This window comes from Grammomys surdaster, unplaced genomic scaffold, assembly GCF_004785775.1.
Source record: "Grammomys surdaster isolate TR1022 unplaced genomic scaffold, NIH_TR_1.0 126131, whole genome shotgun sequence".
Classification (NCBI taxonomy): Eukaryota; Metazoa; Chordata; class Mammalia; order Rodentia; family Muridae; genus Grammomys; species Grammomys surdaster.
Window position 1 is genome coordinate 7,057,703 of NW_021620939.1, and position 68,576 is coordinate 7,126,278.

Here is a 68,576-nt window from a genome sequence, read left to right on the forward strand (position 1 = left end):
TGATCAGGCAGACTTGCTTTCTCTCTTCCTTCTTTGACGAAATCTCCTCCTACAGCTTAGGTCTCATCCTACAGACAAGGATGAACCTGAGCTTCTGATTCTCCTGCCTCCGCTTCCTGAGTGCTGGGACTACAGGTATGTGCCACCACATCCGGTCTATAGATACTGTGGCTTGAACCAGGCACACGAGGCAAGTGCTCTACCAGCTCCCTGCTAGACAGTCCTTTACTGTTCACAGAGCCTGCTTGCTTAGGTCTTATCTGGTAGGACAGCTGTGAAGGGTTCATATCTGCAGAGTTTGCAGATATCTCATCATCTTGTAGAGGAGCACTCTATGCCAGGTGGATCGCCTCTTCTTGGGAATGGCTATCTACGAAAGGCAGGCATGGGGGTCAAACGTCTGAGCGCTTGACTCTGTTCATTAGAGATCAGAATTCTCTACAGTTGCCTGGGGTTGTCCTAAGAGAGACTGCAGCCAGGGCTTTGAGGATGAACTTAAGTTTATGGTCCTTCTCAGAGGGAGAAGGAGCCTTGCTCTGAGATCAGCCTAGTCTGAAGTAAAATCAGTCTTGAATTTAGAATAGCACAGCAAGTCATCAACCCCAGAACGGCAGCCACATAGCCACATTCTCTCTTCGACCCAACCTTTCACTGTCATCATCACCATCATCACCATCACCATCATCATCACCATCATCACCATCACCATCATCATCACCATCAACACCATCACCATCATCATCACCATCATCATCATCACAGTACTTACCACTGAACAGTATGCATCTTCCTTAAGGCAAGTCAATCTGCAAATATTTCTGGAGTTTAGTTGATATTTGAGGTATTCAAGATACATCTGTGAACAAAACAAAGACACACCCAACCCCCTCACTATGATGGAAGGTGTGATGGTTTGCATATGCTTGGCCCAGGGAGTGGCACTATTAGGGTTGTGTGGTCTTGTTAGAGTAGGTGTGTCACTGTGAGTGTGGGCTTAAGACCCTCACTCTAGTTTCCTGGAGGTCAGTCTTCCACTGGCAGTCTTCAGATGAAGATGTAGAACTCTCAGCTCCTCCTGCACTATGTTTGCCTGGAAACTGCCATGTTCCCACCTTGATGATAATGGACTGAACCTCAGAACCTGTAAGCCAGCCTCAATTAAATGTCCTTATAAGAGTTGCCTTGGTCATGGTGTCTGCTCACAGCAGTAAAACTCTTAAGACAGAAGTATAATAAACACCTACCTTAAAAAGTATATGGGCTGTGAATACAGGAAATGTAGGGATAGAGTGCCTGCCTACAATATATGATGCCCTGGACTCAATCCCCAATACTGAAGAAACAGACAAAAAAAGCCAGGGAGTGCACACCTGTGATACCAGCACTTGAGAGTTGGAGGCAAGGAAACCAGCCCGCCATGAATGAGACCTTGTGTTTTAAAAAAAAAAAAAAGTAAAAAAAATATTCTAAAAAAAAGGTCGTAATTGCCATGAGGGAAAAAAGCAGAACAGGGTAAAAGATAGAGGTTGTCCCCAGTGCTGAGGACACAGAGAGAAACTACAGTCTAAACTGAGAGGGAATGAGAGCACTGGGGTACAGCCCATGAAATCCTGTCCTTTCAAGCATGGAGAACAACTGGAGGCCAGCCACTGACTCAGAGGGTGCCCTAACTGGGCAGGGTGTGTGAAGTGCACTTTGAGACTGAGCTGAAGGCCAGCAGAGGAGGCACAGTTAGCGGGAGTGGGGAATCTTGAGAGTCTAGCTGGCTCTGGGGCCTCTCTGGTGAATGATTACTAATCCAGAGTAGACTGAAGGCAACAAGGTCAACAGGAACTGTGACACTAATCTGGAGAGGGACTTGTAGGGGTTTAGATATTCAAATCATGGTCGTGTAAAAAAGTGGCATCATTCCTGAGACAGCACAAGTTCCCAGCACAACAGATGAATGCAAAACAAATAATGTAACAACTGCCATAGCAAACCAGTCAAGGAACACTCAAAGCCAGAGTGCGGGTTGTCTTATCAACAGCTGAACACTGACTCAGGAAGAGTCTGAGCTGGGCAAACACTTTTGGGGTTAACATGAAGTCGGTTGGCATTTAAAGTCACAAGCCTGACACCTGGACCTCTTGGTTCATGCCTGTAATCCCAGCACGAGGGAGGTTGTTGCGGGAGGGTAGCTGTAATTTTGAGGCCAGCCAGGGCTACAGAGTGGGATCTTGACTCAATTAATCAATATCTTAAAAGCAAAACCATGAGCCTGGATAAGTGGTTATAGACAGAGGGAAAAAATGTGAAAAGAAAAAATGAGAAGAAACTGGTGAGCACAGAGTCATGAGCCTCGAGGGAGGGTGATTCCAAGAGGAACACGTTGGTAAGTGGAGTTTCTCTTGTCCACCTTTAGAAACCTGGGATTTTTTTTTTTTTTAATTCTGTTTACTGCATTTACTGCAGAGTGCAGGTGCTTAGTAAATACTTTAGTTTTAAAAACCTATGAGACACATCTTTGCAAATGCCCAGGATGGAGGGTTACAACTCTGGCCTCCTTTACAGAAAGCCCAATAGGCAAGGAGGGTCATCCCACAGTCCATAGTCCTCATCACATTCCTTGCCTTTCCTGGCTACACTGACACTTGCTCATTCAGGCAGGAGCCCGTTTGAGTAACACAAGCCCCAGGACAAAGGAGTCTTGGGTAAGCTCTATGCTTTGGAGTGTGGTAAACCTAGTTCCAGACCCATCAATTTACTGAGGACTCTATCCATTCCCCTGACCACTCCTCCATTGGCTTTTATTTTCTCCATCTGTCCATTCATCTGTTCACCTGTCTAAACATTTAAAAAAATTATGTGTGTGTGTATGTGTGTGTGTGTGTATGTGTATGTGTGTAAGAGAGAGACAGAGAGCATTCAAGTCTGTCACAATACTCTTTTTTTTCCAGCAGCAAATTATTCATGTGAACTGTTAAAAATGACCATCTATACCAGTGTCAAATGAGGGTGGGAGAGGAAGGCAGGGCAGAGCAGGGCAAGGAGGAGGAAGGAACTCCCTTCTACTGGTAATAAAGCTCCAGGTTCATCCCATCGTGGATTTCATAATCTCCCAGAGACACGTGGTCCTTAAAAATCGTGTATCACTTTTTAAGAACGATCATATTCCAGCGGGTGCCAGTTTGAGCGGCTATCAGTTTCTTCAAGTCACCGATGGTGTCATCGGTATTGCACTTAACGCCGACTTTCTTTCCCAGACGGTCGTTGCAAACCATCTCAATCATTGTGGCTGGAGCTCCAAAATCCTCGAACCTATCGACGACACAACTTGTGACAACACTCTTGCAGAGGTCAGAAGACAACTTTCAGGAGTCAGTTCTCTCCTTTCACCGTGTGAGTTCCAAAGAATGCACTCCTGTCAATGCCTTTAACCCGCTGAGCCATCTTACTGGCCCCTTACAGAGCCATTTGTCTGTCTATCGTCTGTAGTCATTCTCTCTGCTCTCTATTGCTATCCCTTTTTTCATCTTAGCGACTGTTCACACGCAGTTCTGACCATCCATTTGCTAGGTTGACCAGCTTTGCAGTTTGTCACAGAATGAATATTGATCTTGACATTCCTGTATCCTAGGAAAATCCCCAGCGCGGGGCAAACCAGGGCTGTCTGTCCATCTACCCTTATCCTAGGCATCCTGCAATCGATCCATTGGCACACAGCCCATCAGTTACTTCAACTACAAAACAGACTGGCCACTCTCCTCACCCAGCACAGCGCCCCGCCTCTTCCCCGCCCCTCGCCCATTCAGGAAACAGCTCGAAGCGAATCCCGGTGCCCTAGCAACAGTCTTTCAGGCTGCCCTGTCCGCTTGCGCGGCTTCGGGTGCGAGCCAATAGCGAGGGGCCCCGGGAGCGAGGCTGGGGGGCGGGGCCGAGCGCGGCCGCAGCCATTTTGGTGGAAGAGAAACAATAGGACGGAAGCGTCGCGGGACTGGGCTGTGGCCGCAGGTAACGCCCGCCCCGCCCGGCCCGTGGCCCTGTCACCCCGGGGCTCAAGGGAAGAGATTTTCGGTGCTATTAGCGGCCGGGCTCCGTGATCCCTGGGAGGCTTTCCAGATATTTGGGAAAGGGGTCCTCTTGCTGTCATTGAGAAGCGGTGTCCCCCCTTTTTTGTGGAGTCATTTTTTTCCCTGTTTACGGGGGGGCATTATATCTTTTAGTCACTGGGGAGAGTAGCGGTTCCCACTGAGGGGAGAATCTCCCCATCCCCCGGCACTGGAGAGGGTCTACTGGAACGGGGCGGGGGGGGCACGACGACCGTATCTTTCTCCGGTTTTGAAGCGGTCTCCCTGGGTCTTCCGGTGGGCAGGATCTCTTATGTCACAGAGGTCCCCGGGCCTCGATCTCCCTGCTCTTTGAGGATGGGGTCTTTATCTTTGGATGAAGGGGTCAGCTCGGATCCTCAGGTACTGTTACCTGGGCCCGCAGATGTGCAGCCATTTTGGGTGTTGAACGTCAGTTGTGCCAGTCAGCTTCTATTTGATCGGAGGGGGGTGGGGGCAAGAAGATCTGCGCATCCAACCTTACTGTCTTTTTAAATTTCTTCTTAAAGACCTTAAAAAATGATCAGAGGATGCTCCCTTTTTTTTCTTAGGCTAATGCTCCTACCTGGAGCAGGATTTTGTTCACATTTGATAACAAGACTGCATCTATCTTATGCATCCTTCCTGATGACTTGATTCGTTTTAGGATTTTAATTTCTCTCAAATATCAAGAAAGCTGTTAGCATTCTGTTTAAACCCTACTAGCGGGAAAAATGAGTGGAAAATGTAGGAACTGGTGAAATATAGTGCTCTTACATGCTGAAGGAAATAGGATTAGTCGTATGTAAATAAACATTTTGTTAAAGTATACATAGAGCAAGAACAAAATAATTTCGAATATTTGTAAGAAAAAGTTCTGAAGGAATCCAGAGGCTGTGGGAGGGGAACAAGAAGAGACCAGGGGGTGGATATGGTCAAAATACATTGTATACATGTTTGGACTTGTCAACGAATAAATACTTATGAAAATAAAAAGACCCAAAAGAAAGAAGCGCTGAACGTTTTGTAATGGCAAATATGGTGCAGACAAACATTTTTTAAAAAAAATTTAAAGGACCTTCCTTGTTTACAGCATTGTTGTTGATTTTCAGTATTTAAAATGTTTACTGTATTTGCATTTTTTCCCTGGGATAACATTTAAAAGATAGGAGATGCTTATTTACCAAGTTTTTGCCGTGGAGAGTGTGTAATTGTAGGGTTTTGTTGTTTTAATGTTAGCGGCTATCGCAGATAGAGATGCAAAATGAGTACTGAATGTTTGGTGTGAAAAGGCCATCTGATGGCCTTCTAATTTTTTTTTGGATATCAAGCAGGACTAGACCTGTTACCGTTGTCAAAACCAGTTTATCATATGTAATAGACTTCTTTAGTGCTTGGTAGTTTCCTAGGAGACCGATTTTGATCTTTACAACCAAGTATCTGAACATTAGAATGTGCCGGGAGTAATTGCTGACTGAAGAAACTTAGTTTCCTTTGCAGAGGATGTCAGGGCATTTTTGTAAGCCCCAGAGATGGCACTGGTATCTAGGCAACAAGGATGAGTTTGAGCCTTCCTGAGGCCAGCTTGTTGAGGTGAAAACTTTCCATTGTTGGCTCATAAAGAGGATGCACTGGGGATTTTCCCTTTTAAGAGAAGAGGTTTGTTTGTTTGTCTGTATATTAGTTTGTGTGTTTGAGAGAGGGTCTCTCATTCTGTAGCCTTGGCTGGCCTGGAACTCACTGTGTAGGTTAGGCTGGCCTTGAGCTCATAGATCTGTCTACTTGCCCTGTGTGCCAGGATTAGAGATATTTGCCCTTACTGCTGGCAAGGGAAATTATTTCATATCATGGAAGAACTTACAGATAGACCACATTTTTTTGTGATAGAAAATAATCAGAAAATGACTTTAGTATGATTACTTATTTTTATTTTATGTTTTTTTGAGACAGTTTTTCTGTATCACCCTGGCTGTCCTGGAATTTGCTTGGTAGATCAGCTGGCTTCAAACTCAAGAGATCTGCCTGCCTCTGTCTCCCTAGTTATAGTCCTGAGCCACCACACCTGCCTTTTTTTTTTGTATTTTGCCCTTATGTATGTACCCTAGAGGGCATGAGATCCCATGGGACAACAGTTGTAGGCTGGTGGGTGATGGAAATTGAACTCAGGACCTCTGGAAGAGCAGGCGGTGTGCTTAACCATTGAGCAACCTCTCCAGTTCTTTGCCTCGCTCTTTAGAGAAGGAAAAGTAGAAGAAAGCTGAATTTTGAAGGGTCATATCCCAGAAATGTTTTTGTTGTTTCGCTTTGAGTCTCAGATCCAGGGCTTTTGAAACCATAATTGAGTGATACACCCTTAGCCCCAGAAATGTAACTTTGTTTACACATTTTAGTATACAGCTCTGAAGACAAGAAGTGTGGGGTTGTGAGTGAAACCCAACACTCACATCTGAGGCAGGAGGATCACAGAGTCCAGGATGGCTTGTGCTCTGTAGCAAGACCATGTTTCAAGAGGAAAAAGAAAAAGTTAGCTATGCAATCTACAGTACCATTACTCTGCTTAACATCTTGTAATGCCTTATTTTTTAAAAGTCTGCTATATATTGGCCCATCTGACATTTTTCCTTCAGCTTTGTTTAAATCCGGATCAGCTCACAGCATTCTGATTGAGCTGGCTCCTTGGTCTCTTCAGTGTACCTGTGCTGCTCCTCTGTCTTCTTGGGATGTGTTTATTGAAGCAGCTGCAGGATAAAGCCTCTGGCTTTTGTTGACCATTCCCTGTGCTTGTTGACCTTTGGCTGTGGCAAGTAGCTGGATTTGAAACCTCACTCTTATTAATCCTTCATGTAAAGAAGTTGGGAAAGAGCCACCGAGGCATATTCAGAAACTCTGTCTAGCTGTGTTGCAGACCTGTGATTCCAGAGAGAATTCTAAGTTCAACCACAGCCTAGACAGTAGAGGGAGACTTCCATCTTTAAATTTTTTTTAAAAAATCTGTGTTTGTTCTGTATGTGTATAGTTTGTGAGAAAAATGGAGTACTTATGGAGGTCAGAACAGCTAGAATATACTGGATCTATCCGTTCTCTTCCTCTCTGTTTACTTGTGTTTCAAGGACCAAATTCAAGCTGCCAAGCTTATGCAGCAAGCACCTTTCTTTACCCACTGAGCCATCTCACTAGCCCCTGAGGGTTTGTTGTTGTTTAATTTATCTTTCTATTTTTTTTTAAGATTTATTTATTTATTTCATGTTATGTGAGTACACTCTTGCTGTCTTCAGACACACCAGAAGAGGGCATCAGATTCTATTGCAGATGGTTGTGAGCCACCATGTGGTTGCTGAGAATTGAACTCAGGACCTCTGGAAGAACAATCAGTGCTCTTAACCGCTGAGCCATCTCTCCAGCCCTTTGTTTTGTTTTGTTTTCCACCAATATGAAATTTAGTTCAGGCTCAAATAGTAGGGAGTATTATATATCCAAAATCTAGTGATATGATCAGTATCTACAGAAACTTTTTCATAAAGAATAAAAATGCTAACAGCTACAGTTACTATTAGGATTCCTGTGCTGGAACTCTCTGCGGTACGTATTTCATTCCTGTTTTCCATCCAGTTCCTGTCAAGTGTCTTGTCTTAATCACCTTCCTCTGAGTTGATGGATTTCAGTCCTCAGGTTTCTTGAATCTTTGTGTCTGGGAGATTGCACTCCAGTGTCTGCTTTCTAAGCTCCTGAGTATAGCTGAAATCAGCCAGGGTCTCTTCTACCTTCAGTTCTAGGGATGGAATCAAGGGCCTGTGCATGCCAGACAAGTGCACTGACCCTGAACTACATGCTTACCTCCCCCACCCACTTTTAAATTAATTAATCTATCCATCCATCTATTATTTATTTTATTTTAGTAAAGACTTGAGAAACTTTCTCAACTGGTCTTGAACTTCCCCTGTATCTGAGGCAGCCCTTGAGTTTATATCCTCCTGCCTCAGCCTCCCAAGGATCTGGGATTACATGGCTGTGCCTTCAAGGCCAACTTTTTCTGTCTGCTCAGTCATGGAAGATTTATAAAACTTTCTGCTCACTTTGTATTGTTCTTAATACTTAGAACAGAAATTCACAGTTGAACAAAATGAGAAAATATTAGTGTTTAAGTATCCATGAATCTTACCATTCATTTAAAAATGGTCTAAAGCCTGGTTGGTAATAATACCCTGTTCTCTGAGCACTTGGTGGGCTGAGGCAGGACCTCAGCCTGTTCTCAAGGCCAACCTGTGCTATAGCAAGACTCTGTCTCAGATAAAGGGACGAGGAAAGGAAGAAAAAGACGTTAGTTGTTGAAGTTCAAATCTAAAGAAGGAAGGATAAAGCTTGTGTTTTAATGAAACTGTGTTATAGACCAAAAAGCAGAACTCCTGGCCTGGTGATTGCATCTTCATTTTGAGGGGAGGAATGAATGTAAGTAGTTGATTTCAGGGAAGGATCTCACAGGGCTGGACTTTGGAGTGGATACTCCCTTTCTTCTGCTGACCCTATGATACTTATGGTTCCAACTCTATGGGCCATATCACACTGTCTTAAACCTCTTCATTCATACATGCTCACAGCACCTTACCATTCCTTGTCTTGAGCTTTGTGTTTCTCTTCTAGCTGGGGCTGCTTTAGGGCTAACTGCCTTTCCAAACTCTAGCTGCACACACAGAAATGTGATGTCCAATGGGCTGCAGGCACTTGTCTCTGGTCCACTGGGGAATGCAAAAATATTGCATCACACTTCACTGCTTATTTTAGGAGAGTAACAGACTGTTTTTGTTCTGTAAGTATAAAACGAACATTGGATAATGTTGTTTTCTCTAGCTGTACTCCCTGCCCAAAATTTAATGTTTAATTTTTTTATTCTGTTTTTTGAAATAGGTTGCTAGAGACAATAAAAGTTTTTAACATAGCTGTACAAAGAACTTCTGTATTTTGAGACAGGGTCTAAACATGCCACCCTGGTTAAACTTGGAATGCAGACCAGGCACACTGAGCTTAGAGAGGTCTGCCTGCCATGCACCAGCACACCCAGTACTTTATTTCTTGAGATGGAGTCTCACTTAAGAGAACCTGTCAGCCTTTTGAGTGTTGAGACTACAGGTATGAATCTCTGCACTGCCTACCACTTACCTGTCCCAGTCTTGAATCATCTTCACACAAAACTCATAGATAAATTCCTGTCTCTGCCTCCTGAGTGCTGGGGAGCTGGGACTGATAAACTCATGTGCTACTATGCCCAGCTGTCTGCACCTTTCTTGCCGTGTATATTTGAATATGGGGATGCCGTTCCTGCTTCTTTTGGTCTTCATAGGATTTTTGTAGTGACTGAAGAGCACCTTCCCAGGCCTCATGTGTGATGACATCTTTGCTTAGTTGAGACGTTCCGTATGCATTGAGAACTCTGAGCACAAGGGAAAAGATCCTGGGACATTTGGGAATGTAGACCTTGTTGGGGTGCCAGGTGGCCTAAATGGGTATGGTTAACTGGTCAGGAATGGTATTTGGTTTTCAAAGAGTGTTTTTACTTTGGAAGTTACATAATCTCATTGTGATAAGAGAGAAAATAGGAATGAATGAATGAGAGCATGCATGTGTACGTGGGCACACCGAGTGATGATGTCAAAGTGGAAGTGCTCTATTGGTATTCAGTCCTCATTCTGCAGTTTGGTTTTCCTTTACCAGAGCCTACTGCTCTCCTCACAAGACAGTGAATATAGCTGGATTTGTTTTCCTTGAAGTAGACTTTAAAGATGGTTTAGAAGTCTCAGGATTTATGAAGGGTAGTTGGCAGGTGGTTCTATTTAGGACATAGTGCTATGAATGGTACAGTCTTAGAAGTTTTCTCACAAGGCTTCCTTCCTTCCTTCCTTCCTTCCTTCCTTCCTTCCTTCCTTCCTTTCTTTTTTCTTTTTTCCTTTTTCTGGTTTGTTCCTGGAAGAAGTCTGACTGTCCATGGGCAGAATGGATAATAAAAACCGTACAGTGAACATGTAATGTTTTGTAAAGCTTGAAGGAGGGCTTGAGAAGACCCAGAGGAAGTTACTAGGGTTGTGTGAGGCACAGGGTCTGGTGCTGCATAAGCCCACCCTTGTTACAGTTCACTGGGGATGCTGCCTGGAGCGTGGGCATTATAAATTGGGCTTTATTGTCCGTGAAGTTCACGTCATCTTTGGTACCTTTTGTTTCAGATTTGGGGTTAGGTGAAGTGCTGAAGATAGGGAGCATAGAATCTTGTCTGAAGCTGACAGCATTTCTTAGGATGTCACCATGGTCCTCTTAGCTTCCATGCATTGATACACACACTTTTTTGCACTGTTTGTTTGTTTGTTTTTTAAATAAGAAATAAACTTGTAGAAAATGAATACCTAGTTTTGTAGCTCAGAGATTGAGTTTGTACAGGGCTTTTGTGCCTTCTCTCTGTTCTGCTGCTCCTGGAGGTTCATCAACTACTGTGGATGGGGAGACCCTTAGAGCCAGCAAAGAAGCCCTGAGTCCTTGAGGTTAGAATGATTCTGCTGCTCTTAGCCGTGAGTCTTTGATTTCAGGCACCTGTTGTTTTTCTGTGTCGAGACCTGGATAATAAGTACCTCATGTCCACACCTGTAAGGATAGTAATCAGTACCTCTCCCAGAGAGTTGTAAGAACGGAGGAGCCATGTAAACAGTAAGTGTTTAATAAACAGGAGCCCGTGGTGCTTCAGGCCTATAATCTCAGCACTCAGAGGTCAAAGAAGGAGGAGGGTGATTTTTAAAGCCAACCTGAGTGACATAGGTAGACTCCTGTTTCAAAACAAAGCATGGCTGGGAATGTAGTTCTCCTAATATTGTGTAAAGCCTGGATTCCATCCCCACCATACACAGCTGTGTGTAGTGCTCACCTATAATTCCAGCACCTAGGAGGATCAAAAGTTCAAAGTGATCCTCAGCTACTTAGCAAGTTCAGGGCCAGGCTGGGCTACACGAGACCCTGTGTCAAAGAAAGCAAAACCTCCAGCACCTGTTATTTCTGTTAAAATGCCCCATTATTATTAAAAGTTGTTTTCTCCTCTATCTTGTGCCTTACATACATCTGGGTCATATAATCTCCACTTGTGAAAAGGTGAACCATTTCTCATAGACTCCAATATGGAGTGAAGTTCTTAAACCCAAAGTATGTGGTATATATCAGTGTTGCTTTGTGGGTAGTTTAAAAACCTTGAAGAGCTGGGAAGCTGTCTTTGGTTTTTATATCAGTTTTGGGAATACTCCACCATTCTGTTTTCTCTCCTGGTGTTAAAAGTAATGTATGCTCAGAATTAGTATTTAAAGGAGTTTCAAATACTCTATGCATGTGGAGGTCAGAAGACAACTTATAGGGGGTCAGTTCTTTACACTGGGTTCCAGGAATTGAACTTAGGTGGTCAGATTCAACTGCAAACACCTTTACCCACTGAACCATGTTTTAAAAAAATATATTTTTAAATATTTATGTGCATGGGTGTTCTGCCTACTTAGTGTGTGCACCACTCACATGTCTGGTACCTGCGGAAACCAGCAGAGGGTGTCCATCCCCTGAGACTGGGGTTATAGACAGTTGTAAGCTGACATGTGGGTGTTGGGAATTGAACCCAGGTCTTCTGGAAGAGTAGCATTGCTCTTAACTGCTGAGCCATCTCTCCAGCCCCATTTCAACATTTTAAGTGGACAATTCATTGTGACATAAGCTAGTACAATACCTATTCTACTTCTCTCCTTGTCTCCTTTCTCCTCTGCTCTTCTCCCTCCCCTCTTCTCTTTTCTTGTTTCTTGAGATTGGTTCTTAGTATGTAGCCCAGACTGGTCACTCCCAAGCTGGCCACTGACTCCAGATCTTCCTACCTTCACCTTCTGAGAGTCAGAATTGGAAAGTGCCACTAACCCCGCTAGCTAGTACTTTTGTAAGTTTTATAGTTCCAACAATAGAGATTAGGTAGCTTTTTGGTGTCTTTCATTTTGAGATCATGTCTCATTCTGTAGCTCTGCTTGGTCTTGAACTTGAGTGAGTCCTCATGTTTCTGCCTCCCAAATGCTGGGGTCACAGTTGTGTGCCACTATGCCTGGTTGTTGAAATTCCTTCTTTAGATTCATTTTTATCATGGATTGTATTCCATTTGTTGCCTCTATGGAAACTCAGGAAATGAACTGATAGGTTTTCTCCCATGTCAGCTTTCTGAGACACCTAGGTTGCCTGGCAGTCTTATTGCTGGAGAGGCTTGCTGTATATACTGAGAACAACTTATGGCATTGCTTTACTTTACCTGCAAAATATGATTGTCTTTCAGTGACATTAGAACACCCTGATTTCCTTGAATCTTTGTGGTTTAATAGACAAAGAATTTCTGAATGCTAGTTTATTTGTGTTAAACTATAATCTAATAGAAATTTTACAGTTACATTTTAAAAGGTGATTCTATTGAACCGTTGCCATGCTTGCTTTTCCACAAGAAAGGAATTCCTAAAAAGTTAGTTGTTGTAACATTAAGGGTTTGGGTTTGGCTACGTGTGGTAGGATACACGTGTAACTGCAGGAGGATCATTGCAAGTTTCAGATCATCCAGGCTTTACAGAGAGACTGTCTCAAAAAATAAAAAAGTTGCCAGGCAGCAATGCTACACACCTTTGATCCCAGCACTGGAGAAGCAGAGGCAGACAGATCTCTGAATTCTAGGCCAGCCTGGTCTACAGAGTGAGTTCTAAGACAGCCAGAGCTACGTACACAGAGAAACCCTGTCTCAAAAAACCAAAAACTAAACTAAACCGAACTAAATAAAATCTCAAAAACCAACATTACCAGGTAGAGTGGTGCATGACTTTAATCCAAGCACTTGGAATGAGGGTTGGGTAATGGATAGAGGAAGGCAGATAACCTGTGAGTTTGAGGCCACCTTAGTCTACATAGTGAATTTCAGTTTGAGGCCAGCCAGAATTACAAATGAGATCCTGTCTTTAAACAAAACACCAAGAGCTTAGGTTTTGTTTCCATGGAATGTTTCCATACCAGCAGGTCCTAAATGAGTATTGGGGTGCAAGAGTCTACATTTACACTTGTTAAGGCAGACTTGATAAGGTGGCAGTAATAGGTGCAAAATAAGCACTGGTCTGTGCTTGGGATGTAAAGTGTACAGCATGTGGTCCTTAACAGCTGTGGTCCCTGTCTCGGTGTGGGATTCCCTTGCATCTGATGATCTGTGAGAATAGATACACACGACGTAGTGGTGATTTGAGGCAGTTCTATAGAGTACCTGTCCTATGCTGGTGGGGTTTGTTGTTTGTCTTGTATTCTGGAGATTCAAGAGTAAACCAAAGAGCCAAAATGTCTTGTTTGTTTGTTTGTTGAGACAGGGTTTCTCTGTATAGCCCTGGCTGTCCTGGAACTCACTCTGTAGACCAGGCTGGACTCGAACTCAGAAATCCACCTGCCTCTGCCTCCCAAGTGTTGGGATTAAAGGCATGTGCCACCACTGCCCAGCGAGCCAAAATGTCTTATATCGGGCTGGAGAGATGGCTCTTCAGTTAAGAACACTGGCTGCTTTCCCACAGTACCAAGGTTCAATTCCCAATACTCATACGATGGCTCCAGTCCCAGAAAATTCAGCAGTCTCTTGTAACTAAGCAATTCATACATATAAAATAAAAAAACTTTTAAAAAAAAATTCTGGGCTGGCATAGTGATGCACACATTTAATCCCCGAATTTGAGACAGAGGCAAACAGATCTCTGAGTTTGAGGCCAGCTTGTTCTGTATATCAAGTTCTAGGCCAACCAAGGCTACATAAGGAGATCCTGTATAAAAAAACAAACAAAAAGCTTAGTCCATAGAACTTGTTTTCAGGCAGAGGTGAGAAAACGACAGACAGTATAGACACAGTATGTCATGTGGTGACAGACAGGCAAGGAGGAGAGCAGAAAACAAGGGTCAGAGGCAAGCCAGGCTGGGACAGTGTGGGGTTAGTGTGGCTCAGGAAGATCTCAAGTAACATCTGTACTCTGCTGTCCAGGAGGCTCCACTGAGGCCAGTGTGGGCAACACAGTAGGACACCTCTCCCCCGGCCCCTCTCTCACTGGAAAAAAAGCCTGGGAAAAGCCAAGTATGTGGCCCTTGCATAATGAGTTGAGTGCTTGGTGCAGTGGCATAGATTCTGATCCCAGGTACCTGGCCAGCTAGTCTGGAGGATTGTGAGTTCAGAGCTAGCCTGGGCAACATCACACACACGTGCACATGCACACACACACAGAGTCTGAAAAAGAGAAAGAAGGGGAGGTGAAATGGCTCAGTGGTGGAGGGACTGATGCCAGTCCTGACCACTTGAGTTCAGTCCTCAGAGATCACCACTTAGTGGAAGGAGAAAACTGATTCCCAAAAGTATCCTGACCTCCACACACACCCTGTACTTTGTGCACATGCACATAGTGAATTGAGTAAATGAATTAATGTAATTAAAAAATTGTCAGGGAAAAAAGTTGAGGCTCAGAGATATGTCCATCCTGAACTACAAGACAAAATCCTGTCTGAAAAAGAAAAAGGAGAGAGGTAAGAACTAAGGAAGAGATTGAACCAGGCATTATCCACATGCCTGTAATCATAGTACTTGGGAGTCTAAAGCTGGAAGGTTGAGTTCAGAACCAGTCTGGGTTATGTAGATAAGCTATTTCAAACAAAAATGCACACATGCATACACACACACACACACATTTTGTGTGTGTGTGTATGTATGTATATAAAAACTAGGACGATATAATTCTGTTCAGGATAGTAACCAGGCTGACCTAGGCATGTGTGACTGAAGATGTGCAGAGAGAGGCAACTTTAAGTTCATGGTTTGGTGAGTTCCTGGCAGATTTATCCCAGGCACATACTCTTCAGGCCACCCACCCACACCTGAAAGTTTCTGAGGCTTCAGTCAACCCTGTCCTCTGCTTCGGCCTGTCAGTAACTGTTTACCTGTTTTCTGTCACTGTGGTTTCTGTGGCTTTGTACTCCTAGCAGCAGTGTAGGAGAGGGCCTGTGACTGCCCCTGCTTGTGCAGCGGTGGATTGTGTGTCAGGGGCTGAGCACACGTTTAGTGGTGCCCCTGGGGCTCCTTGTGGAGATTTGAATGGAAAAGCTTGTTTTGTACCACGAGGCTATGTTACTTCACACAGTCCCCGTGACACCTGACCCTGGGGCTTTTTTTGAGGCAGAGTAAGTGGTTCCTGTGGTGCCCGTTTGTTGTCTCATTAAATAATTCTGGAGGAGTGAGCTAAGATCCCAGGGGCTTCAACTCGCAGGTATCCAACTTGCAGTACAAAAAAAAAAAAAAAAGTTAAGGCACTGTTTACACAGATCCTTAAACTGATGGTTAATTGAATTGGGGTGGGCTGTGGGTTATTTTCTGCTTTTACTTGTAGTTTTGTGAGCTGTGAGCCAGTATGGAAAGCTGAAACAGCTGCTGAGTTAGAAGCCGGGGGGCTTGTAGGTCTTCTTGGTCTCTGTAGATTGCAAGAGCTTTACAGTAACCACTGCTCATCCAGGGCTCCTGAGAACTGAGCCGTAGTCTTTGGATGTTTATAAATCACCGGCAGCTAGGCACAGTGGCACTTGCCTGTAACTACACAGCGTTCCAGAGTCTGAGGCAGAAAAATTGACGTTTTAGGTTATATAGCAAGAGTCTGCTTTATTAGAAAAAAAAATTAGTAGCATTCTATTCAAACTCCCTGTGGAGCAGAGAAGCAAGTGAAGCAGAGAGCAGGCCCCTTTGGACTTTTCTTTGTTCTGAGATCTCAAGGGAGAAAGTTGCTGGGCTTTGTAATGCTTGGGAAAGTACACCATACTTAGAGCAGAGGCAGCCTCCTTACTGCTTCTACATGTGAGACCTGCTGCTGCACAGTGAAGTCATTCTTAAATTCATGTTTTAAAGTTAAACATGACTGAAGCAAAAGAATTACAGAACAGAACTTACCTTATGTGGGATGTTTATTCAAAAAATAAACAACCAGTTACTGCTCTTGGTGGTTACAACCGGAGGAGCAGAGGTCTACTCCAAGTCTATTTTATGGACCCGAAAATGATTCCCAAAGGAAAAAGGGAACCAAGAACTGGAGTCGCTCCCCAGTCAATTGAGTGACGTAGTCTGGCTCCATTTCACCCCAGGCTAATCAGTTTCTAGTTCCACTTCGTATTCAGAAGTTTTCTCTGTCATCAGATTTGGCTCAGGGAAGGGAAAAGAAAGAGTAGGGCGGGGAGGATGTGGAGGTGGCAAAGCTGCCATTTATGTCTAGCGACTAATCATACTAATCATACTTTGGAGACCTAGGAGAGGAGGTAGAGAATCTTGCGGGCCTTTCAGCCTCTGACCACACCATGTACAGTACAGCACACTGTACTGTGTGCTGAGATGCCATGGAACCATTGGAAATGTTTCATTGGAGGGGTAGATGGAAAGATACTCTTCTTAGTTGAATACATTTGAGTAGTATGCAGTGTGTGCATGTGCATGTGTGATGCAGTGCACTTGTGCCACACATGTATGCATGCATGTTTATATGGATGCATGTGTGTGTACAGGTGCACATTAGTATAGAATCCATAGGTCAGTCTCTGGTGCTTTCTTAGGAATTGTTCACCTTGGTTTTTCAAGGCAGGGCCTCTCGTGCTAGAGCACCATGATGAGGTTAGGCTGTCTGGCCAGTGAGCCCCAAGACTCCTCCCACTCCAGCCTCCCCACACTGAATTCCAAGCAGGATTTACCAGGTCCAGTGTCTGTGTAGGTTATGTGTTCTGGGGATTTTATTCAAGTGATCATCTTGATTAAGTTACTGCTCCTGTCCTTTGGGGGTATTAAAACTATTACTAGTGTATGTGTGATGTGTGTTTGTATGGGCACAGATGTGGAGGTCAGAGAGAATTCTGTGGAACCTAGTCTCTCCTTCTTCCTTTACATGGCTTCTTGGGACGAACTCAGGTCATTGGCTTGTGTATTGGGCTTATATGAACAGTATTGAGCCATCTTTTTTGGAGGGGGAGTGTGGTTTCAAGAGACTTGGAAAACTCTTGTTTAGTTTAAACTGGCCTTGAATTTGTGGCAGGCCCCTTGCACCAGCCTCCCAACTGTGGGACCTGCCTGGTACCTAGCATTACCCTTGGAGCAAAAGCAGATTTATATCTTGACAAAGACTTTGGATTATGTTTCCAAGGCTTGTATATTGGGGAGCATGCTGTATTCTGTTTAATAAGTATGGTCCCTGACCTATGTGATTCTGATAGCTGATGAGTCAGTAGCTCCCCTTTGGTATCGCTTTCTCAGGAAGTCTGTAGAAACGGAGAAAGAGGTTAAGTCCTGAGGTACAACAGGGCCCCATCTTTTGAAGAGAGGTGATTGGAATAATAGAATGTTCGAATTCTTTTTATTCTTTGAGCCTATATGACAGCTTGCCTCCTGGGGAAGAGAACACTGGAATAGGTTAGCTTTCTTGTTTTAGCAAGCTCAGACTGTGTCAGAGAATGTATACATTCTTTCCTGTAGTCAGATTGCCTCAACTTTGCCTCACAACGTTGGTTTAAAGGTGTGCCTCAGCATTTGGTGATCAGGATAGAACCGATAAAAATAGTTGGTGACCTAGAACACTGTGTATCTTTTTAAATGGAGTTAGCCAGCTTCAATCAGTTGTTTTTAGATACAGACGTTAATCATTAAAGCGGGTTCAGAGCTCCATTGCTAATAAGGTTAATGGGGCTTGGCTTTGACTTTGGGCAAGGGGCAGTGTTTGTGGACACCCTGAGAGAGTAAATCGTATTAAACAATACGTAAATTGGTTTTCTCTGTATTACAGTCCACTTTATAAAAATATAATTAGCAGAGTAACTTAACCATTTATCCTTAAGCATGACAACCTTAATTATAAAATTGTAAGGTTTTATCTGAATACTGTGTTGGAAATTGTACTTTTACGCCATTGTGGCTTTGTGTTTTGCCTGCTGTGGTGGCTGGGTTTGGCAGTTTAGGACCCTGGAACCCAGTCTTTGCCCATCAGTATCTGCCCCACCCGTACTTCCCCCTCTCTCTCCCAGTGTTTGTCTCTCCTGGAAGAAGGCGGGGCAGGGATAGGCAGTGTGGGCGGAGCCCTATGTAAGCTCAGGCGTTTGTCTTCCTGCTGAGTAGATCAGTCGACTGGCTGACTGTAAGGTGGTTCCCAGGCTGCTTCCAAATCTCATGTCATCATTGTGTTTGCTTCCGCCAGAGTGTCCTGGCTTGCACAAACCGAGGAGCAGAGATCAAACAGGCGGCTGTAAGGACAGACAGTAAACGGAGGACGAGCTGGCCTCTGGACCCCGCTGCCTCCCCTTCCTCCCTGCTGCCTGTGTCCGGAGAATGAGCCCAGCCTTCAGGGCCATGGACGTGGAGCCCCGCACCAAGGGCATCCTGCTGGAGCCCTTTGTCCACCAGGTTGGGGGGCATTCATGCGTTCTCCGATTCAATGAGACAACCCTGTGCAAGCCCCTGGTTCCGAGGGAGCATCAGTTCTACGAGACCCTCCCAGCTGAGATGCGCAGATTCACTCCCCAGTATAAAGGTGAGCCCCCAGCTGCTAGAGCGCTCGCCAGGATGCTGACATGTAAGGGATTTTGCCAGTGGAAGGCTCTGGCAGCGTCCTGGGAGCCCTCCCCACCTCCCATTTACCCTTTTGTTTTCCTCCTCCTCCTCCTCCTCCTCCTCTTGGCCCTCAGCCCAGCACCTCACCCTCAGTTTTCAAGCCCTGGTAAGATTGCTCAATTGTTTCGTTTTCTGGATTTGCTTTGAGTTTGGTTTTGGTAGAAGTATAGTTATTTTTTTTATGTTCAGGTGTCTCTTGCTCAAGGTAACCCAAAGTCCCCATGTGGGAACAGTTCGGGAAGACTTTAGGAGGATTATACACAGAATTCTTGATGCCTGCTTTTTGTCCTCCAGGAAACAGAAGCCCTGGTGATTAGGTAGGCTGGGAGCAGGGCTGAGTCAGATGGAATGCAGGAGTGGGAGGATTGTACAATCAACTCAAGCCCTTTGCTGTTACGGAATGTCCCCAGAATTGCTGTGTGAAGGCAACGCTTTGATTCACATGTAGTGACTTTTTCTCTTTTTATAATTATATGCTTTGAGGGAACGTCAGCCACCAGCATGGTGAGGTTTTTCCTGGGGAGGGGAGGAATCTTTTGTTAAATCAGAAGAGAACTCATTAAATTAATTTTAAATGTGCGTTACCAGGTATAAAAAAGACTAGGACAACTTAGGTTCTCCTGGGACACAATTGTTCTTTAAAGACAGGGTGGACTGGGTTACCTCTCTCTACTTGGAAATGCATGTGGTGGGACTGCGGGTGTTGGGGACCCTCACTTGGTCCTTTTCTGTTATTTTTTTCCAGGACAAAGCCAAAGTTCCCTTGTTAGCTGGCCACCCCTGCCCCGTTTTTATCCCCTTGGTCGTTCCTTATGCCCACAGGGAAGTGTGGTCCCCTGACACTCCCCCCACTCCCGCTCCTCTGCGCCCAGAGCTGGGGCCACCTCAGAAGTGTCGTCTCTCTCTGAGCACGCATTCCCCTGCAGCAAGCAAGCGGGCGGGCAGCAAGGACTGAGCAGATTGAGTGATCGTGGGGCAGAGAGGCCTAGGAGAAAAGGTGTTCAGCCAGTCGGTTGTAAGGCGCTCGTCGGCACCGCTGAAGTGCTCCCACCTGACAGCCCCTTCCTCAAAGACTGTCCAGTTACACATGGCAGGTCCTAGAGACTCAAAAGGGAGAGCTGCTTTCAAGGCTACCATGTGTGTCTGTGTTCCTGCCCCCTCATCTGCTGGTGTTCATTTTGTTCTTTTGTGACACAAACTACAAAAATCAATAAACGCATAACTGAGAAGGACAAAAGGCTTGGCTCACCCACCACGTAGGCTTCTGGAAGCCTTTGCCAGGGTGTCTGTGCTGTGTGGATTGTTTGCTGCTTTATTTTGCTTTGCTTGCCCAGTCTTCCCTCACCCTCAGTGCCTTCACCTGAGGGCATCCATGTTCCCCTGCAGTCAGGCTCTGCTTTAAAACAAGCCTCAGGCCGTCGGAGTTTCTGTTGAGGGCATAAACATTTTCATAAGCTATATAGAGCAATGTTTTTGTGTCTCTCTTGGGATTCGAAGAGTTACATAAAATTAATAAACATTTTCAATGATGGAAAAATGTGTCTTGTAATTCTTTGGCCCTTGCTTTCCCTTGTTGAGTGCATTAGAGAGGAAGTCTCTCGGCCATGTTTGCTCCCTAATTGCTTGTCTTGTATGGTGTCACTTTTTTCTAGCTGTTTTGATATTTGTTAGGTTTGCAGATGAGTTTGGGGCCTCTGGCAACATAGAGACTAAGGAACAGGGTAAGAAACAAAACAAATGTTACAATCATGTTATCTAGAATGCATTTTTCTGTGGAATTAAAAGTTGTTTCTGCTCCTCACCCCCTTTCAGGTGTGGTATCTGTGTGCTTTGAAGAAGATGAAGACAGGAACTTGTGTTTAATAGCATATCCATTAAAGGGGGACCATGGAACTGTGGATATTGTAGACAATTCAGACTGTGAACCAAAAAGTAAGCTGCTAAGATGGACAAACAAAAAGCATCATGTCCTAGAAACAGAAAAGAATCCCAAGGACTGGGTACGCCAGCACCGGAAAGAGGAGAAGATGAAGAGGTGGGTGAAGCCTGAGAGGTCATGTTGGGGGCTTGGTTATAGCCTAGTTTCCTGCAGCCAGGAGCTCAGGGTGGACCTGTAGGTGACTGGGTGGCTGGTACCACACATCTGCTGTCTCTAATTGGCTCTAGATTAGAACATGCCTTTGAACATAAAAGGCTGAAGTGGCAGCTATAAAAGAAACTGACTCATTCCTTCCACAATTGATAGTTCCTTCCTGCCAGGCTAGTAGACTAGAGCCATTCTTTGACTTCAGGTTGCTTACTAATGGTGGGAGACAGAATGATCAGGTAGCCTTTGTAAAAGTGGGGTCCCATGTAGGCAGGACCATAGAAGTCCCACAGGTTGACAGAAATTTGGGGGAATATAAAGTAAAAGTGTAAAGTATGTAATGTGGTTAAGTAGACTGACTGATTCCAGTATAATTTCACTTCACTTTTCCCCATAAGTCCCATAGGGGGACTTATGGACCAGACCAGGAATCATAGTACCTGGGAACAGGATTGAAGGCTGCCTACCTCATAAGTTGGGGAGAGAAAAGTCATTGTTGTATCTTGCTATAGAAGTTGGTGGTAGACTGCTCCCCTTTAACATTTTTAATCAGCTCTCTAAAGATACACATGATAAAATGCATGCATTTGAAATGTGTGATGAGTGTGGGCAGCATACATTTGTACATTGCATATCCAATAAATTTCCGTCACTCTTGATATGTGCTTCATTATTTCATATTTAATTTTGGTAATATATTATGATTTATTGAATTCTTATTTCTTTATAGCCATAAGTTAGAAGAAGAATTTGAGTGGCTAAAGAAATCTGAAGTCTTATACTACAGTGTAGAAAAGAAGGGAAATATAAGTTCCCAGCTTAAACACTATAACCCTTGGAGCATGAAATGTCATCAACAGCAGTTACAGAGAATGAAGGAGAACGCAAAGCATCGAAACCAGTACAGTATCCTTTGTAAAGGCTCTTCCTCCTCGGAGACAGGAGAAGCAGCGAGGGAAGCTTAGAGAGAGAACTTGGGAAGCAGATTGGGTAGTTGGTTGCTTTGTGATAGCAGGGTCTATGTATAGCTCTGCAGGACTAGAGCACTCTTCTAATTACTAGGCTTACAAGTGCCTGCCACTGATCCTGAAGTGTTCCGTTCTGAGGTGTGGGTGTGTGTGCTCACATGTACATGTATGTACCACAGCAAAATGAGAGAGTCAGAGGGCAACTCCTTCTACCAAGCAGGTTCCAAGGATTGAACTCAGGTCATCAAGACTCCGTGGCAGGTGCCTTTACCACCTGAGCCATCTAATGGGCCTTGGTTTTGTTTTGTGTTAGCTATGGTTAGTTTCCTCTATTAGAGTTGTGTCCAGGAAACTGTGATAATTGGGCAGCTGTCACCTCTCTTAGGAATAGAACCTGGTTTCAGAGTACAGGTAAGAGAGAAGAAGAAGCCATCTTACACAGGATGGGCTTTATTTAGCCTAGGTTACCAGGAGGCTGCTGCTCCCTGTTTGCAGACTGCTGTAGAATGTATCACAGATTTTTGTCTGCCCAGTTGAGGGGAATGAATCTGCCCACACAAACCGTACAAAGAAAGTACCAGGATCATTTTTTCCCTTTCTGTTAAGTTTCCATTCACTGGACTCATATTTTTTGTTTGGTTGTTTTTTTGCACCCAGGCCAGGATTTGGCTGGGTCAGGAGCTCGCCAGTGTGTGTAGAGGAGGGAGAACAGCTTGCAGGAGTCTGTTCTTCCCGTCCTGTGGCTCACTGAATCACTGCACTGGTGTCCTCTTCCCCAGGGCCTCTCTTTCTCTTTTTTATATTGTATGATGAAATTCCTCATATTTTTTTTTATAAGGAAAAAATGTTAAGAATAGAATTCCTAACTACTTGTTATTCAATCTCATGTCATGACTGTCCGCCTATGCCCCAGTGTTCCACAACTGACATTTTTTTAAGTTATGTTTTTACAGCTGACCATTTGATATTTGATAACCAATTGGCGTGTTCTTCCCTGGGGAAGACTATATCTCCGACTCCCAGCATCCCTTACCTACAATTCTTTGTGTAGCATTGAGGCCTGTGGACTTAACCTTGTCCACTTGGACAGACCTTCTGTTGTCACTGTCCTTGTTGAGCTCATGTGCAGGCTCATGTTGGTGAGACTTGATGAGCCTAGCGTCTGAGATTCCTGGGAGGCTCAGTCTCAGGTTAAGCTCCCGGATCCTCTGCCTCTTGCAATCCTTCTGCCCCTCCTCACTGTTCCCTGAGACTTAGGGGCAGGACTTGTTTTGTAAATGTGTTCATTGGGACTGGGCACCACAGCGCTGCATTTTGGTTAGTGGTAGTTTTCTGGAAAGAGGAGTTTTCCTTGATGAGGAATGAGGGCTCCAGTTATCATGTTAGATCTTGGGGACAGATGACAGCTTACTTTTTTATTTTTCTTTTTTTGATACTGGGGATTCATCAATTTAAACAAACCCTCTTACCATTGGGCTAAATAGATAACTTACCCTTGTTCAGTTTTTAATTATTTTCCTAAATTTGATTGTGAAGTAAGTCTGAGATATATCATTTTCTCTGTTTATACCTTATCATGTATCCCCAAAAGGTAAAATATTTTAATATGAGGACCAGTTTGCTTCCCAGCATCCATGTAGCAGCTGGATACACCTATCATCCCAGCATTGGGAGGCAGACACAGGAGGATCCCTGGGGCTCGTTAGCTAGCCACTCTAGCCAAATCATTAAGTACCAGGCTCTTTGTAAGACCCTGTCTTTAAAAAAAAAAAAAAAAAAGTGGGAAGTGATGGAAGAATACAGCAGTGCAGCCTCTGCTCTCCACACATAAGTACACACGTGTGAACATGTGCACACAGCCACAAAAATATTTTAAAACATCGATACCATTTTACTTACCAACATAGAGAGTAATTCTTTACTATAAAATACCTATTTCACTGGGTGGTGATGGTGCACACTTTTAATTCCAGGACTTGGGAGACAGAGGTCAGCTGGTCTCTAGAGCAAGTTCCAGGACAGCCAGGGATAAACAGAGAAACATTGTCTCAGAAGGGGCAGAGGAAAAAGAGAGAGAGAGAGAGAGAGAGAGAGAGAGAGAGAGAGAGAGAGAGAGAGAGAGAGAGAGAGAATATGCCTATTTCACGTTCATATTTTTCCTACTTGTCTTAGTAAATGTCTTTTTATTGTTGGTTAGTTTAAGGGGCAGATCCATATAGAATTCTTAATATAGCATTGGATTTGAAGTATTTGAAACTTTTAAAATATTATTTCCATTTTTTTCTTTTTAGAGATTTCTTGCCAGAACCAGTAAAGGGTCAGGACTAGGAAGATGTCTCTGTGGTTAGTTAAGGCTTCTCTACAGCACAAAGACCTGGGTTTGGATCCCCAATATAAAAAAATCAGCATGACAGCACAGGTCGGCAACCATTGATAGAGGACAGAGACAGGAAGACTCCTGGAACTCGCCAGCCAGCTGGTTGAGTCAGTTAGTGAGTTCCAGGTTCAATGAAGAAACCTATCTCACTGTATAAGGTGGAAAGTAATAGAGAAGGTACCCGACATACCTGACATGTAGAGTTCTTCTGCACTAACACACACATGTGCACATTAGAAAGAAAGAGCGTGGGGTTTCCTGTGATCCGGATCTTACTGAGCACATCTGTTGGGTGTCTTTTACATGTGATCTCCTCTCTTACAGTAAATTGTTATTTAGATCCAAAGACTTGATCAGGTTCAGCTTCAGTTCTTCAGGGGCTACAAGCAAGAATCCTGGGAATCGTTGGGAATCCCAAGTTTTCCATTAGGAAGCGTGGTGTTTGCTTTTTCAGTCATTGTTTTAGATCCACTTTTTCAACAGGTGATTTTCTAATTTTCTAATTTTGTTAGTCATAAGGAATAACCCTGCACTACAGTTGGAAAGAGAGATTGTTTGCTTTCCTTTGATTAGTAGATGTTTGGAATAATGAATAAGTGGGACCTAATCCTCCAGAGGTGTCCATCACAGTAAGATTTTTAGCATCATTTTGAATACATGAGTTAGGCATATTAGATATATTTTTATTGAGTATAGGCTTTGTGATATTGGTGATCAAACCCAGGGCCTTGGGCATGCTAGACAAGCTCTCTCTCGCTGAGCCATATCTCCAGCCCATTTACTGATAACCTAAATGTCCCAAGTTCAACAGTCTTTAATTGTTGTCTTTCTGGTTTGAAAAAGATGGCCTAGGAGATGACCATGTATATTTGCTGTCCCAGAAGCTAACTTAACCTTTTAAAGGCAGAAATCAGTAAACCTTTTCTGTTAAGAACTAAACAGTAAGTGTTTCATGGTTTGTAAGCCATACAGTCTTTTCTCACAACTCTGCCACTACAGCAACATCCGGAGACATTCATATAAACGAATTAGTGTAGCTACATTCTAATAAAACTTGAAAGTTACTTATAACCAAACCTTTTCTTTTAAAGATATTTTCATGTATGACACATGTGGGTATGTGTGTATGAGGGTATGTGATGCCATGGTAGCCTATAGAGATTGAACAGCCTTGGGTCCATCCTCACCTTCCAACTTATTTGAGGCAGTATCTGGTTGGCACGACTCTGTGTACTTACTCCAGCCTATCCAGTCCTCAAACTTCCAGGAAATTCTGCTGCTATCACCTCATGTCTCATCTTAAACATGCTGGGATTATAGACATATGCAACCATATCCAGATTTTACATGAATTCTGAGGATCCAGACAGGTCATCAGGATTGTATACAAGCAAGCTATTTTCCAGCCTTGACCATCATGTTCCTAGGTCATAAAGTATTGTATATTTTGATACATTTGATGAAGTATTACATATTTTGCATTAAAAATGTAAATTTTGAGCTGGTAAGATAGCTCTGTGTTTAAGAGTTCACACTGCTATTGGAGACCACTAGACCAGTTCCCAGCATCCAACTAGGTGGCTCGTAACCACCTGTAACTCCGGCTCAGAGAATCTGAATCATCACTCTCTTTTAGTACTGACATGCACAAACCAGTACAGACACAAAGAGATACACAGGCTTTAGAGATCCCTCCCTCCCTCCCTCCCTCCCTCCCTCCCTCCCTCCCTCCCTCCCTCTCTCCCTCCCTCCCTCCCTTTTGTTGTTGTTGTTGATGTTGTTGTTTTGAGACTGGGTCTCTATATGTAGTCCTAGATGTCCTGGAGTTCTCTTTGTAGATCAGGCTGGCCTTGAACACAGATCCTCTTGCCTCTACCTTCTGAAGACTAAGATTAAAATTGTACACCACCATGCTGGCTAGAAATCTTTAAATAAAATAATAATAGTGATAATAATTGGGTATGGTAGCATGTGCTTTTAATCCCAACACTAAGGAGGCAGATGCAAGTGGATCTGTTAGTTTCAGGCCAGCTGGGGCCACACAGTGAGGCTCTGTCTCAATTTAAAAAAAAAGGAAAACAGGCTATGGCTTAGTAGTAGAGTACTTAGTAGTAGAGTACTTACCTAGCAGGTACAACCCCTGCACTCCAGAAATGTAAAGTCCATTCCTAGGTTATAAACTGTACAACTGTGGGCTATAGTTTACTGATTTCTGTTCTGGCCAGCACTGGTCCCTGATAACTAGGGAATGATGAAACAGTACTGTGGGCACTCACAGCCAAGCATGGTCATACAGGCCTGGAACCCAAAGTGTGTTCCACACCAGCCAGGGCTGCACAGTCAAACCCTATCTCAAGCTATCTAGGGTTATTCATTCTTTCTAAACTCGGCTAGTAAGCAGACCTTTTTACAATTAAAGTATATTTTCATAGTACTCATAGTTATATTTCAGGCTATAGGATTTATCCATCGTATTTGCTGGTAACATTTATAATTGAAGACAGTGTGCTGTTAAACTGCACTCTTTTACCAAGCTAAGTTCAGGAAAATAGTATGTGTATGTCTGGCTGAGGGCCCTAGGCCTGTGTTGAGCCTATACACTGGCTGTTGTATTTATCCTCCTTTCCTGACAAACCAAGCAGGGTTGCCTCAGCCCTCTCCTCAGCCCTGAACTCCGTCCATGGGAGTACAACTAATGGATGAGTGTCCTGTAGGCCTAGGCTTCTTGAGACACTATGTGCAGATACTTCATTCTGGGCTATTGCCCTTAACCACTCAGAATTCATCTTACTGGAGAACCTGACTTCCCGCTATGAGGTGCCTTGTGTCCTGGACCTCAAGATGGGCACACGCCAGCATGGTGATGATGCTTCAGAGGAAAAAGCAGCTAACCAGATCCGAAAATGTCAGCAGAGCACATCTGCTGTCATTGGTGTTCGAGTGTGTGGCATGCAGGTGAGTGTGCTCAGATACTACGAGGGTGTCCACTGTGGTGTTACATTCTGAAATGTTCATAAGAGTTCAAATTGTGGATACTTCCCCCTTAGAACTCCTCCCACTCCATCTCCTCCACTTGCCCTTAATACGTTCAGTATGCTTTATTTAAAACAGCAAACAGACACTTAGTAGGGATACATCTCAGTAGAGAGTGCACCCAGCATGCATGAGGCTGTGGGTTCAGTACCAGAACCCAAAACAAAACATTTCAGCTGGCTGAAGATAAGCTCAATGGTAGAGTGTTTACCTTATATACACATGCCCTGGATCTGATCTTCAGCATTAAAAAAGAATTACAAAGTAAAAAAACAACAACAACAAAAAAAAAACAAGCTCTAGGTTTGGCCTTACCCGAGTTTGTTGCTTTCTGATTAAAAAAGAAAGCATGTATGCCTACTTGAGCCCCAGAAGCTAGTCTGGATGGCTGAGTCCGTAGCATGTGTCCATGTACTAGGATGCAAAGTTAAACCACCTCTGTTCATCTAGTTGCAGAATAGGGGGCTTGAGTACAGTAACAGCCTAGGTGATAGGTCGTGTGTACACTCACGTTACAGGATCTTATCAGCCAGTTGCATCTCCTGCATTCACCCAGTGGCTAGGTCTTGAAGTAGCCCTTTGACCCTGACTTGCTGGTCTTTCTCATAGGTGTACCAGGCAGGCACTGGGCAACTCATGTTCATGAACAAGTACCATGGGAGGAAGCTTTCGGTTCAGGGCTTCAAGGAGGCACTTTTCCAGTTCTTTCACAATGGCCGGTACCTGCGCCGCGAGCTCCTGGGCCCTGTGCTCAAGAAGCTAACTGAGCTCAAGGCCGTGTTGGAGCGACAGGAATCCTACCGCTTCTATTCAAGTTCCCTACTGGTCATTTATGATGGCAAGGAGTGGCCAGAAGTGACCCTGGACTCAGATGCTGAGGACTTGGAGGACCTCTCCGAAGAGTCGGCTGATGAGTCTGCTGGTGCCTATGCCTACAAGCCCATCGGTGCCAGCTCAGTGGACGTGCGCATGATCGACTTTGCACACACCACCTGCAGGCTGTATGGCGAGGACAGTGTGGTGCATGAGGGCCAGGATGCTGGCTATATCTTTGGGCTGCAGAGCCTGATAGACATTGTCACAGAGATAAGTGAGGAGAGTGGAGAGTGAGCTTGTTGGCTATTCCAGTACCTGAGAGACTCTTTGTGTCCCCCCTGCAGCTGTGCTGTCAGGAAGCAGGCCAGTATGGCTGGGTGTTGGCCTCTGCAGCCTGGAGCTGATAAGACAGTGGCCCCTGTGTCCCCCCAAACCCCCCAGCCTGAGCCGGTCCCAGACTCGCTCGGAGCCTTTTATTTATTTTAACTTTCTTCAACATTCCACATTTGATGATGCAGATACCTCTTCCCTGAGTGTAAATGTTCTAATACAGATCTTTTTGTTTATTGTATGCAGTGATGCTGTCATTCTTTCTAAGAGCATGCAGACTCCCTCCCAGCCTGCAGAGTCACACCTTGTGGTGTGCCCTCCCAGGCCTGCCACCCACTCATTACAAAGGCTTGGCTTTGTCTAAAGTGTCCCAGTCTAGCACTCCTTAGCCAGGTCACTGTGGTTTGTGCTGGCTGGGTGTCTACCACCCTACACAAAAGTACAATTGGTATAGGTTTTCCCATGGCCCTACGAAGCTTAAGGAGAAGTTGGACAACAGGTGCTCTAAGCCTTGGGTCCAGCTTTTGATTTCGTCTAGGTAATTGGCAGCAAGTAATTAATTGGCTGGTCACAGTAATTCAGATATCCTGGACCCCATGCTGGGGTCTCAAGTAGTCACAAGTCTCTGGTTTATTGGTAGCCATGGTCAGTCCTGGCTTCAACAACTGCTACCACTCCTACTCAGCAGTCCTGTAAGCACACCAGCCTTATCTTCCCAAAACCCAGCCAGCACAACCCCAAAGAGCTACCACTGCTGTATGCCTGGAAGCATCTGGAAGCATGTGTGTGTGTGTGTGTGTGTAAAAGCCAGGATCTGGATATCAAGTTCTTGTCATCCCACTGGGCCTAACTCTACCATGCCTAAAAACAGATTAGTGAAGTCTAGGTGTAGTCTGGTTCATCTTTTAAGTGCTCAGGGTAGAGACAGTTGGATTGCTGTTAGTTTCATGTCAGGGGTGCTAGTGTGACCTTGTCTTTCGGGGTAGATGGTAGGGAAGCCAGGCACATGCCCTAAGTCCCAGCATTTGGGAGGCAAAGGCAGATGGATCATTAAATTTGAGGCCAGCCTGGTGTCCACAGTTCCAAAACAGCCAAAACTACACAGTAAGACCTTGCCTTGAAAAACATGTCTGATGGTATGTATAGCCTATGCTCCCTAGATAAAGGCTTTCAATGGAGAGTATGCAAGGACCCTTTTTTAGGCCCTCTTCACTGGGACCCAGGGACGTCAAGGATTTCAAAGATTTGGAGGACTAGGTTGAATATTAAACTGAAGGTCAAGGATGCTTTTTCTTTCTTTGAGACAGAGTCTTAACTATGAAGCCCAGGCTGATCTTGATCTTGGCTTTCTCCAGCTCTGCCTCCTGGATGCTAGGATTACGCCACCATTCAGGATTTAAAACATGTTTTCTAAACCTCATGCGTTCAATCCCTACCCTACCAGCTTTCTGCCCTTCTCTTCCCAGAAGTGTTGTCTGTGATGTTGAGGCAGGACAGGATTAGGTAACAGACTGCTTTAAAAAAACAAAAACAAAAACGGGGGATACAAGTATACACACAGATTGATATGAATATGACCTTAGGCCATAGACTTTTGAATCCTTTGTGACAACAAAATGGCAAAAGGATAGTCACTGACAAGTTGGGGCGTGGTCCAGAAGGGAGCGTTCAAATAGAACAGATGCAAGACTCAAGATAGAAAGGAAGGAAGCCAGTGGCTGAAGGGAGTGTGTATGTGGTAGGTAGCTAAGATGCATTTTGGACAGTCCCTCATCCTCCACATTTGTCCTCCACCTCAGGGACAGAGTAGGGACTTTGTACTAAGGCATTGTAAGGCCTAGATGCGCTGGGAGACCTCTCCCCAAGAAGGACTTTGAAATGTCTGATCAGGATTCCTCAAAGCAAAGCGACATATCCCGTCCCCAGGGACGCACTGGCTATAAGCATCCTTCATCAGGAGGTGGGAAGGAACTCAGCGCTTGCACCTGAGCTGGGAAAGGAGGAGGAAGGCCAGGAAGAGGGAGTTAGGACCCTAAGTCAGCTGACTGGAGTCTGAGGCCTGAAGGAACTAGAGACACTGGGGCACCACCCCGCCCCGCCAAACCTCCTCGGGCCGCGAGGGGGCGCGGCGCTCCAATGCCGGAGCCGGCTCGTTCCTGGGGCGGAGTTCCGGTAGTCGCGCATGCGCACGCGTGGTGTGTCACGGGGCGGGGCGGGGCGAGCGCGGCGCGGCGGCACTTAGGGCCTGGCTTCCCGGCACCGTAACCTTCGTCGTGTACCCAGCACCCGCGCTGCGCTGAGCGACCCGGCCCGGCCCGGCCCTGCCCGGCCTCATGTACCGCGCGCTGTATGCGTTCCGCTCCGCGGAGCCCAACGCCATGGCGTTCGCTGCAGGCGAGACCTTCCTGGTGCTGGAGCGCAGCAGCACGCATTGGTGGTTAGCGGCACGGGCGCGCAGTGGCGAGACCGGGTACGTGCCGCCTGCCTACCTGCATCGCCTGCAGGTGAGTGTGTCCCTCCCTCCCAGGCCTCTCGACCGAACCCCTTCACCAGCACGCAGGACTGATCCAGAAAGCTCAGTCATATTCTTCGGGACTTCTACCAGACAAGGAGTTTGAGAATCTGACCTTAAGTCCCCAAAACCATAAGGAGTGAGACCCCTCCGGGGGCCATCAACACCCACCAGAGACTAGGCCTTTGACATCTAACCGTAGGCCTGTGAAAAGCTTAATTCTGGAACTGGGACTTCAGGCTCTCTCGCATCCATAATCAGAGCCTCCATCTGCATAGAATTCTCGAGCTGGACCCAGAGACTCCAGTCCATTCATTACCTGAGTCTCTTTTACACCCACCCCCAAACCCTTATTATTATTGCCCTTCTCTGAATCTCTAGGATACCAGACTCCCTGTCAATTTGTAGGCTCCACCTTTACCCCTGTGCCCTCCACTAACTGTGCCACCTCATACACCACCTGTTTCAACCACCCTCCAGGTTCTTAGTCCCCACCCCACCCACACACTTGGACCCCAGAGCCACACGAATTCCCGTCCCTTATGCGATTCCCAATTCCTGTCGAATCTCTGTCCTGAACTCGCCCACCTATAAGATCTCCCTAAGGCCAATTTCCCCAACCCTTTTGAAACCAAGGCCCCTGGCCCCTGCTGACCAAGGTTCCCTGGTACAGTCTCCACTTCCCCCAAGCGTCTTCTCCTGACTTCTCAGATTTCCTTCCTCTGAAATCTGGGAGCTCCATCCGGGAATGGGAGCTGTCCACACTGTGAGGAAGTGAGCCTCCTCCGTTGCTTCCCCTGTTCTGAAGATGGCCTGGTCTCCTTCCAGTGGAGACTGCTCCAGTTCCTGTTTGCTCAAGAGTAGTCCGGCAGTGCTGCAATGTCTCCAGTTAGCCTATTCTGACTGTAGGAGGAAGGGGGACAAACGGCAGTCTGGGCTGTTCCAGACTCCTGCCCTGCCCCAGTCCCTAGCTATGGAAACATCCTGTCCCAGCCCAGTTAAGGACAGAAATACTGTGGTAAATTTGGAAATGTCATCTGGTCATGCCAAAGGGGAGAGACCCTTGGTCTAGGGCCCTCCTCACAGACCCTTAGTCTCCTCTAGAGGTGTTTGAGGGGAGAAAATTTAAACGGTGTCACACCCAGTTCAGCCTTTTGAGCACCAGGGTCTCTTTGGAGACTTTAGGGAAGCCCTGCCTCTTCCTCAGGGCCTGTGGAGCCTCTGCTTCAGTCAGGGTCAGTGGGGCTGGGGGTTTGGGAAGGAAAGAAAGAACTCTTCTTTCTCTGATCACTTCCTGTTTCTTTCAGCATACCCCTAGTCTCAGTTCTCCTGCCTCTGTGAATTTCAGTCTCATTTCTTGCTGTCACTGGAGCTGTGTCTCCCCGCCCCACCCATATACCCACACACCTTCTGGCACCTGAAGGACTTTGCTGACCCCTATACTTATCTGACCTTATCATGGAAGCTTGTTAAACTCACTCTGGAACTAAACATGATTTATGTCTACAGTCTGAGACTTCAGGAGGATTACCTTGAGTTCCAGGCCAGCCTGGGCCACATAGCAACTTCCAGAGCAGCTTGGGCTGCAGAGATTCTCATCTCAAAAGACCAGCCTCCCAGCCAACCAAAACAGACAACAAAACTGTACCCTAGAGTGTGTTCAGGTCTGCTCTGGGGTTCCTGTCCCACAGTTGGCCAGTCCCATAGCTGTAATATACATTTCCCTCCATGCCAGACAGTGGAGTAGAATGGACTCTGGGTTACTGAGGAGGACAACATAGGCCAGGAAGCAGGCCAGTCTTTCAAGTCCTTCCTTTACCATAAGCACAGAGTGCCTTCCCAAAGGTGATCTGAAAAAGTGGTGGGACAGCTTGGGAGGATGGAGGGGACGTCTTTTTGACCTGTTCTTATCTCCCAGTGCTTGGGAAGGTCCCTATGGAGAAAAGGCTGTTTTGGAGTATGACCTTGGTTTTGTGAAGGATCAGCATCCAGAGTGACTGATTACGGATTCCAGACATGGGAGTCTTCCTTTTGGCGTCTCACTCTGGGCTCTGAGCCAAGCCCAAGGATCGGCTGGGTTTACACTCCTGGTCCCAGTCTGGATTCCTGTTGTTTCTCTCTGGACCTATAGTGTTTTAGGACTGACTGTCTTTGCCAAGAGCCCGTGTATGGGATAAACTCCCAAGGGGGCCTCTAAATGTAAAATACCACCACAGAGACTGCCCTGTGCCCCTGCTTCCCAAGCGACAGGATATGAGCACTTCATTCTGGATTCCGTTTTGACTGTCTTCTAGTGTCAAGAATTCTAGGCTAGTTCCAGACTGGGCTGGGTCTGGGCTGACCCAACCTCACTTGGCATCCCACCTACCTTTAGGGCATGGAGCAAGATGTCCTCCAAGCTATTGACCGGGCCATTGAGGCTGTGCATAACACAGCCATGCGAGATGGTGGCAAGTACAGCCTGGAACAGCGTGGAGTCCTTCAGTGAGTATCTGGGAAGTGGAGGTAATAACTTTCCCTTGAGCATGTTGGTGGGGAGGCTCCTTCAGTAAGGCCAGAGATACTGTGGAGGCAGTACTAGGATTGGTGTGAGGTTCCACAGATGAGGATGGATGATAGGAAAGATGGATGAGGTCCCAGAATCCCACAGAGGCTTTTAAACAATAGTTATTTTAGAGCGCATGTATGAGAGAGAAAGAGTATATGTGTGTGAGTGTGTGCGTGCATGTGTGTATATACATGTACGTGTGTGTGTGTGTGTGTGTGTGTGTGTGTGTGTGTGTGTATACACTTTAGGAGTAGGGAAGAACCTTCCCACCATGTTCTGTTTTGCTTGTCTCTCTATTAGGAAGCTTATCCATCACCGGAAAGAGACCTTGTCTCGAAGGGGCACCTCAGCTTCCAGTGCTTCGGTCATGACCCCATCCACCAGTGACCACCATTTGGATGCTGCTGTATCTAGGCAGCCCAATGGGGTATGTCGAACTGGATTTGAACGGCAGCATAGCCTGCCCAGTTCTGAGCATCTTGGGACAGATGGAGCCCTCTACCAGGTATGGAGTGAGGGTATTTTTTTAGAAGGAGGTGTGTGGGACTAAGGCTTCATCCAGCGACTCAAAGGGTCTGCTTGGGTCACAGGTGCAGCTAGCAGCCTGTCCTCCCCTAGATCCCAATTCTGTTCTCCCAGGTTCCACCACAGCCTCGACGAGCAGCACCTGCCACCCCACCCCCACCAGTGAAGCGCCGAGACCGTGAGGCCCTGGTGATCTCAGGGAGTGGTGAGAGGGCCAGGCTTGGGTAATTGGGATGGAAGTACCCTGTGCTTGGAATGATTGATCTGCCCATGTTGGGCAAATGGGAGCTCTGAACTTGGGGTAAATATAGAGTCTCCATGTTTGGGTAGTTGAAGCCTCCAGGCTTGGTGAGGAGATAAGGCCTAGTAGAAGAACTGGGTCTTATACTAGGGTCAGGTCCTCTAGGCCAAGAGGCATGGGTATCCCCAACAGGTTGCCCCAGCTTAGCTTTTACTTTCTGTTCACAGGTGGCCGCACAACCGTGCCCTCTGGAGGTAGTTCTGTGTCTAGTGGTTCATCAGCCAGCAGCATCTCCATGGACACACTCTATACTGGTTCCAGCCCCTCTGAACTAGGTCCCAGCTGCTCACCCACACCCCCGCCTGTACCTCGCAGAGGTGCCCACACTACTGTGTCCCAGGCCCAGCCCTCTCCCTCCAAGGCACCATCTCCTGAGCCCCCTACAGAGGAGGTGGCAGCTGATACAAACTCAGCCGCTGATGACCTGAAAGCTCTGGATGCCCCGAGCCCAGAGACTACAGAGGAAAAGCCAGCTGCTGAGACAGTTGTGCCAAGGACCATTGGGGCAGAGCTGATGGAACTTGTACGGAGAAACACCGGTCTGAGCCATGAATTATGTCGTGTAGCCATTGGTGTCGTGGTGGGTCACATCCAGGCCTCCATACCAGCCAGCTCACCTGTCATGGAGCAGGTCCTCCTCTCGCTGGTAGAGGGCAAGGTGAGGGTGGGCAGCATGGCCAAGGAGCCTTCCCACCCTCAGCCAGCCTGCTAGTCCCACCCCGCTCCTGCCCTCACACCTTTGTCCAGGCTGTGTGACAGGTATTTGTCAAGCTCTAGCCCCTGGCTTTTATTGTGCTGGATATTGGAGTCATTTGAGTTGACCCTTGAAGGAGAAAGAGAGGAAGAACATTGTAGGCAGAGGCTCAGCTTGTAAGGACAAAGAGACAGGACCAACTGTGGCTCACAGGAAGGAAGAAGGTGGATGGCACATCTGGCTCACAGGCATGTGGGAGCTGGTGAGCCTAAGGCAGGTGATAAGGGAGACCAGGATGAGGTGGGCCTAGGGGAAGCTTCCGATCACCTGGAAGGGTCTCCCACTATCTACTGGTGCTCCTTCTGTTTTTGTGATTCTAGATGCAGGGAAAGAAGAGAGACAGGATATGGGTGAGAGACCAGTACCTTACCAGCCTTGGCAATGTAGAGAAAAGGAGGCTTGGTCAGCTTTGATGGAGGCTTGGTCAGCTTTGATAGTGGCTTAGGTGCCAACTTGGATGGTAGTGAGTGACATGAGCATTTCAAGATGGCTATGGTCCCTTGTCAAGGTTAGGGGACTGGTGTTGGGTCTGGTGCTGCATGCCTTTAATCCCAGCACTCAGGAGACAGAGGCAGGTGGATCTCTGAGTTTGAGGCCAGCTTGGTTTACAATGCAAATTCTAGGGCAGCCAGAAAAACCGTGTCCCTGAAAAAAAAAAATGTAGGTCACTGGTCAGGAGAAGGAATCGGGTTAGTGAGTCCTGACTACATGATGGGGTTTGAGTGGGCCAAAGGCACTTCGTAGGCCTCCTATGATTTCTGGTTGGAGCAGGTAGAGGGCAGTAGGCCAGTGGTATGTATGCAGGGCATAGCAGCTAGCGTCTAGTACAACAGGCCTGGTGTCACATTGTGTGGAATGGGAAGGATCCTGAGTCACATCAGGGAGTGACAGAGTCCATGCCTGCCTCACGGGAGCTGCTCATCCAGTTCTAGGGTGAGAGTTGAAATGATGAAATTCCCACAGCTGAGTCTTGAACAGAGTCTTGTACCAGAGGTCAGGACTTGAGTTGACCTACACAGTACAAATTTTGTGGGACCTTAGTTCAAAGAATATTTAGCTTAGAGGGGCCAGGTCTGCACATCACCAGCTCCAGGAAGTCTCCAAATCATGCTTTGGTTTCTTCCCCCAGGACCTGAGCACAGCCCTACCCTCAGGGCAGGTCTGCCATGACCAGCAGAGACTGGAGGTGATCTTTGCAGACCTGGCCAGAAGAAAGGATGACGCCCAGCAGCGGAGCTGGGCGCTATATGAGGACGAGGATGTCATTCGCTGCTATCTGGAGGAGCTGCTGCATATCCTGGTATGGGGTGGGGACCCTCGTGGGTCTGCCAGCATGGGAGCAGTGAGCCTCCCCTGTACCATCACTCTTTAACCCATAGGTCTCTTCTGCTCACACGTGCTCACCACACACTGGGCAATGCTCACTCTTTCTCTTCCCTCCAGACGGATGCAGATCCTGAAGTTTGCAAAAAAATGTGCAAAAGGAGTGACTTTGAGTCTGTCCTAGCCTTGGTGGCCTATTACCAGATGGTATGTATAAGACACGGGAGGGGCACAGAGGCGTGTGGGCAGGAGTAAGGGCACTGAGCACACAGGTTCTTCTGCCAGGAACACCGAGCGTCACTACGGCTGCTGCTCCTCAAGTGCTTCGGGGCCATGTGCAGCCTAGATGCAGCTATCATCTCCACGCTGGTGTCTTCCGTGCTGCCTGTGGAACTGGCACGGGACATGCAGACTGACACACAGGGTGAGGGGGGGGCAGGGCGCTCCTTACCACTTGGAGACTGTTCCCACCGTCTGCTGGGGATCCCTGACCTCGCTGACTACCTTTCTTACCCCCTAGACCACCAAAAGCTCTGTTACTCCGCCCTCGTCCTGGCCATGGTCTTTTCCATGGGAGAGGCAGTGCCCTACGCACACTATGGTAAGAATACAGATCGCTAAGCAGTGGACTTGTGGTCTCACAGGTAGGAACCGTGCATGTCTCAAGGGCCTGGAGACCTGCTGACTAGAAGAGGGTGTTCTTAGGGCTCACAGAAATCCAGGGAGACCGGATTGTTTGGGGAGCAAACAAGTTGGATCTGTAGATTCTTTATGCTTCTCTTTCAGAACACCTAGGCACACCCTTTGCCCAGTTTCTTTTAAGCATCGTTGAGGATGGCCTTCCGATGGACACCACAGAGCAGCTGCCAGACCTCTGCATGAACCTGCTTCTGGCTCTCAATCTGCACCTGACAGGTGAGGTGGGACCCATCTGGAAGGAGGGTGACCAAAGTGGGCCTTTGCGGGCTTCTGTACCTACATACACTCTTACCTTGTCTCCATCCATGTCTTTCCTCAGCTCCTGACCAGAATGTCATCATGGCTGCCTTAAGCAAACACACCAATGTTAAGATCTTCTCTGAGAAGCTACTTTTGCTTTTGAACAGAGGAGGTGAGAGCCTAGAAGTCTGCACAAGTGCCACTTGGATGCACACTTGACTCTGTCACCTCCCCTGCTTTGATGCCTGTGAACCCTTGCCTTCTAGATGATCCTGTACGTATCTTCAGACATGAGCCCCAGCCACCACACTCTGTCCTCAAGTTCCTGCAGGATGTGTTCAGCAGTTCCACCACAGCCGCCATCTTCTACCACACAGACATGATGGCGCTCATTGACATCACTGTGCGCCAGATCGCAGACCTGTCACCTGGAGACAAGGTGCCTGGAGGCTGATGCAGGGGGGCTGGGAGGTGAACAGCAACGTAACAAAAAGGGGTGACTATGACAGTTGAGTGGATGTGAGGGGGCAGGGCTGCTACTGCCAGAGCAAGTAACTGTGGAAGGCTACTCAGAAACCAGGACGTGGCGGCCAGCTGTATGGCAAACTGGAGCAGGATGTCTGAAGAGACTTGGAATTGCTTCTCAGAAGAGGAAGAAACTCACTGCCTTCCTGTGAGAGCAGAGTAGAAGCCAGGAAACCTGAGGCAGGAGTGGGTGGTGAAGTAGGCCAGGCCTGGGGTGTGTTGCAAGAGGGCCTGACAGAGCCTGCTTCTGGATTGGTTTTAAGCAGCTAGGTGGATAGATGATTGTTAATGGGAGAGGCTCAAAGAACGTCTTAGGGAAAATTAGAGTTGTGTTTTGAATGAGTCAAGATCGAGGAAAAGCCAGGCAGTGTAGTGGTGCACACCTTTAGTTCCAGCACTCAGGAGGCAGAGGCAGCTGGATCTCGGTGATTTCGAGGCCAGCCTGGTCTGCAGATCAAGTTTCAGGACAGCCAAGGCTATACAGAGAAACCCTGTCTCGAAAAACCAAATTAGAAAAAAAAAAGAAAAAACGATTGAGGCTGAGGGCTGGGTCTAGAGCGGGTTGACGGAGGCTTGCCTGCACCCCGGAGGCTTGCCTGCACCCCGGAGGCTTGCCCTGCATCCCGGAGGCTTGCCTGCACCCCGGAGGCTTGCCTGCACCCCGGAGGCTTGCCCTGCACCCCGGAGGCTCCGAGCTGCATCCCTAGCACTAAAAATACAGAGCTTAGGAGACATGGAGGTGCCAAGGCACTGGGGAGGCAGTGAGTGAACTGAGACTAGACACGTGTGCAGTTGTCTATGCAGAGACATGACAGAAAGCCTATGACAAGGTGGCCACCTAGGAAATCAGATGGATATAGTCAGCAGGGACACTTGGGCATTAGTAGTGACTCAGCAGGCTCAGATAAGGAGAAACCCAGGAACAAACCCAACTGGGGAAGAGCAAGCCACAGACCATGTGTGTGCAGAGGGGAGCCACACAGTTAGGAGCCTAGGGGTGGGGAGGAGAATTAGTCTTTGAATTTGCCACATGGAGGCCAGCAGTGCCTGCCCAGCAATGCCAGTGTGGGGGAGAGAATCAAGTCTGAATGGAAAGTTGGAGAAAATTTTAAGTTACTGGGAGAGTGGAGATGGGGAAGGATTTGGAAGCAATAAATGAAGGCAACCAGTTTTCTGTACAGAGAGATAGAAAAGCGGGGACAGGTTCTAAAAGGAAACCATGGGATCATGGAGGGTCTCTAAGGTAGGAGGTGCTGTTACATGGCCTGGCCTGGGGCAATGCTCCAGTAAGCATAGAGAAATGGATCATGTATTGGAGAGACTGGTCCACTGCAGGAGGTGCGCAGATGAGGCAGGAGACTGACAGTGGTGGACTCTGTTGTTTGTTCTAGTGAGAACAGGGGAAGGGTGGGTGCTGTGAGCACAAGACCACTGCTCATCTGCTTAGGGTCAAAGGGCAAAAGATAGGCAGTGGTACTATAAGGACAGACAGCAGAGGTCATCGGGGTGGATACAGGGGCATTCCAGGCCTCAACTGATCAAACTGTTTCTTTCCTAAAGAGCATGGGAAGCATTTTACCTTAGGTGTGATGGGGGAAGCTGGGGCTTGGTGGCAGATGTGTGGATTTAAGGTGACTGAGGTAGGTAGATGACAAGCAGGCAATTGAATATTCTCGTTGGGTGACATATGAGAGCAGATTGCTGTTTCAGGTCATGGGTGTAATTAAGATCTTCTGGAGCAAGAAATGTCGAGAAGCCAAGGGCTCTGATTGACACACATGGTACCTAGGGGACCTGGCACCAAAGGACTGGCAAGACCAGAGCAGCCACGTTCTGGGTGATTCATTTATTCACCTCTCGAACAGCTTTGAGAGTCATTTAGTGTTGACTTTGAGGAGTGTGAGCTGCTTTGTTGTCCCGTAGTCCACTGGACAGTAGTGGCCAGACCCCTCTGGGGGCAGTTGCAGTACTATTCCAGGGGTTTCTGAACCAGCCTGCTCTTCCTATAGCTGCGCATGGAATACCTCTCCCTGATGCATGCTGTGGTCCGCTCCACACCCTACCTGCAGCACCGTCATCGGCTGTCAGACCTGCAGGCTACACTGCGACGCATCCTGACTGAGGAAGAGGCCTCACCCCAGTGCCAGATGGACCGCATGATTGTCCAAGAGATGTACAAGGAATTCCCGGACCTGGGAGAGGTCCCCAGCTAGCACTTCTCTTTACTCCCTTCTCTGCAGCCCTGGGAGGGTGCAGAGAGCTCAGGGGCTTTGCTCTAAGGATATTTTGCACTGACACTGTGAGATGATAAAGGTTAGAAGGGACCCGAGCCGGGCCCCTTACCTGAAGTAGAGTCAGTGTAAGGGGCCAGATGTAGGATTGGGGACCACGGTCTGGGAGCTACATTGGGGCAGCGGAAATGTGCAAGCTGAAGACCTTCTATTTGCTGGTAGGCTGCCTCTTCAGCATGCCACCCCATACCCATACCCATGTGCATACCCAGAGTCCTGCTGTTGCTCCAGGCTGGGCCACTGCCATCCCTACCCGCTGTCTGGTCTGAGGCTTGACCCTCAGCCGGCCATGTCCTTAGGGTGAGGGAGGCGCCTTCTGCCAGCTTTGTTCTTTGCCTTAGCTTTGCAGTGAGTGTTGCTCATGTGCAGCTCTTTCCACTAGAGGTCCACTAGGGACCTCTATGCCCCAGCCCCCTGCTTTCAGCCCCAGAGGCCTTGGCCAGGCTGTTGCCTTGAAAGCGGGATCCTAGAGACATGCCATCCATCCTGCAGCCCCATGGGACAAGATGATGGTGCTGAGAAAGCCAATGATAGAATCTATTTTCTCTGGAAAAAAAAAAAAAAGTAGGCCAAAAGCCATCTGTATTTTCCTATGTACTACAGCTCACCTTCAAAAATAAATCACAGACACACCAGTAGCTGGCCTTCCCTGTATGGTCCTGCGGGGAGACACTGGGAAGGGTGTTGGGGGATCCGGACCTCACAGCTCCAGGTTAAACTGATATCTGCAACCCAAAGAGATGATGGTCCTTGACAAGCCTGGCCTCCCTCCTGTGCTTCCTCTAGGGCCCAGCCACAGCCAAGTGCCGGGGGACACACCTGTAGGTATTTATCCCTTTTGGGTTCCATTCCTATCTTCTTGGCCATGGTGGTGCACACCTTTAATGCCAGCACCTGGGAGGCAGAGACAGACAGACATACCCACAATCAGCTTAGTTTACTTAGTCCCAGGCCATCCAGAGCTATACAGTGAGAGCCTCTCTCACTAAAAATTCAAGTAAAATAAAGTTATGGGATCCTGCAGTTACAGCTAGTCTCTGGTACTCCCCTTTTCTTCCCCCTCCATCTCCCTTTTATGCTGCGGTGTGAACTTGAGCCTCACACATGCTCCCGCATGGTCTTAGGCCGAGCAGGCCCTTCTCCCTGAGCATGCTGGCTTGATTACCATCCTCTTGTTATTTGGTCCACCATGATTCCTCTGTATTGAAACCTCAACAGAGATTTTATAATTTTTATGTTCTGGAAGAATATGTTAACCAGGGTGCAGTTAAGTGTGTGTACCTGCTTTATTAGAGGCAGAGATTGATTTTTTTTAAAAAAAAAAAAAGCTTGTTCTCTCTCAGGTCAGCACAGTAGTTCTCACTAAGAGTGGGCAGGGAAACGGAGGGCTCACAGTCAACAACAAAGTCTGGTTCTTGAGGTTCTTACCTGCAGCCCTGTTTCCCATACAGATGCACACATGCAGGATTACAGTAGGCTGCTGAAGGCAGGGACTGGAGAGATGACTTAGTTGATAGAGTGCTTGCCACCCCAGTGTGGAGGCCTGAGATTGGATTCTCAGCACCCATGTAGAAAGCCAAATGTGGTGGCATGCACTTGTTTGCTCCCCAGGACCCACATGGGAGGCAGGAAGAGAGAACCATCTACAAGTTGTCCTGTACATGTGTGCTGTTGTGCTACGTCCCTATGTGCTTTCACACACAAAATCATAAAGTGCAATTTAGAACGTGGAAGGTGGGGGCTGAGAGACGGCCCAGTGCTTCAGGAAGTAAGAGCACCTATATTCTTGGGGAGGACCCTAGTTCAATTCCACCACCCACATTAGGAGACTCCCAACCCGCCTATTAACTCCTCCAGCTCCAGGAGATCCAGTGCCCTCTTCTGGCCTTTTCCAGCACTGCACAAACTCTCAATAACTACATCCATTGAATTAAAATGAAAAAAAAAATTCTGAAGTAAGAGGGGTGAAGAGGTGGCTCAGCAGTTAAGAGCACCAGCTGCTCTTGAAGACGGCTCAGGTTCTGCTCTCAGCACCCACCAATGGCTTACAATCACCTGTAACTCCACTTCCAGGGGATCTACTATCCTGTTTTGACCTCTGTAAGCATTAGACACACATTCATGCCAGTAAAAAAAAAAAAAAAAATCATATACATATTTTAAGATGTAAATAGAAATTTAAAGGCACACAGAGCAATAGAGAAAAACACTTGATGCTACTCTCTAGCTTTGCTGTGTACTCATACACCCAAACACAGAAACATGCAGCAGGTAGCGGCTCAGAGGCTCAGGCCTCAACAGTTGCTCAGGATAGGGAGGCAGGGACATATTAAAAAGAAAAATATGGGGTAGAGGGCATATTAGCAATCTTCGGATACTGTCCTTCGGATACTGGCTCTGTCACAATGCTGAGCTCACAGGCTCCAGGTGGAGGGTCACAGCCTGCTCACCGCTCTTTGCCCTGAGATTTTTTGCCTCCTCTGTCACATCCAGAGTTAATGACGCTGATTCCCAGCCATGACTGCTTTCACTCAAGTACTGCAAGCAGGAGACTATTACCCTCAGGAGACGACCGGCTCCAGTGAAAAGCAGAGAGTTCCCAGGAAGCTGAGGCAGGAGAGTTGGGGCAACATCTGCCGTTTGCTGGGATGTACACTCTGACTGTGGGAAGAGCTGGTCTGATCTGTGCTCTGAGGGCTGGTTCCTAGATAAGCAGTGTTCATTAAGTCCACACTCACACTTGCAGGATGGTGCAAGGGGCCCTGCACAAGTTTGTAGGAGATACAGAAGTCCTAGCCAAGAGTTACATAAATATGGGGTACTGCTCCCAAACATTCCAGGGGAAGGGCAGGACTCCAACCCCTCCCCCAGAAAACACTGGCAATAGTCTCACAACATAAAATTGTAGCTATAAAGGTAGATAGTGGTGAGCCAAAAGATTTCTCTCAAGAAGAGAAGCTTTTGAGACAACACCTCTCCAGCTGCTTGGAAGGGCCGATGTGGGATGTGGCCAGGCAGGAGAGAAAATGAGGGACAGAGAACACTGAGCTCTGCCAAGACAGGACAGTGTTTGGATGGGACTGAGAAGCAAACAGGAACAGTAGGAACCTGTCAGTTGAGCATTATTTTGAGCCAGAAATGGTGCCTAACATGGATACATAAAGGTCTGGATCATGTGGAACATGCACTGAACTCCACACTACTCCTGCACAGCTTTTCTTGAAGGGTAGAGAGCTCAGCTCTGTTCTCGAAAAACATGGACTGAGGCTGCAATGAGGAGAAATCTTTTTTTTTTCTTTTTTCAGGTTGTTTGGGGGGGGGTTGGGGTTTTTTTGGTATTTTTCGAGACAGGGTTTCTCTGTGTAGCCCTGGCTGTCCTGGAACTCACTCTGTAGACCAGGCTGGCCTCAAACTCAGAAATCCGCCTGCCTCTGCCTCCCAAGTGCTGGGATTAAAGGCGTACGCCACCACCGCCCAGCAGGTTTTTTTCTTTTAGTACATCTCTGTGTGCTGTACGTGTGAGCACACAGGCACAGATGCAGATGTAGACAGACGCCCAAGCCTGACGGGGGTTTTCCACAGCTCTTCACTTTATTCAGTGCAGAAGGCTCTCTCAGCTGCACCCAGAGCTCAGCAATACAGCTAGTATGAATAGCCAGATGTTTCAAAGATACCAATCTGCCCTCTGAACATGAGAATTATGAACAGGCTGCCACATCCATCCAATATTCATGTGAGATCTGAACTCTGGTCCTCACACTTATATGAGAAGTGCTTTAGCCTTTCCCCCTTTTAATGGAAGAATAGCACACCATGAAAAGTAAGATATTCAAAGAGCATGACTTGCACCTTTTCATTAGTTTCTTGGCTATTCAGTTGTAATGCTTATTTAATCTTTTATCCATATATCTACTGATTTGTATATCTTTTATTGACTTATTATGTATTCAGCATTTGTCCTTATATTTTATACTTACAATTTAGTCTGTCTGTCTGTCCATCTATCTACCATCTGTCCATCAAGAGCTTGCTATGTTGCCTTAACTTGAATAACCTTTCCTATTTCAGTCTTCAAAGAGGCGGAGTCTGTAGGATCACAGGACTGCAGTGGGTTGGTTTCCATTCTTTTATTGTTGTTATTGTTGCTATTGTTATTTGAAACATGGTCTTACTATTTAGCCCTAGCCAGTGGGTAACTGATAATCTTACTATCTCAGCCTCAGTGCTGGCATGTAATGCATCTGGCTGGCTCTCTTCTTCTTATTGCCATTAAATAAGAATTTGTTAATTGTTATTGTAACAATAAGAATTGTTAATTTTAATCCCAGCATTGAAGACACAGAGGCATGTGGATCTTTGTGAGTTTGAGGGCAGCCTAGTCTTCAAAGAGAGTTCCAGGACAGTCACCAGGGTTGTTACAAACAGAAACCTTGTCTCGAGAAACAAATGAACAAAAAAAAAGTTAATTGTAATGTAGTCCAGTTTATTGATGTTTTTATTTGTTTAATACACTTTTATGTTCTATTAAAAATCACTTCTTTAGCTGAGTGATGGCGCGTTCCTTTAATCCCAGCACTCAGGAGGCAGAGGCAGGTGGATCTCTGTGAGTTCAAGGCCAGCCTGGTATACAGAGTGAGTTCCAAGAGACCCAGAGCTACACAGAAAAACTTTATCTCAAAACAAAACAAACAAAACAATTAATAGAGTCTCCAAACAACTGGTCCATTTCTCTAGTCCCATGTCCAACAACTTTGTCAAGCTCACTTTAACAATTTACTATTACTGAGGCTGGAGTTAAGAGCACTCGTTGGATTTTTTTACTTATACAATCATATTGACTGTGGGCACATTTTTCCCCTCTTAACCTCCATATTCTTTTAAATTGGTTTTCTTGCCCTACCACACTGATTGCCTAGATCCTCTACCATACTAAGGCTGTGGTCGTGAATATGAGACCAATTAGCAGAACCATGTGTTTTCTGCAGCAATACTCAACAGCTCCAGATTGATGTGAGAGCTATATGCTCTATTTTAAGTGAGTTTTGGTAGACCCTAGTGAAGAGCTGGGGAGTCACAGCTGAAATAACATTATAGGTTAGGTGTGCTTGTTTTGAGACAAGGTCTTACTGTGTAGCGGAGGCTGGTCCCAAACTCAGAGATCTGTCTGTCTCTCTGTCTGTCTCTTGGGTACTAGGATTAAAGGCCTGTGACAGCATATCTGGCCAAGATACTCTCTTTGCTTATGGTGCTGGGAATTGAACTCAGAGCCTTGGTGTACAGAATGTACAAATTCTACAAGGCTAATGGAAAAGTTCAGGACCTGTGGAGCTCACATCACTACTGTCTGGTCTTGTTTATCTTACCTCACATCAAATCTGGGTCTCTGAGCCCTGCATAGACCCTGCAATTGGAACCATTGAGAAGAAAAATGACTATGCACCACCTGGAGGTCTTACTTGTTCCTAGGAGGTAGGGACAAAGCTGGCCTTGGAAGCAGAGGGAGGAATTATCATTAGCACTTCATTTGAAAATGTGGATGGATTTTTATGGAGTGGAGTCGCAGGTAGAGGTCAGAGGACAACTTTGTGTGGACGGTCCTCTCCTTCCATTCTTACACGGATTCCAGGGATCAAAATCAGGTGTTCAAACCTGGACATCAAGCACCTTTACCAGTGGAACCATCTTTCAGGCTCCTCAATTTTGTCTTTCCAGGAAGTGCATTAGGAACGACTACTGTGGGTTGGACATAAAAAGTAAGTATATATGAGAAAACAAGGTGAGGGAGTATCCTACAAACAGCCACAAACGGAAGAAGGATGGAGACAGCCTCACGCTGGGAGCCACCTCGAATGCCATGTTTAGTGGATGCCACAGACTCAAAGGTGGAAGCCAGTCACCAGCCCTGCTTGAGGGGAAAACGGAACTCAGTCACAGTGCCTTAACACATCTGCCCATGCGGCAAGAGCCGGGATGGCACCCTAAAAGTGCTGCTCAGGCATCTCGTACCGGAAGTCCAAATCCCTAAGGTCATTCAGGCGTCTCCCCTGTGCTGTGATCCCAGCTCTTTTTCTCACTGTTCAACCTGAGATTTGTGCTTTCCACTAACTAGTCTGTGGACCCACAGAACGGCGGGCGCTTCAGAACCAGGTCCCGCTCCTCCTTCCTCCAGTCAGGAACCACAATCCTACGGAGAACCTTCTCTAGTGCCGCTGTAGATATTTCACCTACACGCACAAATGGTTTACCCGTCACAGAACTCTGACTTGAGTCTTAAGACTCAAAGACTCCAAATACTACAGCTGAAGCCCACGGGCCAGATCACAGAAGCCACATCGAGTGCAACCCATGTGAGCCAGACCTCTCCGAAGCAAAGAAACCCCGGGGCGAGAGAATGCGTTGATTGGTTGCTGGTGATGTCATAGCTACCATTTGGGGGCGGGCCAGAGGTCTTGGCCAGGAGTTCTTGGACTGTTTGAAGTAGTAACCACTCAGCCGGGGGAGCCGCACCCAGGGCAATGTTCTGGGGTCCTAGGCCTGACGCCTGTCCCGGTGCCAAAATGAATGAGTGCTCTGCACCTTGCGTTGCAGCTCATCACCGATGCCAAGTTTGGAGGCCGATCAGTATAGCGCGTCTTGTGGATTATTTCTGCTGGCTAACTTGAAATCCTCGAGGCCCTCCTACCTCCCGCATACAATGGAGTCCTCCGAGAGGGCGGGGTCTCCCATTGTGCCAATAGAAACAATGACTCTCTGATTGGAATGCGCCTCCTTTCTCTAGTATTCCGTGACGTCTGTTGCGCCACATCCAGTTATTGGTCGGTTGAGATGCGCGCGTGCCAGGAGTTGGACGGAAAGCTAGATTGGACCAGGAGTAGGGAGAACTGAGCTTCTGTCAGATTCTTCAAGGGGTTAAAGGATGCAGTTGTCGCAGGCGAGGGGGCGGAGATCTGAGGAAGCTGGGCCCACAGCTGTGCAGCCCTGGGTTCCACGTGGCATCTCAGAACACTGGAAAGAATCATTGCCTGGAGAGATATGGTGTCTAGTACAGGAGCCCCGAGTCTGGGAGACCGCTAGCGACTGCCGAGGCGGAGAAGAGTTGGCTTCTCTTCCTACTTCAGGAGAGTCGTTTACAGATCCTGCTCTGTAGGAGCAAACAAGGAGATATTTACATGTTTCTCATAAGTTAAACTTGTTCATAAACAGATAACGCTATTGTTTGAACCAGGCCGGTGTCTAGTCATTATCCTCACAGTCCCAGGATTCTACATGGTAACCCTTCCCAGACCAATGAGGACATTCAAAACACGACAGCACATTTTCAAAACAAAATGGGTGTTAGTACTCTAAAGGGAGACGAGATTCTCAATCGGAAGAAAGGATAGGAAACCACGTTGGAACCGCGTACTAGGATGAGAGGGAGGGCGGTGGCGGAGTAGCGGAGAAACTCCCCGTTCCGTTCAGCACCGTGGGCAGCACTTCTGTCCTCAATAAAGATGGCGGCAACGGCTTCTGTCGCCAGAACTGCCATGCGCGACGGGCTGTACCACCAGGTTTGGGGCATCGGGGCGGAGGTGGAGCAAACCATCGGAGCGGCCGGGAGCCATGTTGGAGCGTCGGGAGGCGGCAGCAGCGTCGGGGATGCTGTGGTGGGGGCGGCAAAAGCCGGGGTTGTATGCCAAAGGGGCTCTGGCCGCGGAGTAGATGGTGCCCAGAGAGCAGTGGCGGCGCGGAGCGACGGACAGAGGGGCGGAGGGCCGGGGCGGCGGCAGGGGCCCAGGAGGGGGCCAGGGCAGCGGGGCGGGCCCAAGGCTCGGACCCGGGCGGGGGGCGGCGGAGGCCGTGACGGGAGGCGGGGGTGATGGCGAGGCGGCCTCTATGGTGGGGTCTCCCGGGACCGTCGACCCCGGTACTATTGCTCCTTCTCCTCTCTTTGTTCCCGTTTAGCCGGGAGGAGCTGGGGGGCGGTGGGGACCAGGGCTGGGACCCAGGGGTAGCTACTGCTACTGGGCCAAGAGCGCAAATCGGCAGTGGAGCCGTAGCTCTTTGTCCCGAGTCTCCCGGCGTCTGGGAAGATGGAGATCCTGGCCTGGGGGTCAGGGAGCCTGTCTTCATGAGGCTCCGAGTAGGTAGGCAAAACGCCCGGAATGGTCGAGGGGCCCCTGAGCAACCAAACGCGGAGCTAGTGGTCCAGACATTGGGTAGTCGTGAGCAAGAGACAGGTCAGGGTCCGGAATATCTGTTATGTTGGCACCCAGAGATCTCCTCTTGTGGGAGGACAGGGCCTTTACGAAAAGGTAGCCTGCCACCCGAGGCTCTGTCCCCAGGGGACTCTGATCTGAGGAACAGCTCTCCTCACCCTTCAGAACTTCTGGCTCAGCCTGATGGCTCCAGGCCAGTGGCCTTCCAGCATAATGCTAGGAGAAGCATCCGCAAAAGAGTGGAAACCTCTCGCTGCTGCGGGAAACTGTGGGAGCCAAGACACAAGGGTCAGGGTGAAAGAACCGCGACTTCCACAGTGGAGCGGGGACCCCTTCGGCGGGACTGCCTCCCCGGCTCTTTGGGATCTGTTCTGGGGGAGGATTCAGCACCACGTGCTGTGAGGACAGCTCCTACTCCGGGTTCAGCACCTCTCGAGTCTCGGACAGCTCCCGAGCGCATGCGCTCCCGAGGTCTCTTCCGCCGCCGTTTCCTCTTTGAGCGCCCTGGGCCGCGCCCTCCCGGGTTCCCGACTGGTCCTGAAGCCAAGCGAATACTCTCAAGGAACCAGGGTCGTCCCCGTCGTGCTGCAAACCGCCACCCGCAGTTTCCTCAATACAACTACCAGACACTGGTTCCTGAAAATGAGGCAGCGGGCACAGCGGTGCTGCGCGTGGTGGCGCAAGACCCGGACCCAGGCGAGGCTGGGCGCCTGGTCTACTCGCTGGCGGCGCTCATGAACAGTCGCTCGCTGGAGCTTTTCAGCATTGATCCTCATAGTGGCCTCATCCGCACGGCGGCCGCTCTGGATCGTGAGAGTATGGAACGCCACTACCTTCGAGTGACAGCACAGGACCACGGCTCACCGCGCCTCTCAGCTACCACTATGGTGGCGGTGACAGTAGTTGACCGAAACGATCACGCGCCAGTGTTTGAGCAAGCCCAGTATCGGGAAACACTTCGTGAGAATGTGGAAGAAGGTTACCCCATCCTGCAATTGCGTGCCACCGACGGCGACGCGCCACCTAACGCCAACCTGCGCTACCGCTTCGTGGGATCCCCAGCTGCGCGCACCGCAGCGGCCGCTGCTTTTGAGATTGATCCACGTTCGGGCCTTATTAGTACCAGTGGCCGCGTGGACCGGGAACACATGGAAAGCTATGAGCTGGTGGTAGAGGCTAGTGACCAGGGCCAGGAGCCTGGGCCACGTTCAGCCACCGTGCGAGTGCACATAACTGTTCTGGATGAGAATGATAATGCGCCCCAGTTCAGCGAGAAGCGCTATGTGGCACAGGTGCGTGAGGATGTGCGCCCTCACACGGTGGTGCTACGTGTCACTGCCACGGACAAGGACAAGGATGCCAATGGTTTGGTGCATTATAACATCATTAGCGGCAACAGCCGGGGCCATTTTGCCATCGACAGTCTCACGGGTGAGATACAGGTAATGGCACCTCTGGACTTTGAGGCAGAGAGAGAATACGCTTTGCGAATCCGGGCACAAGATGCAGGCCGGCCACCTTTGTCCAACAACACAGGTCTGGCAAGCATCCAGGTGGTAGACATCAATGATCACACTCCTATCTTTGTCAGCACACCCTTTCAGGTCTCTGTTTTGGAAAATGCACCCTTGGGTCACTCAGTAATTCACATACAAGCAGTGGATGCAGATCATGGGGAGAACTCCAGGTTAGAGTATTCTTTAACTGGTGTGGCATCAGACACACCCTTTGTGATAAACAGTGCCACTGGCTGGGTCTCTGTGAGTGGTCCCCTGGACCGTGAATCTGTGGAACATTACTTCTTTGGCGTGGAGGCTCGAGACCATGGTTCACCCCCACTCTCTGCTTCAGCCAGTGTCACAGTAACTGTGTTGGATGTCAATGACAATCGGCCTGAGTTCACCATGAAAGAGTACCACCTTCGGCTCAATGAGGACGCAGCTGTAGGCACCAGTGTAGTCAGTGTGACTGCGGTAGATCGAGATGCCAACAGTGCCATCAGCTACCAAATCACAGGTGGCAACACTCGGAACAGATTTGCCATCAGCACCCAGGGTGGTGTGGGCCTGGTGACACTGGCCCTGCCACTGGATTATAAGCAGGAACGCTACTTCAAGCTGGTGCTTACTGCATCTGACCGTGCCCTTCACGACCACTGCTATGTGCATATCAACATCACAGATGCCAACACACACAGGCCTGTCTTTCAAAGTGCCCACTACTCGGTGAGCATGAATGAAGACCGCCCAGTGGGTAGCACTGTGGTGGTCATCAGTGCTTCTGATGACGATGTAGGTGAAAATGCTCGCATCACCTACCTTCTGGAAGACAACCTGCCCCAGTTCCGAATTGACGCCGACTCAGGGGCCATTACGCTACAAGCTCCACTAGACTATGAGGACCAAGTGACCTATACACTGGCCATTACCGCTCGGGACAATGGTATACCACAGAAGGCAGATACCACCTACGTGGAGGTGATGGTGAACGACGTGAACGACAATGCTCCCCAGTTTGTGGCCTCCCACTACACAGGCTTGGTCTCCGAGGATGCTCCACCTTTCACTAGTGTTCTGCAGATCTCAGCCACTGACCGGGATGCTCATGCCAATGGCCGTGTCCAGTACACTTTCCAGAATGGGGAAGATGGGGATGGAGATTTTACCATTGAGCCCACTTCTGGCATTGTCAGGACTGTGAGGCGACTGGACCGGGAAGCAGTGCCGGTGTATGAGCTGACTGCCTATGCAGTGGACCGTGGTGTGCCCCCACTGAGGACTCCAGTCAGCATCCAGGTGACGGTACAGGATGTGAATGACAATGCGCCTATCTTCCCAGCTGAGGAGTTTGAAGTGAAGGTGAAGGAAAACAGCATTGTAGGGTCTGTGGTGGCTCAGATCACCGCAGTGGACCCTGACGATGGCCCCAATGCTCATATAATGTACCAGATTGTGGAAGGGAACATCCCTGAGCTGTTCCAAATGGATATCTTCTCTGGAGAGCTCACAGCACTCATTGACTTGGATTATGAGGCCCGTCAGGAATATGTAATTGTAGTGCAGGCCACATCTGCTCCTCTGGTCAGCAGGGCCACTGTACATGTGCGCCTGGTCGACCAGAATGATAACAGTCCTGTGCTCAACAACTTCCAGATCCTCTTTAACAACTACGTATCCAACCGTTCGGACACTTTCCCCTCAGGCATCATTGGGCGAATCCCAGCTTATGATCCTGATGTCTCTGATCACCTCTTTTACTCCTTTGAGAGGGGCAATGAACTGCAGCTGCTAGTGGTGAACCAGACCAGTGGGGAGCTTCGACTCAGCAGAAAGTTGGACAACAACCGCCCACTAGTGGCCTCCATGCTGGTAACTGTAACAGGTGAGGGGTGCCGAGCAGGAAGTAATCTAATGACCTTGTCAGGGTTCAAACAGAATCCCAAAGTGATGAGTTCTCGTACCCAGTAAGAGCTCCCATAGATTTCAGAGATTCTGTTTAGGTTCTTGGATGGTCTTGACAGAACCCTGAAGGTTCTAGGACATCTGAGAACCATAAATAACTGTTATCATAGGCATTGCTCCTCTCTCTTTAAAGGAGGAGGGGACAGAAGTTTCTTTTTTTCTTTTCTTTCTTTTCTTTCCTTCTTCTTCTTCTTTTTTAATGTTCATGTATTTCTAGGAGAAGCCAGAATGTCAGATTGTTTATTTCATGCCTGTGTTTTATTTCGATAAGGGTTACTTTGGGTCTAGTCAGCCCCTCACTTCAGTGGTCAGGAAGAGCAGCTTACTTTGGCAGCCTCAAGCAGGTCATGCAGGAAGTGGGCCCACTTTGCTTTCCAAAGAGAAGTCCAAGGTCCTTTCCTGTGCGAAAATGTCCAGAAATCCAACGGCCTTCCTTTCCCCAGGCTTTCACATGGTGGAAAATGCTCTTGAAGTCCCGCCTTCTAAAGGTGCCAGAGGTTTGAAGAATCTTTTTGTCTCAGCCAGGGAATAGGTAGGACCCCTGGCACTGCAGATAAGGCATGCTCTTCATTTACTCCCAGTTCTCCCAACAACCAACCTTTCTGGACCAAACAACACACACGACATCTGAGGTGAACAAAGCTCTCATCTCAGGATGGACACTGAAGTCACAAAATCCGAGGCCAGAGTGGTAGGCAGTTTGCTAACTAAAGCATGCTAAAGAAGACCCAGAATGTGGGTATACAGCAAGCTCCCTGTTACTCCTGGAGCTTGCTGGTCCAGAGTTGTGGAGAAATCCACTGAGCTTCACTGGCCCAAGACTTTATCTAGTGCCATGGGAGAGGAGTTTGCTGGCCAAAGCTAGATCTGTAACGCCAACAGAAACCACATCTTTGTTTCTTTCTTTCTTTTATCTTTTTTCCTTCTTTTCTCTTCCTCTTCCTTCTTTGTTTTGTTTTTTTGTTTTGTTTGTTTTTTGAGACTGGTCTCACTATGTAGCTCTGGCTTGAACTCACTCTATAGACCAGGCTGGACTTAAATTCACAGAGATCTACCTGCCTCTGTCTCCCAGATGCTGGGATTAAAGGTGTGGATCACCACATTGCCTGGCCTCCTCCCAGCCCCCATTGTTTCTTGTAGGGGGTGTCCTTCTGTTTCTACTACACTGAGGGAAGATGGAAAGCTAGAAATGAATGACTAGTGGTCCTGGCTTCTTCTTGTATCCTGAGTGGAGGTAGCTTATTGATCACAATGACTAAGAGTATGGATTACTGAGCAATTATGGAACTTCTTGTGTGTTTGTAGATTGACTTACTCTTGGGTAATTGTGGGGGCGGGGCTGGTGGAGCTCCCTACTGCTAAAGGTCAGACCTGATCTGGTTCAGCTACTGATTCAAGCCTCTCCCCATATTGGGGATGTCAGAGTAGGCAGCAGCAGCTTGTGGGTACCTTGAAGCTGGGACAGGTGGTGATTACTAAGCCCCAGACTCACTTGTGCCTTGTTAGGGGTCAGTCTGTTGACTCAGAGGTCTAGATAATTACTGGCTCCAGACCCCTTGCCCAAGGAGAGGCAGCTACTGACTCGAAACTGACCACTGTCTCTGCCTATGCCTGCAGATGGCCTGCATAGTGTTACAGCCCAGTGTGTTCTGCGTGTGGTCATCATCACGGAGGAGCTGCTGGCCAACAGCTTGACTGTTCGCCTGGAGAACATGTGGCAAGAGCGTTTCCTGTCACCGCTGCTGGGTCATTTTCTTGAAGGTGTGGCTGCAGTGCTCGCAACACCTACGGAGGACGTTTTCATCTTCAACATCCAAAATGACACGGATGTGGGGGGCACCGTGCTCAATGTGAGCTTCTCAGCGCTGGCACCTCGTGGGGCTGGGGCAGGCGCTGCAGGGCCCTGGTTCAGCTCGGAGGAACTACAAGAGCAACTGTACGTGCGCCGTGCCGCCCTGGCGGCCCGCTCGCTGCTCGACGTGCTGCCCTTCGACGACAACGTGTGCCTGCGCGAGCCCTGCGAGAACTACATGAAATGCGTGTCAGTGCTCCGCTTCGACTCCTCCGCGCCCTTTCTGGCCTCGACCTCCACGCTCTTCCGACCCATCCAGCCCATCGCGGGTCTGCGCTGCCGCTGCCCGCCTGGCTTCACAGGAGACTTCTGCGAGACAGAGCTCGACCTCTGCTATTCGAACCCTTGTCGCAATGGTGGCGCGTGCGCGCGGCGCGAGGGAGGCTACACCTGCGTGTGCCGTCCGCGCTTCACCGGTAAGTCCGATGCAGTGCTGAAGTCCTGACGAAGCTTAGCGAAGGAAGGGACTACCGGAGTGCGAGTAAGCAGCCAGCATTCTTTCTGAGGCTACCTGGACCAGCTAGAGGCGCGGCTGAGCACTGCTGTTAGAAAGTGGAAAAGCTCAGAGAGTAGAAGTAGTAGTAGGCAAGGTGAGCTAGGGGCGGGGCGGGGCGGGGCGGGGCGGAGACAAGATGAGGGCGTGCCCACAGACAGCTCAACCATTCAGAGGCTGAGGGGTGGAGCGGATGGATCTCGAAGTCCCGTCCCTAGAGAGGCGGGGCGTGGGCGGGGCATCCTCTGAGGGTCCCGCCTTGCAGGGGAAGACTGCGAGTTGGACACTGAAGCTGGACGCTGCGTGCCCGGCGTCTGCCGCAACGGGGGCACCTGCACCAACGCACCCAATGGCGGTTTTCGCTGCCAGTGCCCCGCAGGCGGCGCTTTCGAGGGCCCGCGCTGTGAGGTGGCAGCACGCTCCTTTCCTCCCAGTTCCTTCGTCATGTTCCGCGGCCTGCGACAGCGCTTCCACCTCACGCTGTCCCTCTCGTAGGTGCCCGCCCCATATCACTGTACATCTTTCCACTGTCCCTACCTACGTGACCCTGACCCAGATTGCTGGCTGCCAGGTCCTGAGGTTCTCACTGGACACTGTCCTCTTCCCTGACCCCTGCTGCGGTATCTTAGGGTCATTGCACTGGCATCTCCCACCCTATTCTCCCGTCTTAGCTTGAGTTGGTTCTCCAATGTAGGGCGTGAGATGTCTGCTCCTAATGGTCCCACTCCACCTCACTCAGGTTTGCAACTGTGCAACCCAGCGGGCTACTCTTCTACAACGGGCGCCTGAATGAGAAGCATGACTTTTTGGCTCTAGAGCTTGTGGCTGGCCAAGTGCGGCTTACATATTCCACGGGTGGGTGCTCCCTTGGAGTTTTGTGACAGTGAGTAGGTGCACGTGTTCCTGGGATGGCTGGCAAAGTCAATGCATGAATCTCCTCAGGTGTCCCTCACTGTGCTCCCAAACACACTCTTCAATGCCAAACAGATGACAGTGAGAACCAGCCTCTATGGCCACTCCCTCAGGGAAGGTCCATCTCTCTGTGATTCTCCTGTTTCTCCTGTGTTTGTCCTATGTCCAAGGACACTGTAGTTCAAACAGTATGGTCACTAGGGGCTATGGTGATCTATCTAGTTATTCAGCATGATCCCAAGAGTATCTGTTCCTATGTAAATGGAGTGGGAAGGTGCCACTCGGGAACTCCAGACAACATCTCACATGCGTACTCCCCACAGGCGAATCCAACACAGTGGTCAGCCCCACAGTTCCAGGAGGCCTGAGTGATGGACAGTGGCATACAGTGCATCTGAGATACTACAACAAGGTGGTCATCACCCCGGCGTGATATGGGTGGGGTGTATAGAAGAGTTGGGATGCTGAGTTCTCCTAGGAATTACCATAGGGGCATCATTGATTGGTGCGCTTGGTCTTTAGCCCCGGACAGATGCCCTAGGGGGTGCCCAGGGCCCATCAAAGGACAAGGTGGCTGTGTTGAGCGTGGATGACTGCAATGTGGCTGTGGCTCTGCAGTTTGGGGCTGAGATTGGCAACTACTCGTGTGCAGCTGCTGGTGTGCAAACAAGCTCCAAGAAGTGAGGCCCCCAGCTCCCGATCCTCATGTTCTCCACCTACCAGAGTCCACCTAAACCCTTCACATAGCCTACCCAACTCCTTGTTCTTTTCCCAAACCAGCACATCAAAAACCCTGAGAGCCTACTCAGCCTAGCTCCTAGGCCTATATTCCACCCCTGGCTTCTGGCTTCCACTGAATCCTCAGAGAAAGTCCTTGGGTGTTCTGTCCTCTAAAATCTCTATACTCCTTAAGTCTTTAACGCCACACACTGCCTCTAGTCTGTACAGCTCATAAGCAGACCCTAAGGCTATTGAATCAGTTCACCTCATCCCTTCAGTCCCTCTTCTCCACCCTAACCCCAGCCACCTGAATGCCTTACTCTTCATCATAGCCTTCAAGTACCCCACCCTTCCCCAACCATCTTCCCATTATCTTCTCTACTGCAGTCTTGACTCTCCTTCAGCCTGGCCTTGCCGCCCTTACCTAATCATCCTTCCTTTAGACCTATCCCCTGCTTCCTGTGGCCCCCACAGAGCCCTACTCTGGCTCTAGACCCACAAATGACCCAGGCTCCTGACCCCCAGGTCCCTGGACCTGACGGGCCCTCTGCTCTTGGGGGGTGTCCCCAACCTTCCCGAGAACTTCCCTGTGTCCCACAAGGACTTCATTGGCTGCATGCGAGACCTGCACATTGATGGCCGCCGAATGGACATGGCAGCCTTTGTTGCAAACAACGGCACTACGGCAGGTAGGCCTCCAAAGCTCCGACCTTTCCTCATTTATGTCCCTCTCTCTCTGTCGTGATGTGGAGCTGGAGGGTTCCATGGGATGGCTCTACATCTGACTCTAATCTGGTATTAAATGGCAAAATCCATACTATAGTCCAGCCTGTAGGGCCTTACTCTTCCTCTGTCTACTTCCTGAAAATATGAGAATGAAACCATGTTCACTTTGAGCTCCTCTGGACGCAAACATCCTGCCCAGCACTCAGATCCCTCCCCTGGGGGTCTCATATCTTCTTTGTCCCTTTCTCTCCAGGCTGTCAGGCCAAGTCACACTTTTGTGCCTCAGGCCCCTGCAAGAACAATGGCTTCTGCTCTGAGCGCTGGGGTGGCTTCAGCTGTGATTGTCCTGTGGGCTTTGGTGGCAAAGATTGTCGACTCAGTGAGTGGACATCATGGGGCAGAAGGGGGCCTCACAGGGTAAGTAAGGTATGTTCTTAGGATAGGATCTGTAACCCTACTTCTCTGTCTCCTCAGCAATGGCCCATCCCTACCGTTTTCAAGGCAACGGGACACTGAGCTGGGACTTTGGAAATGACATGGCTGTGTCTGTGCCATGGTACCTGGGACTATCATTTAGAACATGGGCAACCAAAGGAGTCCTGATGCACGTGCAGCTTGGGCCACACAGTGTGCTCCTCTGCAAGGTGTGTCTGTTCTTCCCATCTGTCATTTCACCCTCTTGGTAATCTCTGATACTCCCCAACAACTGGGTTTGGGCCTGATCATATAGCAGAGTTCTATATCAGATGTCTTAACACGCTGGACTCTGCTCTGGACCCTGGACCTTGACTCTCTCCCTACCATAATATTCTCTGCATGTGGAAGGCATACACGTGGCTCTTAGAACCCATAACCCCTGGCTCTGTCCTTTTCCCCCAACCCATATCAACATGATATTCCCGAAGAGTTGTCTATGTATTAAGTATAGCTTTGTGTCTACTGTTCTGAACTCATATTCCTGACTTCTACGCCCTCTGATCTCACCAACCAACCTCATCCCAGTCTAACCCTTGGGCTGTGCATTTCTACCCACAGCTAGATCAAGGGTTGCTGTCTGTGACACTAAGTAGGGCCTCAGGCCACACTGTCCACCTCCTGTTAGACCGGATGACTGTCAGCGATGGCCGGTGGCATGATCTTCGGCTGGAGTTGCAGGAGGAGCCAGGTGGCCGAAGGGGCCATCATATCTTTATGATTTCACTGGACTTCACCCTCTTCCAGGTCTGACCTCTGACCCCAGGGTAGTTTGTTCTCAGCTTTCCAACAAGACATACTTTATTTGACCCCGCATCTTGTCCAGTTCCTTTCCACTCTCCAACTACCACATCTGATATTCTCCTACCCTTTGCTTTGACCTCACTCCACCAGCCTGGTTGGTCTCTTAGGCCTCCCTGCTTGTGTTGGGTAGGCTACCTAGATTTCTGGCTTGATCTTGGGGTACCTCTGTAGCTAGGACTTTGACTTTGCCTGACTCCTGAAAGCCCCTTCTAGTATCTTCCCTAATCTCTGGGTACAGGAGGGAGGGGCCTGTCTGAGCATATCTTTTTCTTTTTAATGCTATGTGTATGAGTATTTGCCTCCATGTATGTATGTGTGCCATATGCATGTCTAATACCCAGGGAGGACACAGGAGAGTATCAGAATCCCTGGAACTGGAGTTATAGACAGTTGTGAGCTTTCATGTGGGCGCCGGAATCAAACCCAGTTCTTCTAGAAGAGTAGTCAGTGCTCTTTACCACTAAGCCATCTCTCCAGCCCCGAGCTAAGGTCTTAACTGAAGCTTTTCTATTATGTATACCCCATGCCGCAGCAAGTTCTCCAAACCTAGGGGCAACTCATTCCCAAACCATTCTTCTGATACAGAAGACAAAGCGTGGTCATACAGGGCTAGAAGCAAGCCATTCTGACTCGGGGATATGACAAGGGTTTCCTAAGTGCCCCTCCCTCAATTCTGACTGTCCCCTTCTTTTAGGATACCATGGCCATGGGGGGTGAGCTGCAGGGCCTGAAAGTAAAGCAGCTCCATGTGGGAGGCCTGCCCCCCAGCAGTAAGGAGGAGGGGCCTCAGGGTCTGGTTGGCTGTATTCAGGTGAGGCCTGTCATGATATGGGGGTCACTGGGGACCTGAAAAATAGCATTCAAGTACATGTTGGCATGGGAGTGGGGCTAGGTGACCCAGAGAGATCAGAGACAAATCAGACCTTCCTCTGGTGGAAGCAAGAGTCTAGCTTAGAAAATCAAAGGTCATCTGGAATATGTGTCAGAAACAGCACAGTAAGGAATCTTTATGGGGGCTAGGTGGGGAATATTTAGAGGGCGGGCTTGTGGAAGCAACAGAGATTGTGTGTCAGGGATCATCAGACAGGGTGTCTGGTTAAATAGGACTGCTTTGATGTGAATCTCACCTTTTGCTGTCTATGCCTATAGGGGGTGTGGATTGGCTTCACACCCTTTGGGTCCTCAGCCCTGCTACCTCCCAGCCACAGAGTGAATGTGGAGCCTGGCTGTACTGTGACCAACCCCTGTGCATCTGGGCCCTGTCCTCCCCATGCTGACTGCAAAGACCTCTGGCAGACCTTTTCCTGCACCTGTCGGCCAGGTGGGTATTGAGAGAGTTGGGGAAGGAAGCAGGAGCCACGGAGAAGGCTCAGGAACTAGGGGATCTGGAGCAGGTGAGAGTGAGAGTTAGGACCCTACCTCTTTCTGTGCCCCTTGACCAGTGTTCTGAGCTTCCTGACCCAACCTGCAGGTTACTACGGCCCAGGTTGTGTGGATGCCTGCCTCCTAAACCCTTGCCAAAACCAGGGATCATGCCGGCACCTTCAAGGAGCTCCCCATGGCTACACCTGTGACTGTGCAAGTGGCTATTTTGGTCAGCACTGTGAGCACAGGTGAGAGGCTTGGGACTTGGATGATGGAAAGGCCCTATAGGAACAGGCGGGGCCACGCAAGTCTCATGGATGCACTTTCCCTAATCTCATTCCCAGGATAGACCAGCAGTGCCCTCGGGGATGGTGGGGAAGCCCAACCTGTGGTCCCTGCAACTGTGATGTTCACAAGGGCTTTGACCCCAACTGCAACAAGACAAATGGCCAGTGCCACTGCAAGGTTGGCCTAGACTCTGACCCTTGACCTTTAACTTTTCCTTGGACATTATGATCTCTGCCACCTGTCTTGGGCCCTAATCTCTTAATCTGTCTCCTACAATCTAGTTACCACCTCTCATCCTTCATCTCTAAACCCATCTGAGGCAAGTCTTTTTAGCCTGTGAGCTCTTTTTAATTATTTTTTTCTTTTTAACTTTTGCCCTTGGCTCTTCTACTCATTCCCCAAGCTTGCACCTAAGACCCTTCCCTTAAGCCTGACCTCTGACCTCAGGCCCCTGACCCATCCCTAAACAGGAGTTCCACTATCGACCGAGGGGCAGTGACTCATGCCTCCCATGTGACTGCTACCCTGTGGGCTCCACCTCCCGCTCATGTGCACCCCACAGCGGGCAGTGCCCCTGCCGCCCAGGAGCCCTTGGCCGCCAGTGTAACAGCTGTGACAGCCCCTTTGCGGAGGTGACAGCCAGTGGTTGCCGAGGTAAGCAAGTTCTATCTACCACCACATGGAGAGGATTGGTTCTAGCTAAAGGGTCTGTGGTGCTCTTGGCCCCTAGAGGTGGAGGGCTCCAGGAAGCTCTTCCTGAGGGAGACCAGTTATCCCCAGGGAGCCCTACAGTCAGTGAGCATACTTGGCTGTCTTGTAACAGCCAAGCTTCAGCTAACAGGCCAGCGCTTCAGAAGCCAGAAGAGGGGTGGTAGACCCTGGGCCGCTGCATGGGAGTGGAAGAAGAGCAGTGGGCATGGTGTTGCTTGCCATGGAACCTGGCCACCAGGCTCAATGCTCCCTTTCTCCCTAGTACTTTACGATGCCTGCCCCAAGTCCCTGAGATCTGGTGTGTGGTGGCCCCAGACTAAGTTTGGTGTTTTGGCCACAGTACCCTGTCCCCGGGGGGCCTTGGGTGAGTATGTGGTGTGCAGCATTCTTGCTGAGGGTGGGGCAGGTCTCTTTTCTGATTGTTGCAGTCTCCTCTTTCACCAAGTTGGGTGGTTGGATCTCGGTGGGGAGTAGGGGAACATTCGCATGGGCCCCTTATACTTCTTAGTGGCTCTGGTTCTCTTCCTACGCTGTCATTAAGCCTCCATCTGTTTCTCTTGGCTTCTGGGCAGGATTGCGGGGTACAGGTAAGGGGTACGTGTTTGCTCAGGTGCGCTGCCCCCTCCCACTGCCAGAGCTTTTGCAGACCCCCTCCTGCTGCTTAAGGTCCTTGCAGATTCTTCCCTGCTGCCTGAGCTTTCTAAAACCTGCTCCTAGCCTCCTGGAGACCCCTTCTTGTGACTTGAGGACCCCATAGAATTTCTCTGATGCCTGGGGTCCTAGAGGATCCCTCCCCATCATCCGGGACCCTTCAGATCTTCTTTCCACTTCTATGCCCATGCACACTTTTCCCCACTTTCTGGGGTCCTTGTAGGACTCTCCCTATTGGCTAGAATCACCCACCTGCTTCTCCTTGCTGCCTGAGGGCCTCCCAGAATCTTCCCTGCTGCTTGAGGTCTCTGCAGTGGCTGGACAGAGATTCTCTGTGTGTGCATGCTCACACGTGTGTCCTGTGCCTGTGCATGTGTCTGTGAGTCTGTCTTGAGGGGTTGGGGATCTGAATTTAAGTTAGGTTCTATTTTGCTGGTGGACACAACTTATTCAACTTCTATCCCAACCCCATAGACAAGGGAAGGCAATGATTGTAAAGTCCCCATTGGGGTAGTTAAAACTTGTACGAGAACCCTACTCCCACCTCACTTGGGTCAGATGATACTCCTAGAAAATCTTGTCTATGTCAGTGTGTTTGGGAGTATGCAAGAGATCAGTGTCTGTGTGTGTGTGTATGTGTGTAGGTGATGACATGTAAGGTTATCCAAAACTGTATGTGTGAATGAGTGAGTGAATGTATGGGAGTGTGTGTGTGTGTGTGTGTGTGTCTATAGCACATCCTCATACTTTTCTTTATGTGGTCAGCAGTGAAAATGGTTCATAGATCTCTTGGGAGAATTGACCTACAAGCTATTGGGACCCACGTAGCTCAGGCTGCAGCGTCTAGGCACCTAGCCATAGATGTTTATTATTCTGGCCCCTACCTCAAGACTCCCTGTGGGATAGAAGAGGGTGCTGTGGCCACCTATCAGCAAAAATATTCAGGCTCCAGGCCTGACCAGAGATTGCCCGTCTCCAGGTGCTGCGGTGCGGCTGTGTGATGAAGACCAGGGTTGGCTGGAGCCTGACTTCTTCAACTGTACCTCCCCTGCCTTTCGAGAGCTTAGTCTGCTGGTGAGACTCTGCCCAGATAGTGCCCTACACCCAAGACCTTCAGGCCTGTGATGGGCCCAATATATACCTCAGCCCTTGACCTCTTGGGCATTAATTTCCTAGTTGCCCTTTCATCTGTCCAAGCCTTTCTTCCTGTAAGGCTTTTGAGAAAGGCCTACAGGACCACAGAGCAACCACCGCCATCCTTGTCCTGGCAGTTGGACGGCCTGGAGCTGAACAAGACAGCACTGGACACTGTGGAGGCCAAGAAGCTGGCTCAGAGGCTGCGGGAGGTGACTGGCCAGACTGACCACTACTTTAGCCAAGATGTCCGAGTCACTGCCCGCTTGCTGGCCTACTTGCTGGCTTTTGAGAGCCATCAGCAGGGCTTCGGGCTGACAGCCACACAAGATGCTCACTTCAATGAGGTGGGCTGTGCTCTATGTCCCCTGTTCCATGGCCCTGATCCCCACCTCCACGGCTCCTTCTCCCTAGCCACCTAGCCCTGGACACCCAGCTTCTTACCCAGCCTCACCTCTGGAAAAGTGAGGCTTCTACAACTTCACTCTTCCTGTCCAGTTCTGTCCTTTTGCCTCTTGGGTCCTCACTAAATACCTGGCTAGACCCCCTCATACCTGCCCCAATCCTTTGTACATCCTCACCACCTGGATGAATCCAACTCTTTCTCCATCCTTCTAGAATCTTCTATGGGCTGGTTCTGCACTGCTTGCTCCAGAGACAGGAGACTTGTGGGCAGCCCTGGGGCAGCGGGCCCCTGGGGGCTCTCCAGGTAGTGCAGGGCTGGTGCGGCATCTGGAGGAATATGCAGCCACCCTTGCAAGGAATATGGAGCTGACATATCTGAATCCTGTCGGACTAGTCACACCCAATATCAGTGAGTGGTAGATGGAACAGGAGAAGGGTAGGAGCTGTAAAAGGGCGGGGGGGGGGCAGGATCTGGGGCTAACACTACTTCTGTGCCACACCTACTCCCATCCCCAGTGCTCTGCAGGGCCTTGCACTCATACCAAGGAAAACAAGGCTTGTGAAGCCCAGGCATAGGTGGGAATGTAACTCTTGGCATAGGAAGGAGGTCCACGGCAGGGCTTACCCTTCTTTTTCTTGGGCAGTGCTCAGCATTGACCGTATGGAGCATCCAAGTTCAACCCAGGGAGCCCACCGCTACCCCCGCTATCACAGCAACCTTTTCCGGGGCCAGGATGCCTGGGATCCTCACACACATGTGCTATTGCCTTCCCAGTCCCCACAGCCGTCCCTGTCTGAAGGTAGGCTCACACACATGTGCTATTGCCTTCCCAATCTCCACAGGCATCCACGTCGGAAGGTAGGAGCCCTTTTAGTGACTGCTGGGCCAGGGTCTGTCTCCTTATCTCCTAAGGAGCCTGATACCATATCATCCTCTTAACCAATTCTTTCCTTGCCAGACCCCCTCTACCTCATGGCTGCTGTGTGAGACCTTCCCCCAGGCCACCTCCATATACATTGCCTTACGAGCTTCGATTCCTTTCCCATGTTCCTTTCATGGCTCCTGCATCCTCCACTCCCCAGTGGTTGGATTTGTGTGGAATTGATTTCTGTGCTTGATGCCGGGTTGGGTTCAGCGCTAGGTCTGTGGATACTCATGGTAAGAAGTCACTATAGCTTCCTTCCTTTCCTTTGGCAGTTCTGCCCACAAGCAGCAACGCAGAAAACGCCACAGCCTCGAGTGTGGCCTCCCCACCTGCCCCTCTGGAGCCTGAGTCTGAGCCTGGGATCTCCATAGTCATTCTGCTCGTGTACCGAGCCTTGGGAGGGCTTCTCCCCGCCCAGTTCCAAGCTGAGCGCCGAGGTGCCAGGTACCAGACATAGAAGCAGCTCCTAATCCCCTCAACCCTGAGTCTTTTGTGAGTGTCTACCCCACCCAGTACTTCTTTCCTCACTGGACAGATGAGCAGGTCCACGGGTAAACAGAGGTCCTCTCCACACTTCCAGGGAGCTTACCTGAACTAGGTTCCATGTGAACTTTCTTTGGTTATAAAGAGTAGAGGAGGTCCAGGGTAGACAGACATGGGGACCATCACACACACACACACACACACACACACACACACACACACAGAGGAGAAGAGTACATGATCCAGGTATAGAGAGGCCAATTGAAAGGCAAAGGCAGATTGGCTGGGGAGGTCAGAAGGAGATGGGAGAAGGGAGAGTTTGATAGGTCTGGAGCTTTCAGCTCTCAGAGTCCAGTCTAGGCAGTGAGTCTGAAGCCCCTGGGAGCCCAGGAAACAATGACTGGTGTTTTTAGAAACAACCTGTGCTATGCAGGTATCCCAGACCCTGGTCAGTCATGGCATATGGCTTGAAGGCAGGGAGAGGTGGGCAATCGTTCTTTGGTCAGCAGTATCTAAGACCAGATGGGTATCTTCTCAGGCTCCCCCAGAACCCTGTTATGAACTCCCCGGTGGTCAGCGTGGCTGTTTTCCATGGACGAAACTTCCTCAGGGGTGTCCTGGTCTCCCCAATCAACCTTGAGTTCCGCCTACTACAGACAGCGAATCGGAGCAAGGCCATCTGTGTGCAGTGGGACCCACCTGGCCCGTGAGGACCCCATTCTGGAAACCTTTTGTCCCTGTTAACCTCTGGGATGTGTTCCAGCCTGTCCGTGAAGTCCCTATCTATGCCACTGTGCAATTAGCTCCATGAGGAATGTCGTTCCTCAACCCCAGGCATCCTCTCCCTCCCCCACCATCTCACAAATCCCTGCCTGCAATGGAGCTGTTCAGGTCTCAGAGTCCAGTCTAGGCAGTGAGTCTGAAGCCCCTGGGAGCCCAGGAAACACTGACTGGTGTTTTTAGAAACAACCTGTGCTGTGCAGGTATCCCAGACCCTGGTCAGCCATGGCATATGGCTTGGTCTACCTTCCTGGACGGAAAGGTAGACCCAACTCTCCTCTGGATACAGGGCAGACCAGCATGGTATGTGGACAGCAAGGGACTGTGAACTGGTACATAGGAATGGATCCCATGCACGGTGTCGCTGTAGCCGAACAGGCACTTTTGGAGTCCTTATGGATGCCTCTCCCCGTGAGGTAGAGTTGTATTCGGTGACCCAAAGATGCGGGAAGTCAGCGGGGGCAGAGAAGCTCTACCCAGCATCCCAGTAACCATCCTTAACTCCACAGCGGCTAGAGGGAGACCTAGAGCTGCTGGCAGTGTTCACTCATGTGGTCGTGGCGGTGTCTGTGACCGCGCTAGTACTGACTGCAGCTGTCCTGCTGAGCTTGCGCAGCCTCAAGTCCAATGTGCGTGGGATCCATGCCAATGTGGCAGCTGCCCTGGGAGTGGCAGAGCTCCTCTTCTTGCTGGGAATCCACAGGACCCACAATCAGGTGCAGGGGCAGGGCCGGGGAACCCTGTCTCCGTGACTCTGCCTTTTTCTAGAAAGCCTGGGGCCAAAGCTCAGGATCTAAGTTGAGGGATATTTAAGTCGCGGTCCGGTTTGGGGCGGGATGCTGGCCGGGATTAGATGCCGTTGTTAGGGAAGTAAGTGGGAAGATACCTGGGGTGCAGTCAAGGATGTGGCAGGTAGGCAGGATTCTGACACCGGTCTCCTGGCCCTGCCTTCAGCTGCTGTGCACTGCGGTCGCCATCCTTCTGCATTACTTCTTCCTCAGCACCTTTGCATGGCTCCTGGTGCAGGGCCTGCACCTCTACCGAATGCAGGTTGAGCCTCGAAATGTGGATCGTGGCGCTATGCGCTTCTACCATGCCCTGGGCTGGGGCGTCCCTGCTGTGTTGTTGGGTGAGGTCTTACCCGCTCAGGCCTGGGATCCCCAAACTGTCTGTCATCTGGTCTGACTCCAGACTGTGTCTCCAAACCCTGTCATGATCCCTCCACCTCAGCCCCCATGCTTCCTAGTCAGGGAGGATCCTGTTTGCCCTTCCCCATTTCCTTCCCCTACTAGAGGGTCAGAATTGAGAATACACCGCTTTGGTCTTACTTCTCTTTTCAAAGGCCTTGCTGTTGGGCTGGACCCAGAGGGCTATGGGAACCCTGACTTCTGCTGGATCTCCATCCATGAACCTCTCATCTGGAGTTTTGCCGGCCCTATCGTCCTTGTTATTGTGGTATGTGTCTGGATCTTGGTGCTACCTGTGTGCTTTAGTCTCAGGAGGGAGGAGGCTTGGAGCAAGTGTGTGGCAGGGCCAGACGGTGGTGCATGGTATCTGGCTGATTCCACCTCATGTCGGGTCACAGAGTGAGCTCCCACTCAGTTGGCATGGAGGTGTGAGGTGGACTGGGCCCAAGCCTTGCCTGCTCTTCCTGTCTCGGCCCCCACTCCTCTCTGAGGCTCTCATAACCCCACTCAGCTTTCTTCTCCATCTCTGACTCTTCTGTGTGATTTTTTTCAGCTCTTCTGTCTCTTTTTGCTTCAGATTCACTCTCTCCCCTCTTGTTTTCTCTTTATGGTTGGGAGTGTAGTCTTGGTCTCTTTCTGTTCCTTACTGTCTCTGTCTCTGTCTCTCTCTCTCCACTGTGGGTGTAGATGAATGGGACCATGTTTCTCCTCGCTGCCCGCACATCCTGCTCCACAGGGCAGAGGGAGGCCAAGAAGACCTCTGTGCTGTGAGTTGGCTAGTGGAGGGAAGTAGGGGTTCTCAGGATGGCAGACTCCTCCTGGGTGGGGTCTGGGCCCCAAGCATACCGGATGGAGGTTGGACTCCTAATTCTGCATGGAGGGAAGTCACCCCTGCCATGGCCTATGGTCCCTCTCTGATATTTTTACCATATTCTGGCCCCACACATGCATTCACTCTTGCCCTCAGTCCCCTGGGTCCCCCTGGAATCACCCGTGGCCTGAATGACTCACTTCACCCCACCATGTATGTGTCTGCCTAGCTTCTGTTTCTCTCATGGCTGTTCTTCCATTGGCTTTTCCATGGTCTCTCATGGCTCCCTGAACACTTCCGGTTCTTTGTGTGACTGCCCATCTCCCTTAGAGTCCTCCCGAGACTTCCATGTTCCTGTGTGAGGAGTGTTTCTTCCATCCCTGTGTGTCCTTCTGTGTCACCTACACAAGCCCTGCTTGACCCTGGGATACCTCCTGTGTCTCCCATGTCCTTACAGCAGGACCCTTCGAAGCTCCTTTCTGCTCCTTCTGCTGGTCAGTGCCTCCTGGCTCTTTGGCCTTCTGGCAGTCAACCACAGCATACTGGCCTTCCACTACCTCCATGCTGGACTCTGTGGCCTCCAGGTACCTCTGGTGCCCTTCTCCCATCCCAGACCCTGATGGGGCTTCAGCATCCTAGCCTCTAGTCTTAGGTGTGGCATTGCCACCAGTCCTGGAGCTCACTCTGCTTGAATGACTATGATATGTGAATCCTAGAGCAGACACTGACCCTAGTTACTGACCCCAGGCCTAGAGCTGACACCCAGCTAATCACTGACATCAGGCTGGGTGCTAACCCTAGGTTGACCTTCATCAACACTGTGACTTCTGACCCCTTGCTGACCACGCTATCGTTGACTCCAGCCCCTCCCGCCATATGCCCTTCTCATTATCAGTTCTGAGACCCTCCTTGCCTTTCTTTCTGATCCTCACTCCCTTGGAGTCCTCCCTGTGACAGCTGATGCTCCCCTCTGTGCTGACCCATAGAGCCTTGTCTTGGCCCCTGATTGGCACCCTGTTGACTGTATTCTGAGCATCTGTCTTTTCTGACTCTTCCTGACCCACAGGGCCTGGCTGTACTGCTGCTCTTCTGTGTCCTGAATGCAGATGCTCGGGCTGCTTGGACGCCAGCCTGTCTAGGCAAGAAGGCAGCTCCCGAGGAGACAAGGCCAGCGCCAGGGCCGGTGAGAGACCGCTAGGGCTGGAGATGGGGATGGAAGCCTGGATCTGAGGCTCTTCAGAACTAACTCACCACACCTTTGTCCCACCCACCTCCCGCCAGGGGTCTGGGGCCTACAACAACACGGCCCTCTTTGAGGAGAGTGGCCTTATCCGCATCACTCTTGGTGCCTCTACCGTCTCTTCAGTGAGCAGTGCTCGCTCTGGCAGGGCCCAGGACCAAGACAGCCAGCGGGGCCGCAGCTACCTCAGGTAAGCAGCCATGTATGGCTTAGTCCAGTACTACTTCACCTGGGGTTGGCTTTACCAGATCAGAGGGAGGATGGCTACCTGGAACCCGACTGCTGCTTTGCCCTGATGTCTTCTGTTAAGTACTCAGAGGCTCCTCCATAGTCCCAAGCCTCCACAGCACATTGTCACAGGCTGCTCTGATGGAAGGTTCTTCATTCCCAGGGACAATGTTCTGGGCCGACACGGCTTGACTACGGAGCACACCGAGCACAGCCTCCAGGCTCACGCCGGCCCCACTGACCTGGATGTGGCTATGTTCCATCGAGATGCTGGTGCAGTTGGAGCCCAGGGCCGGGGAGGAGTGGGTAGAGAGGGCCTTCATGATCTGCTTTCTTCTGCCCCAAAATGGGGGCAGTGGCTAACTGGGTGGGATAAACTCCTGTCAGGTCGCTGCCTCAGAAAGCACCTATCCACTGGTTGTCCAAACCCACTTCTGACCTAGTCCGTCCATGATTGATTCAAGCCCTTCTGATCCTAACCCCCACTCCAAGCCCCATCCAGCTCCCTGCCTTAACCCCCTCGCTGTCTTGCCCGCCCACCTCCAGACCCTCAGCTCAGGACCTTTTCTCATCCCTCAAGTCCCCTGCCATTTCACCTTCCTCCTGACCTTCCCATGCCAGGTGCAGACTCTGACTCTGACAGTGACCTGTCGTTGGAGGA

The 68,576-nt window shown here is 49.1% G+C and overlaps 3 protein-coding genes, 1 non-coding gene and 1 pseudogene across 8 annotated transcripts in view; 3 read left to right on the plus strand and 2 right to left on the minus strand.

The window, feature by feature from the left end:
• Positions 1-2,978: 2,978 nt before the first annotated feature.
• LOC114612012 lies at positions 2,979-3,303 on the minus strand (annotated as a pseudogene).
• A 569-nt stretch (positions 3,304-3,872) lies between these two features.
• Ip6k2 (inositol hexakisphosphate kinase 2) lies at positions 3,873-28,589 on the plus strand. Of its 3 annotated transcripts, none has more exons than XM_028756749.1 (6): positions 3,873-3,993; positions 18,326-18,658; positions 20,551-20,773; positions 21,555-21,730; positions 26,949-27,124; positions 27,812-28,589. In XM_028756749.1, the coding sequence occupies exons 2-6, from the start codon at positions 18,457-18,459 to the stop codon at positions 28,310-28,312; spliced, it is 1,278 nt and encodes a 425-aa protein (XP_028612582.1). In that variant the 5' UTR covers positions 3,873-3,993; positions 18,326-18,456; the 3' UTR covers positions 28,313-28,589. The 3 variants fall into 3 exon arrangements, with proteins under 3 accessions (XP_028612582.1, XP_028612583.1, XP_028612581.1); XM_028756750.1 differs by lacking the exon at positions 3,873-3,993 and adding an exon at positions 20,391-20,459 and having other exon boundaries at positions 18,257-18,658; XM_028756748.1 differs by lacking the exon at positions 3,873-3,993 and having other exon boundaries at positions 18,257-18,658.
• On the minus strand, positions 17,494-17,645 carry LOC114612015. The gene has a single exon (XR_003709922.1). It is a non-coding gene; the product is annotated as a small nucleolar RNA SNORA28 (small nucleolar RNA).
• A 1,975-nt stretch (positions 28,590-30,564) lies between the features above and the next one.
• Nckipsd (NCK interacting protein with SH3 domain) lies at positions 30,565-40,704 on the plus strand. Its single transcript, XM_028756835.1, has 13 exons — positions 30,565-30,852; positions 33,235-33,344; positions 33,709-33,913; positions 34,048-34,138; positions 34,402-34,892; positions 36,118-36,288; positions 36,432-36,518; positions 36,597-36,735; positions 36,832-36,912; positions 37,098-37,226; positions 37,330-37,422; positions 37,517-37,689; positions 39,785-40,704. Exons 1-13 carry the CDS (start codon positions 30,682-30,684, stop codon positions 39,986-39,988), a joined length of 2,145 nt encoding a protein of 714 aa, XP_028612668.1. The 5' UTR covers positions 30,565-30,681; the 3' UTR covers positions 39,989-40,704.
• Positions 40,705-47,641: 6,937 nt separating this feature from the next.
• Positions 47,642-68,576, plus strand: part of Celsr3 (cadherin EGF LAG seven-pass G-type receptor 3) — a 27,039-nt gene continuing 6,104 nt past the window's right edge. The window contains exons 1-33 of one of the 3 annotated variants that reach the window (XM_028756702.1): positions 47,642-51,645; positions 53,343-53,993; positions 54,336-54,561; positions 54,810-54,925; positions 55,306-55,394; positions 55,505-55,662; positions 56,228-56,391; positions 56,682-56,807; positions 56,903-57,072; positions 57,464-57,649; positions 58,401-58,517; positions 58,856-59,027; positions 59,178-59,319; positions 59,416-59,536; positions 59,830-60,013; positions 60,333-60,434; positions 60,643-60,657; positions 61,701-61,795; positions 61,993-62,202; positions 62,474-62,669; positions 62,905-63,060; positions 63,459-63,630; positions 64,208-64,375; positions 64,739-64,865; positions 64,959-65,165; positions 65,404-65,578; positions 65,792-65,904; positions 66,324-66,403; positions 66,905-67,031; positions 67,514-67,630; positions 67,729-67,877; positions 68,079-68,188; positions 68,537-68,576. The exon at positions 68,537-68,576 is cut by the window's right edge and continues 119 nt beyond it. In XM_028756702.1, coding sequence (XP_028612535.1) covers positions 47,925-51,645; positions 53,343-53,993; positions 54,336-54,561; positions 54,810-54,925; positions 55,306-55,394; positions 55,505-55,662; positions 56,228-56,391; positions 56,682-56,807; positions 56,903-57,072; positions 57,464-57,649; positions 58,401-58,517; positions 58,856-59,027; positions 59,178-59,319; positions 59,416-59,536; positions 59,830-60,013; positions 60,333-60,434; positions 60,643-60,657; positions 61,701-61,795; positions 61,993-62,202; positions 62,474-62,669; positions 62,905-63,060; positions 63,459-63,630; positions 64,208-64,375; positions 64,739-64,865; positions 64,959-65,165; positions 65,404-65,578; positions 65,792-65,904; positions 66,324-66,403; positions 66,905-67,031; positions 67,514-67,630; positions 67,729-67,877; positions 68,079-68,188; positions 68,537-68,576 — 8,702 coding nt within the window. In that variant the 5' untranslated portion in view covers positions 47,642-47,924. The remainder of the gene's footprint in view (positions 51,646-53,342; positions 53,994-54,335; positions 54,562-54,809; positions 54,926-55,305; positions 55,395-55,504; positions 55,663-56,227; positions 56,392-56,681; positions 56,808-56,902; positions 57,073-57,463; positions 57,650-58,400; positions 58,518-58,855; positions 59,028-59,177; positions 59,320-59,415; positions 59,537-59,829; positions 60,014-60,332; positions 60,435-60,642; positions 60,658-61,700; positions 61,796-61,992; positions 62,203-62,473; positions 62,670-62,904; positions 63,061-63,458; positions 63,631-64,207; positions 64,376-64,738; positions 64,866-64,958; positions 65,166-65,403; positions 65,579-65,791; positions 65,905-66,323; positions 66,404-66,904; positions 67,032-67,513; positions 67,631-67,728; positions 67,878-68,078; positions 68,189-68,536) is intronic. The other 2 variants (XM_028756703.1, XM_028756704.1) reach the window with 2 other exon arrangements.

Coding starts and splice junctions, on each gene's coding strand:
- Ip6k2 (XM_028756750.1), top strand. CDS start 18,457: ATGAGCCCAGCCTTCAGGGCCATGGACGTGGAGCCCCGCACCAAGGGC. Junction 21,731..26,948: donor AAAGCATCGAAACCAGTACA/GTATCCTTTGTA, acceptor TTAACCACTCAG/AATTCATCTTACTGGAGAAC. Junction 27,125..27,811: donor TTCGAGTGTGTGGCATGCAG/GTGAGTGTGCTC, acceptor TCTTTCTCATAG/GTGTACCAGGCAGGCACTGG.
- Nckipsd (XM_028756835.1), top strand. CDS start 30,682: ATGTACCGCGCGCTGTATGCGTTCCGCTCCGCGGAGCCCAACGCCATG. Junction 36,736..36,831: donor CATGCAGACTGACACACAGG/GTGAGGGGGGGG, acceptor CTTACCCCCTAG/ACCACCAAAAGCTCTGTTAC. Junction 36,913..37,097: donor AGTGCCCTACGCACACTATG/GTAAGAATACAG, acceptor CTTCTCTTTCAG/AACACCTAGGCACACCCTTT.